Consider the following 72,089-nt stretch of genomic DNA (forward strand, 5'->3'; position numbering starts at 1 on the left):
GGCACCCGAAATTAACTAAACAACGCACACCACTGTTCTCAGGGCATGCCGCCCAAAGGGGTGATTTGGCAGCAAGAGTCTTTTTTTAAATTTCTTTCTCGTTTAGGTTAGCCGCTAGGGGGCCACGGTGTGTGGACGCGCGTCGCATCGGCTCCGCAGATTTTCTATGGTTTTCGGCGATTTCTTTCCAGCCATTCAGTTCAGAGTTTTCCCAAGTGACTGCGAAAGTCCTGCGGTCTCTCCCGATACCATTTGTGCAGGTAAGCCCGTGTTTCGGTCACTTTTCGAAGATTGCCCGTACCGCCACGCTGGCACCACAGTCAAACCAGTAGACAAGGCACGTCGTCGACTTGTCAAGCCTGAAAAGTTGTCGGAGCAAGCGGGTGACCCATCCGCTGTGCGGGCGCCCGAAATGGAATTCATGCAAGTCAAAGGGGAGGAGATATCGCCGACGGAGTTCGGAAAAGAGCAGGGATGGTGCGAGATCAAACGAAACACCAAGAAGGCGGGTGGAGACACCGACCTGGCGAAGAACCAGCAAGCAACGCCAGCGTCTACCGAGAAGGCGGCGTTTATACAGAAAGCGACGCAGTACGCGCAGAAGATCACCATGACGAGCCGAATGCCCAACCGTCCGACGGATGACTACAAAATCATCGTGCGACCCCGGGATGGCTTCAACGTATCCCACTACCAGAAGGACCGCGTCCACTGCTGCATACACAACGCTGCAGGGGTGGGGCGAGAGGTAGCCGAGGAGGACAGCGTCTGTCTCAATGAGCGACAAAACGTTATTGTGGTAAGCACGCCGTCAGAAGATCGCGCTAGACGATATGGAGGCATTTGCAAGCTGCGAATTGGCGACCGCGAGTTCGAAGCGAGTGTCTACAGAGCGGCTCCGGAGAACACGTCCAAAGGCCTCATCAGGGGCATATCGCTAGACGAAAAGCCGGCGGACGTCGTGAGAAGTCTGGTTAACCACCGCAACCCGAACGTCCTGCATGCCAAGCGCATGGGAAACACGACCAACGTGATAATCCTTTTCGACGGCTACTACGTGCCTCGTTACGTGAACAACGGCGGGATGGTGATAAGGTGCACTCTTTACAAGAAACATATCGATATGTGCTACGAGTGTGGTCGTCTGGGACACAGGGCCGACGTGTGCCCCAACCCGAACGACAAGAAGTGCCGTGGGTGCGGATGTGGTAACCCGCCCGACGATCATCGGTGCGAGCCGGTGTGCCAACTGTGCGGAAAGGGTCACCTCACCGGAGACTGCAAGTGCAAAGCTAAGTACAAGACACCCTACCTAGTCAAGCGCCGACAGTGGGAACGCAGAATGCGCGTGGAGGCTGAGGCCGCCTACAGCAGTAGCAGCACCGTCAACGACGGGGAGGAGGGCTACGGACGACGCCACGCACCGAGACGATATCGCGGCAACAGTCGATCAGCCTCGAGGGAGACCCACGCGCGGAGCCGCACTCGCTCCCGTACTCGTTCTCGAGCCCGCTCTCGCAGCGTCTCCCGACCCCGTTCAGCGAAGCCTCGCAGCACGTCGACAGCCCGAGCCAACCACACAGCTGCAGCCAAAGGCGGAGGAGAGGTTGACCCCCATAAATTGAAGTGGGTGGACGTCGCCTCCGGACGCGCGCCCGGCGCACCGCTAACGCGAACCGAGACTGCCATTGATAGAAACCCAGATGTAGACAGATGCGGCAGCTCTGCTAACAAACGCAACAGCGACCCAGAAAGTGTAGTGCGGAAACGATTGGATCAATTCGAATCAATAATCCAAGAACTAAAGCAGGAAAATGCAAGGTTAAGAAACGAAATTGCCACGTTGAAGGGCGAGGCCCCGACAGTTCCCTTTCCTCCTCCTCCTCCAATTAAACCCGTCGCAGCCGACGCGGCTGCTAGTACAGCCGAGAGTGTGGAGGAAGTCATGGAGGCTCAAGACGCGCCCCCCGCACCTACCAAACGTAAGGCACTTGACCCGGAACAATTCAACGTCAAATCGCAGAAACGCGAGGAGAAACTCCGCGAACGAGTTGATAGACTCGACGACAAGGTAGACGCGATGATGACCCAACGCGCGCAGCAAACCACGCAACTTAACAACGCAATTGCTCAGCAAACCGCACAAACCGAACAGTTGAGCATTGCAATATCTCAGCTCACAAAAATGGTCGCGACGCTGCAAACGCGCATAGACAATATCGAAATGTGACTTCCGGGCGCAGTGGGTCGCCCAGTACGAACGACTGGGAGGGAAACCGTACTTTAGGCCGTTACCCGACGAAGAGGCGCAGGATCAGCCGGACGGCAAACCATAACACGTACAGTCACCATGGCTCGACACAAAACCACACAAACACAACGCCCACAACAGCATAACACACGGAACACGTTCACTATCTGGCAGTGGAACTGCAGGGGGTACAGGAGGAAACGGGCGCTTCTCCAAAAATTCTTACGTAGCCGGCAACGACCGGACGTAATACTATTGCACAAAACCATTGACCCGGTCAAGCTGGCGGGGTACAAATCTATAGACGAAGCTGTGACCGCGGGAGCCCCACCGGCCGCTGCAACGCTGGTGCGACGCAACCTCACCGTGACGCAACGCGAACTCATGAACGTTAGCATACCGCATGTACTCATAGAACTAATCCAGACAAAAGGGCGCGGCTCCGGCCTCTTGTGCTGAACGTGTATAGCAGACCCAAAGCCAGACACCGCTTTAGCACGTTACTGCGAGAGGCGCGCAAGGCAGCTGCCGACGGGCTCTTGCTCATCGCGGGTGAGTTCAACGCGCCCCACGCGGCGTGGGGGTACGGCTACGAAACGCCAAAAGGTAAGCGCCTTTGGGACGATGCGCAGAATGAGGGCCTCGAGCTCATCACAGACCCTTCCGCGCCTACGCGCAGGGGCAACAGCGTATGTGCAGACACCTTACCCGACCTCACATTTACCAAGAACGTTGCTAGCACGCGATGGCACAATACACAGGAGAACCTGGGTAGCGATCACTCAGTGATCGAGATCCAGGTCGACGCTGAACCTCACCACCGCGTTCATCGGGAAGGTGCCAAGGGCAAGAACCACCGGCTGGTCGATTGGGACGCGCTTCGCAAAGTCCGGAAAGAGCAGAATCGTGGCAGTGCGGCTATTGAGGATATAGAGAGCTGTACTGCGACGCTCAAGGGGGATTTAGAAACGGTGACGCGGGAGGTTCCGCCAGAAGCACAGCTCGAAGTGGTAGACAGCAAACTCCTACACATGTGGGAAGCCAAGCGCAGCCTGCAAGACAGGTGGAAGCGTCAACGCCACAATCGAACGCTGCGCAGACGCATAGCACGGCTAAGCAGGGACATGGAAGAGCACGCGTTACAGGTATGCAAAACGCAATGGGAAGAAATCTGCAATGGGATGGAGAACCAGCTGGGACGGGCCAAGACGTGGCATCTCCTCCGGCACCTCTTGGATTTGGAGGAGACGAAAACATCGCACGCACATAAGCTTAACAAGTTGCTGAACGACTGCAAAGGCACCCACGTGGACTTTCTAGATGACGTGCGAAGCCATCACTTTCAGTCACGTAGCCCCCTAGCGCACTCGGCATAAGCCTGGGAGGGTGAGGGTAACGCGGAGCTAGACGAGGACTTCAGCGTTGCAGAGGTGAGGGCGGTGCTGCACAGGCTCAACACAAAGTCCGCGCCAGGCCCGGACGGGATAACCAACAAAGCGCTACGTAACTTGGACGATGAGTCGATAGAACAACTGACGGCTTACATGAACGAGTGCTGGAATGCGGGCGCTATACCGAACTCGTGGAAAACGGCGCGCATAATTGTGATCCCCAAACCGGGCAAACGAGTACAGATTGACAACCTTCGACCGATATCCCTGACGTCCTGCATTGGTAAGGTCATGGAACATGTGGTTCTCGCTCGCCTTACCAACTACCTCGAGGACCGAAACTTGCTCCCACACACGATGCTGGGGTTCCGTCGTAACCTTTCCACGCAGGAAGTTATGCTTCAACTCAAGCACGATATTGTAGACAATCCCACACGATCCACCAAAGCGATACTCGGGCTCGACCTCAAAAAGGCGTTCGACAACGTTAGCCATGCTGCGATACTTGAAAGTATGCGAGCGTTGGGACTGGGCGAGAGAAGGTACCACTACGTACGGGATTTTCTTACGGGCCGCCGGGCCCGATTAGCGATCGGCGGACTAGAATCGCAGGACATATACATGGGTTGTACGGGCACGCCGCAGGGCTCCGTAATCTCACCCATGCTCTTTAACCTCGTGCTTGTCGGATTACCACGTAAACTCGCTGAGATAGAAGGCCTCCACCATAGCTTGTACGCCGATGATATCACCCTCTGGGTTGCCGAGGGAAATGACGGCCACGTAGAGCAAACGCTGCAGGAAGCCGTCGACGTGGTGCAGGACTACCTTCGCGACACTGGCCTCGAATGTTCCGCCGCTAAATTGGAGCTCCTGCTCTATAGACCCTCGCGCAGGGGCCGTAAACCCAAGAACGCCGATTCCGCATTCGAATGCGCATATAGAAAAATTAATGTACGCACATCAAACGGCGCTGTCATCCCACAAGTTAACACCATTAGGGTACTGGGCTTGCGCCTGTCCGCCAACGGCCACAATGGCGAAACCGTTCGCAGACTAGAGGGCTCGGTCAATGAAACAATCCGGTTGCTGAAATGAATAACAAATCGGCATAGCGGAATGAAGGAAAGCAATACCATTAACCTGGTACATGCTTTTGTTATGAACCGTACAACGTACGTCGCCTCCTACCTCAAGTGGCAGGCGACTGAACGCACCAAACTAGATTGTCTCATCTGCAAGGCATACAAACGCGCAATCGGATTACCGGCCAATACCAGCACGGAAAAATTTCTCGAGCTGGGGTTGCACAATACTCTAGATGAGATAATCAAAGCACGCAACATCGCCCAGTACAAACTTCCGGCGAAGAACATAACTGGTCGACACATCCTCGAGACACTGGGTATCAAGTACCATACGCAGCGCGGCGAAAAGGTCGGGATACCCAGACGTATTCGCGAGCGCATCGTCGTTCTGCCGTTGCCTAAGAACATGCACCCGACACATCACATCGGTCGGCGCAACAGGCGTGCCCAAGACCTTGAAAAGAAATTCGGCAATAGCAAAGACACAGTTTACGTGGACGCGCCCGTTACGACTGCCACCACGGCTTCGCGGTCGCGATCACGGATCATGTAGGAATTTGCATAACGAGTGCGACGATAGGCACGGAAGAGACGGAGGCGGCCGAAGAAGCTGCCATAGCCCTCGCGATAGCCACCACGGACGCCGAGGTGATAATAGGCGACTCGCAGGCGGCGATACACAACTTTTCCAGCGGCTGGATCTCCCGCGAAGCGGCCCGCATTCTCCGAATTCACGAATGCAACATCTGCCGCAAAAACGACAGTTTCCTCGTATGGACCCCCGCCCACACGGACCCTCCGCTTGCGGGCAACGCGACTGCCCACGCCGCGGCTCGAGGACTTACACGCCGAGCTGCGACGCCTGCCGACAGTCCCGATCTCTCGCACACTTCGACAGCGATGCGGGAATGGACGTGGGGGGATCGCATGACCACTTTCAGAGACATCACGCAACACTACAGACTGAACAGATGCAATTATCCACCACCCCACGCCAACCTAAACAAGAAACAGCAGGGTACCTGGAGACAACTACAGACACACATGTACCCGAATCCGGTGATCCTTCGCCTCTGCTACCCAGGCATTTATACGTCCGACGCGTGTAAGGCGTGCGGAGCCAGAGTGACGCTGCAGCACATGCTGTGAAAGTGTACCGGTAACGTGCAGCAGTCCCCTACGAACCCGGTAGACATGGCAGCCTCGAACCGCGAGGCGCGATGGGAGGCGGCTCTGCTAAACCACGACCTTGCCGATCAACTGTGGGCCGTCCGGCAAGCCCAGGATGCCGCCCAGGTCCAAGGACTCGAGGCCGTCACCTAGGCCGGGGTGCTTGTAGCCCCACCCCGCTCAATGACGCCGGACATGTTCAATAAAGTTTTTACTCACTCACTCTTTCTCGTTATACGCAATTTTTCAACCAATTCAACTCACGTACATGTTTGAAAAAGCTGTCAAGCGGCAGTCTGCAACTTTTAGCCCTGAAAACCATTCTAAATCTATTTGGAAAGATACAGAACTAGAAAAAAGGGAAAGAGTGCTCCTCATTTCTGTAAGGGCCCTTGCCTAATTGCCGCCTCGTTGTCCTACGAGACCAAAGGCCAAAGGTATGTGGTACTGCTTGCTTGCAAAACAGCTGCAACTTTGTTCATTTCCTTCTATAGTCGTTGCCAGTGTTTTATGCACTGTGCCTCGTTATCCAATTATTCCGCATTATAACTGACTTTCAGCTTGTATCATTCATTAGTACCTATACACCTACATTATGCGGCGAAGCATCCATATCATTATTTATTTTAAGGATCTCCCTATATCACTGACTTCTTTAATACTCCCCCTCCCACTCTGGGGTTTCACATTCTTTAACACCTTGTGCCGTGTGGGCGAGTAGGAGATGCAAAGTCAGGGTCACAGCGCACCTACCGCCGAAGGGTGGTGAAACATACTCAGAAACTCTCCCATTGCTTTCGAGACAGGTGAGAAGGCCGTAAGGGAAGAATCATGCGCAGGTGAAGTCTATAGCCCGGCCGTGCACAGGCATGTCTTCTCCCGGCGCACAGGGGTGGGTAGCTTATGTCGTCGTGGAAGAAACAGAAAACACCCAACCGTAGACAACAAGGCACTTGCACTATCAAGGCTACCAAGCACGAGTAAGAGGAGGAGCCTGCAAATTGACCCGAATGACGCTTCTTTAGTTATTTCTAGGCACTTTATTATAGAGATGAGCGCAGTGCCACTGGTGGTCTCCACTCGAACTAGAGTACGAGCCGGAGCGGGACGAATGGATGGATAGATCTATCCGGCTGTGCCCTACAGATCGGGTGGTGGCTCACGCCACCTATATCCATAAAGTTAAGTATTATCACTATGTGGTTAGGATTGAATTTCACTCGCGCCTAGATTCCAATCAGTTAGCCTCCTCCTGGTTATATCTACCCGTTTAATGTCTATTTTGCCTTCACTATCCGTAAACCCCAATGCTTCGAAAAATTGGCTGCCTTTATCTTCGACTATAGGGCGGAGCCTTTTACAGAACATTATGAAATGTTCAGCCGTTTCTTCCTCCTCTCCACTCGCACTACATACCGTGTCTGTGCTTTAGTATTTTGCTCGGTGCGTCTTGGTCCAAAATAGTCCCGTTCTAGCCTCGAAGAGCAGAGAACTACCCCGAGAATTATCGTAGATCTTATTCCTTGCAATTTCCTGCTTAAAAGTTAGTTATGTCTCCAGTGATTATTTCGCAAGCATTCCCAGCAATAACATGTCCCTCTTTGTTTCCATCACCTTTTTCTCAACCGATGTTTCCTTTTGGCTTGGTATTCTGCTGTTGTCTAAATACTTGCTTGACAGTTTTCGAGTTCGCTTGCTGTATTTAGTATCAACACGCTTCATGTACAAGTAGCTGAAAACTTTCCTAGCCTAACGGCTGCTCTATCGCTGAGCCACCTAGTCAGTGCTGCAAATACCAGCATGTCAGGGCGCACGATGGGGGGACAAGCCCCGACCATAAACTGGTTCGTCTCTAAAAAAACTGTTCATTTAAGGGATTCAAAACCAAGACCAAGCAGTTGCCGGAGCATCTGAACTAACCAAGAATGTCGCAAATCAAACACAAGGCACAAATGTATCAAGAACGGCAAGCACTGGAGTACACTAAAAACAGTAGTGTTTAGTTTGATAAAAAGTAAAAACAAAACGCTTTACTGAAAGAGTTGAGTGGCAGCATAAGTTGCTTATACGACAGTGTGAGTGTCAAAGCAAAATTGCGCGACATTGACGATGCTGTGCGAAAGTTTAATACAGAAGGTCAAGTCGCTAACGCTCTTAATGCTGTATTTCGGGAGGCCGAATTTATAGGAGGACTGTTGCACTTGGAGTACTAAAACGTTGCACCGGCACATAACCCCTAAATGCCAGTATGGTCTACACACGGGGAGTTATCTAGCACATTACTACCAGAGTTGCCAATCGTAGGGTAGTTACCTTATCTGTATACGGTAGCTTTGCGGCTAGCGTGATGTAGCAGGGCTGTGATACAATTATAATATAAGACATACAGTATTTTCCAAATTTCTATTGTCATTCATAAGTGAAAATTGTAGAATATCGGCGTAACAAAACCAACCCTATCGGAAAAAAACGAATGGTGGGCATGGTGGAAACCACCACCCACCATTATAGTGGATTAATGTAGTGGGTGAATGGTGGGAAACACCCACCATGGCGCATGGTGGGTATGGTGGGTGCTGCAGTAACGGCAACACTTGAGCGCGAAATGACGTCAGAATCACCGTGACGACCTGCCACAAAAAATAAAAAAGAATTCTATAAAAGCGGTATAAAAAACACCCGTCCCGTAAAAAAAAAAAAAAACATGGCACCACGGAGGATCGAACGTGCAACCTGCGCATTCCCATTTGAAGACGCTAACCACTGCGCCACACTAACATGGCGGTCTTTGCGTGTTAAATACTTAGTTGGGATACAAACTTAAGGTTCAACTTAAGTTTTGTTTGTCGTGTACACAACATAGACGAGACCTACACCTGCTACTAAAAATTGCACATTTATTAAACACGAGCAACTGCGGCCTGTAACGATTGCCACTATGTTAATGTCACTAGTGCTATTTTTTTTTTACAGTTCACAACTTCAAGGAAAAAAAACCAAGTGGACTGGGGAGCAGCAACAGTTTACCGGCGGGGTCTGCCAAGTTTAATATCCGTTTCGCGCTCGTTCTAAAGGGTGACATCTGCTCACGCTTTATGACGCTTCTAGGCTCATTTCATAGATACGCCGCCTAAATTATTTGATTGAGTATTGGGATGCTTTTCGCATAATGTAGAGGGTGGTCGCTCCAGCGCAATGCTGTAGCTCTTTCGCTAAAGCAACGACTACATAACGGCTTGGCCAAAACGAATGCAGTGTGCCGGAAACATTGCGCTATCATAATGGTTCACCAAGCACACGAATTGCCACGTCTGAGTTCTCGCGTACAAAAGCTAGAGAAGTGCCGGCGAGTGCGACCGGCGGCTGTCGGTGAGAGGACACTTAATTACGTTCTCTGGGAGTGCTTTAATTGCGTCGCATCGATGTTTGTTGCTTCTTGAGCGGACACCATACACAATGAAAAATGCTTCATTTAGGTTAACTGATGCCATATGGCTGCACTGTATTGTCATACTTAATCGTCGTAATCGTGTATTCTGAAACCCGGAAGCACGGATAACACAATTGTACGGGCTCGGTCAGTAGGCCTAACCTTTGGTGGAAATCATGGTGGTAGAACATGTAGTGTACAGATCCCAGCTTGGTACACTATATAAATTGCCCGCCATTATAAGCCCACCCATCATCTGCTTACTGCTTCCCAGCATTATCGCGATGGTGGTCAGAGCTTCTCAGCTTGGTACACCATGTGGCCCACCATAACAAGCAGCACCCATTATCTGCTTGGTGCTTCCCAGCATTATCGCAATGGTGGGAAGAGTTTCTCAGCTTGGTACACCATGTAGCCCACCATGATAAGCACCACCCACCATATGCTTAGGGCTTCCCAGCATTATCGCAATGGTGGGCAGAGTGTTCCATTATTGCCCACTATCTAGCCTCTGCTTTCCACCATCATTTCCACTTTACCCATCATCTGTACACCATACAACCCAGTATGTCCCGGCATAACCACCATATTTTCCACTACGTCCCACCATAGCCATCATAATTTCCACCATGCCCACTAATATTTCCACCATGCCCACTATTATTTCCACTACGCCCACCATGTTTTCCAGTATCCACCATGGCAATTTTTCCAATAGGGAAGGGTTACACTACCGAAGAAATGCGATAACTAAAATTTTCTCTGAAGAATATTGTCATTGTCTTAATTAGAATGTCACCACCACATGTCAGAGACAAAAGATAATGCGTCACAGATCTTTGTGCTACAATTCTGCCTTCTCGTGGATGGCTTTTTCGTCTCTGTCGTCTCCCATTGCGTGGAGCGGTTTTTTGTTCTAACGCAATAAAGAGGTCATTTCGCAGAAACTGCGACGTCGGCGTCGTTGGTCATGAGCGAGAAATCATCTTTGCATGACTGCAAACATTTGGGTAAGAAGTAAATAAAATAAATAATGCAAATTTTAGCTCCCAATAGGAATCGCACCCGATCGCCGGCCTGGCGCACCAGTGTTCGACTACCCCACAGCCACGGCCCTTCCTTTTCTCACGCCCTTGTTTGTGAATGCAGTGAAAAAACCTTCCTCCGCTTGGAAATGCAATGAAAGTAATTTTCATTATTTACAAACGCACGCGTCCTGTAACATGCTCCTCAATACAACATAAAATATTGCCGCAATAATACGTGGTACATGCATACATAGCCATCGGGCGTAAGAACAAAAGATTATCATAATGACTTGTCGGCCCGATGGGCCGTTATCTGCAGCACGCATGGTAAAAGCAGGCGGTGAAGAGCACATGCGCATTGTGTACATGCGCGGGACGAGCGTCAGCATCGGGAAAGCGCCAGGGGGCGGAAAAGTGGTGGGCAGATAAAGAGAAAGGTAAGGGTGAGACGAGCCAGGGTTTTCTTTTTTTTTCGGTGGCAGGACGGCGATGCGATGAATTGCCGGTCGTGCTAGGCGTGATGGGTTTTTTTCCTCCGTGCGTGCTACAGAGCGGATGCCACGCCGGTTTGGGGCGTCGGCAAAGGCAAGTCCATAGCTCGTGCTCAACAGTGAGTTGCGTGTGAGTTTGATTTTCCGCTGTCATGTTTCGCGTCGGCTTTTCTGCCGTTGTATTTCGCTGCATTAACCGCAAGTCTGCGAGGATGGTTTCTTCCAGTTTTCAGTCTTCTTCTGTGCGCTAGTGTCATGTTCAGCCGGTCAGTAAAGTTCTTTGTGAGTATTTTGAGTCGTGCATTAAGGCTGTCCTTGTTGCAAGCGTTTCTGTCTCGTGTTATGTGAATTTTGGCTCCCTGAACCCCCTGAGCGGAGGCGGTGCCTTCAGAGATCATAATTTGAAGCCAGTCACCCACTTGAAGTTGTCAAAGATTGTCTGCTTAGGACAGGTAATGACCGCGCAGCCGAACCACGAGATTGAAGTAACTAGAAGAATAAGAATGGAGTGGAGCACATTTGGCAAGCACTCTCAAATTATGACATGTAGATTGCCGCTATTCTTCAAGAGGAAGGTATATGACAGCTGCGTCTTGCCGATACTTAGCTACGGAGCAGAAACCTGGAGGCTTACAAAGAGCATTCATCTTAAATTGAGGACGACGCAGCGAGCAATGGAAAGGAAAGTGGTAGGTGTAACCTCAAGAGACATGAGAGCAGAGTGGATTAGAAAACCAACCAGAGTAAAGGATATCGTAGTTGAAATCAAGGAGAGGTAATGGGCATGGGCCGGGCATGTAGCGCGTAGATAGGATAACTGCTGGTCATTAAGGTTAACTAACTGGATTCCTAGAGAAGGCAAGAAGGTTAGGGGGAGGCAGGTTAGTTGGGCAGATGCGAATAAGAACTTTGTGGGTATAAATTGGCAGCAGAAAGCACAGGGCCGAGTTGACAGGCGGGACATTGGAGAAGCCTTTGTCCTGCAGGGCACGTAGTCACTGATGATCATGATCCACTACAAAATACGCACACGCTATTGCACCCTTAAGGCCACGTAGTGGGCGCACAGAATGTTCGAAAAGTTAGATTTCATACACTAAGTGTTTGTAGTACGCACTAGGTACAGAATATTGCTGTCACGTTCAACTCTTAATGGCGAAACGTAGGGGTGCCCCAATTTTTCGCGACTGTAGTCGGCTTCATTTTTAAGTCAAAAGCATTAAATGCCTCATCAAACATGATCAGTGGTTGTAGCCGTCGAAACGTGTGTTACAAAAAATGATATCACGATACTACCTTATGACGTTATATTGACATCACGTATCACTAAACTTATTGATATCTTGAAGTCACTCTGACGTCAGAATGTGGGGTCAAATGATCTTATGTCGCATGCGCTTAGGTGGGCTTATCCCGGACGCACGGGTCGTGCTTACAAGCATGCTTAAAAGCGGGACGTGCTTATAAGTTTGCGATGCCTGCGATTGCGGAGGAAAACCGTGATAGGTGCAGAAATATTTCGAGTCTTCACTGGAGTCAACTCGGAAGAAACAGAAAACAAAGTGGCTTTCGCATTCTAGCCAAGTGAGGTGAATGCATGAGGGCTATGCAATTTTTTTAGGTGACAGTTGATGGGTTGATGAAATAGTGTCCTTTTCTCTAAGGCTGTGGGCCTTTATTCTGCCAAGGTTAATGTGTTGTTTTGTTCATATTATTGTTCTGATGATCACAATGATGAGTGATTGGTATGTCTTACACCCAATCTGTGGGACTGACCTTCTTTTTGTCCTAATAATAATAGTAATATTAATATTATGATTTCTGTGACATCAAATGGCTAAATCTGGCAGTGAGGCTACTGAGCGAGTCCGGGAAAAATTCACAAGTATTCACAACCATTATTTGGCTAGAAATAGCTCTCGATCTTGTTCTAACACTGCCAGATTAATATCATTGGCATCACTTCATTATCGGCAAAATCGCGCTGACCTTTCATTTCTTAAAAAAACTAGTTCACGGTATGATATTTTGCACTTTGCTTCGGAGATGTGTAAATTTTTGTATACCGCGTAACTTAACCAGAGAGACTTGACCATGTCATGTACCTGGCAACTTCTTTCAATCCTCTGCTGTTCATGCAATACAGTCTTTAAAATGTTGACTTCCATGATCTTGATGTTTTTCACAGTCCTCCGCCATTGTTTTTATGTCGACTTTGCACTGTCTTAATGTAGTTTTCACAATGTACATACTTCCGGTTTTCAAGAAATCTTCCACATGTATCTTTAGCTTTATTATCGATCCTTTTTTATTTATTTACCTTTATTTTTCCATCTTTTATTTTTCCCATTTTGAGCTGATTTCGTTTTGTATCACACTTTTTCTCTCTAGATCGCATTGTATTGTCTATTCATATTGTTTTAATTTTGCGTGCACCTGCACTAAGACCTCGTGGTTGTTCCAGGGCACGTTGAAATAAATGATTGAATGATGAAGCGATTGAATATTATTGTTAAAGATAATATTATATTATTGCATTACGCTACTGCGTGATCTTTTCCAGCTGAATTTCGGTGCTCTTCTCACCCAAAGGGACAAAAATTAAATTTATGCGCCATTGTTTGCGTTTAATCTTCGATTATCCTCATGTATCCCGCTTCTTTCCTTTCTTTTAACACGAAAGCTTTCTATGCGGGGGTTTATCACAGCTCTGCTGACGTACGTCTGTCACGGAAGTTACGGTGAAAAATTTATACAAAAAATGCCAAGAAAAAAAAAACTATGGACCGTCTCCCCGAAAGGAATCCTGATGGGATGCGAACACGGTGTAAGATATCTTACACCATGGATGCAAAGCAGCAGTGCCGCGCATGGCGTTGACGGGGTTGAAACGGGCATCGACACCGGTGCTGGTGCTAGAATAACGTCTTGAAATGAAACTCGGTGTAGCGTTTACTCGAGTGAGCGTTTGTTTGAAGCGCCGACACAGGAGTCGGGACGCGTGGAAGACGCTTGCACTCGACTTAGTTGGCTCGTGCTTAAACGGTGTTGACGTCGCCATTCGCGAACGCGATCAGCTTCGCTAACCCTCGCAACACCGGTGACAGCCGGAGAAGGTAGACGCACACTAGCTGTAAGCATGCCACGACGGCGTCCCGCCCGTCGGTGCGATCGCGCGGCAGGAAGCGGCGCGCTGTACACATTCTAGGCGCCGCGAGATTCTCGAGGCGCGTGCACAGCGCGCACCCACCGGCTCGCGTCTCTTCTCGCCGACAGATGAAAGAAGTGGCGCCAGTGAGATGATGCCCACGTGAGGAGTGGGCACGTGCGTTGGGAGCAGTGGAGAGGGTGAAGAGTGAAAGAGCAGATACGCGGCAAGCGCTCAGCAGGCGAAGGAGAAACGTTACTGCGCGCTGGTAGGAGGGCGTGAGCTACTTGGCACCACTCCAATATCTGCGGCGAGTGAAGCGGTGCGTGCGGAGGGACAGCGCCACACACGCTAGTCATGGAGCTGCTTTGCATCTAAAAAAAAAACACACAAAAAAAAACTAGAAGGCTGCCATTTGTCACGCAGAATTGAAGCAGAAACCTCTCCATGCTGTGCGCGCGGTGATAACCACTATGCCACAAAACGTATGTCCCGAGTGTTTACGGTAAGCCATTCATCAGACATCGTTTGGCAGTCCTCGGAGTTTCGGAGTACTAGTGCATTTTTGTTATCGCTTGTGAAAGGGCGCGACGGGCCCGCTCTAAAGGTCGTCGCCTCCACGAAGCGCCTCCTCCACGGAGCGTGGTCTCTCCGGTGCGCGCGCTTATCAGACTCGTAATTCGGTGGAGGACGAAGGTCACTTCGCAGGCGGCCACGGCTATGTTACGAAAGGAGCACGCTGCTGACACACGACACAGGAAGAATTGCGAGTTGTTTGCGCTTGTCCTGTGTACTTGTGTGCTTGTTTCGTGCGTCTTACCGTTTCAACAGCGCGATTTAGGTGTCGATTTGTGGGAGTTCGTAAGTGCTCGTCCTGTGAATGGTAATATCGTGCGTACTTTCTGCTTAAGGCGTGCGCTGCAAGTTTCGAGCCACTTCCCGTTCCTAACGTGACTTGGCAATTTGTTGCTGTTTCTAAAACCATGATCAATAAACGCTCAACTGCCTCCATAAAGACATATTTCATTTTTGTGTTATACCGATATCTAAATAAATTAATCGGCCACGCTTTTTTCTTTTTCTTGCTCTCTGCCTACTACTCGGACACGAATTTGGCAGTCGTCCATTGCTTTTTTTTATCGCAGACTTCTTTACTTTTCCAATGTTGTCCCTGAAATTCAAGGCTTCATGTAGATTAACCACCAAAGTGTATATTTCTATCTTCAACTGAAATATGCATAGCTGTTTTTTGTTTGTTAGACTTTACACGCATGTACAGCAAAGGGAAAGTCATTTCTTGTTCACCTAATCTAAATGTAAAATTATGCCTTCTAAGTAGACCCAACCTCCCTTTAAGAAGCAAAGCGGTTTCCCTTCAATGATCATAAAATATAATTTTGCTTTTTTGTCTATACCCTTACTGTAGTTACTCAGAAACAATTGTTTTCTGCCCCGCCATGGTAGTCTAGTGGCTAAGGTACTCGGCTGCTGACCCGCAGGTCGCAGGATCGAATCCCGGCTGTGGTGGCAGCATTTCCGATGGAGGTGGAAATGTTGTAGGCCCTTGTGCTCAGATTTGGGTGCTCGTTAAAAAACCCAGGTGGTCGAAATTTCCGGAGCCCTCTACGGCATCTCTCATAATCACATGGTGGTTTTGGGACGTTAAACCCCACAAATCAACAACTGTTTTCTACAGCTGCCATCCAGTTTAATTTCTGCTCCTATGACGATTCGCTTAATGGGCCCCTAAAGCACCTCCACTCAATTCTAACATTTTATGCAAACGTGTGCATCGTGTTCAGAATTCCGCCACGATCAACAATGTCAAACTGCAGCGCGACGAGCCGTGGGTTCCAGAAGTTTCAATTAATAGTCCCTCCTCCTTTCGGCACTTTTAATTCTCTCAGATGTTGGCAGTGACATCAGCATGTCATCGGACAGTAATCAGTTTGTCCGCTCACAGGCACTATCAGCGTCAAATGAAACCAGAACCGCGGCAAGCGTTCGCAATGGTATGGAGCGCACTGTCCACTTATCGCCATGCACAGGTACGCATATATGCACAGAGCTGCCGAACAAGATGCGTGCGCTTTTCGATGGTGATAACTGGTTGGTGAGCACAAAACCATCGCGAAAACTTGCCGCTGTTCGGGTTTCATTTGACGCTTATTGCACGTGCGCCTGCCGCTCTTCCTCCTCGCACGGAACACTCGGTCAGGAGGAGAGACGAGCCGACGAACGAAAAGGGCGAAACGAGCTAGAGTGTACTAGGTATGACCAAAAGCCGTGGTGCTACGTTTTCATTGTAGACTCATGCTAAATCTCTGGGTTGTTTAGGGGTCCTTTAACAAACCTTGTTACCATGTCGCTTACACTGCCAGACACATACTTGCTGATGAGTCACCCATCTTTTTTTGCTCAAATTTCACTCAACGTTCTTGCCATACAAATACGGGAACGCCTCTTCCTCCCACCTGCACCCATATATGTTCTGTAATCTTTCATCGAAACTAATTTCAAAGCAGTGAAGTCACTACCGACTCCACCAATATTATGCGTCTGCACGTCACGCAGTGAAGCCTGGACGATATCGCTGTTACATGGTGCAATTCGGAGGTGTTAGTGGATAAACGTAGGGTAATAAAAAGATGTGTATAAAGGCTAGTGTAATGTTTACTTTGGCGTACGGTATTTTTTCAAAAAGTCGATTCGCAAACGTGACTGATTGCCACCCGCTGCAGTGAGGTTATAATATTGTTTACCAAGTGCTCTTTCTTGAGCAGTTTATTAAGGCATGTTACCTGATTCCAGATTTCTTGTATCAGTGGCGCATCACGAGGTGGTTTGTCTTCGTATGCCTGCAATGTGCTGGTGATTCACTACCTCCAAATTACTGACCCACCAGTAATACCAGTCCTCCAGCAGGTAAGCTCAGTGCCTTTTCAGTTTCTGCAGCTGCACAATGGGTATTTAATGTTGCTGTGAACGCAGGAAATCGTTGAGAAAGTAGCAGAAACTGAGATGTATAAATATTTTGATGTCGTGAAGCCAGACGAAGCACAGGCAGAACCAGCTATAGTTTTAACCAAAACGAAAATATGAACAAGAAAGCAGAGAGTTGAATGGTTAAAAACTACTTTCACGTGAGAAAATAGCAATTGATGACCTTTCGCCCACATTCGTTAAATTTTTTATTGTTATTTATACATTTGAACTTGATGAGCACATAGTATTTTCTTTAGTCTGCTAATTGTTTGCCTGTATTACGTTTGTATTTTTCTCTGAATGTTGCTTTTGCATCGAATAGTTAGCTTTTTTTACGCATATGTTCATGTGAAGCACTGTTGGCTTAGTGCTGTGGGCAAATTCTACAGGATAGTGTATTTCTAGGTGTTATATGCTTGTGACAGTCATTGAGCACCATTTCATGTCTGCCGGACATGACAAGATGGATTCTCGATGTGGATTGGGGTTGTTTTGCACAATAAGCCGACAGTCAAGTGCAGCAGAGAAATTCGATCCTAATCACGGCTTGATGATTCAGAAGACCTGTAAAAAAGTCATCATGATCCTGGAGGTATTTTTTTGGTAATACATTTTTGTGTCTCGTTTTCAAATACAACCTTTGAATTTTTGTAACAAGTTTATTGAATTGTTGATGACAACTGTTAATACTTTTTGAAATAAATTGATCAAAACATCCAGGTCACATGCTTAGATTCTCTGATGCCCATGGCGGTGTGCTATGCGCCACATAGTGCAATTGTGGTCACCATTAAGCCGAATCAACGTGACATTTTTCAACAGTGATTAGCTTCCTACCGGAACTTGTGCAAAGGTGCCAATCACGTTCAAGAAATTCCATTCGAATAAAGCCCGATCAAGGTCTGAAGTGACCGCATGACATCAATATTACAGATGTGCAAGCTTTAAATAATATTGTTTCTACTATGACGCAGATATTTGGTGGTCGGGTTGTTGATGCTACGAATTGCCTATCTTGCCCCCACCGCTTGCTCTGTCTTGTTCTTTTTTGTGCGTTTTCCAACCAAGATATTCAGTGCTGAGTTGTGTGATGTTCTAGGGCGACAATCTTCTGCATTGCAGTTGGGTCAACAGGAGCCAAAACTCGTCTATGGGTGCAAGGTCTATTTCTTTAACAACATTGATGAATTGGTAAGTGTTCTGACATCCCGCAGTTGACCAAACCAGTCGTGGATCTTCACATGAAGCAGTTGCTTCCTCCGTTAATCTGCAGTCTGTGTGGTGCTGTAAAGACGGCTACTTTCGGAGCATGTTCTTAAAGGAGTACTAACGTGATTTTGAGGCTCAGCGGAAGGGACACTTTTGTTCTTATGGTGTGCACTATCAGCGTTCTCCACATATCAGAGCCAGACAACACAAAATATTGCACTCCGATTTTAACGTTCGTCGTGCAGCATCATGAAGCCAGCCCTACCGCAATGGACAATATCTCAAGTCAACAGAGTTCATTGGGTTTCTCCTGCCTATCTAGAGTACAACCGTGGTTATGGTTAGCTTCAATCACTTTACCTGTAGCGCATAGAGAGAATAAACCGTGAAGACTTCGCATCTGGCTGATGTTAACACCCTAATATGTATCTTCCAGTGTGATTTGTGGCCCTCCAACCTGATCGCGTCTAGAGTACATATACGTATGAGCCACTTTTTGAAGACCCTTTCTGAATCGAGGCCAAGAATGACCATCGTGTCTCCGCAGACAGAACAGGGAAAAAAATAAAACCTAAGGATGTTTTGAAGCCCTTCGATTGGTTATTCACCTGAACATTCTGGTTCAATATTATTGCTTTCTTTGCAATAGGAACTTGGCAATCTAGCGTCAAAAACGAGCTAGATCGCCTACTCTATTTTTAGATGTCGCAAGCAACCACACTGCGAATGGTCGTACCAGGTGCCTGATTTCTTGATATTGAGAACACTTTGTGAAAGAGCATCTCGCTAATATTTAACTGAATAGTGTGCATATCTGTGACATGAAAAACTGAAGGTTTTTGTCATGGTTCAGCCAGTCCTAATCTACGATCGTATTTTGGTTTCATTTCCTCCCACGAAAAAGTGAGGTGGTGCCAAGTGTACCACGTGCATGTTAATTTAAAGGCTTGTTGTCGTGCCGTGGGCCGTGTGGCATTACTCTCCCATGCATAATAATGCAGTACTCAAGTGCCTAATATATGGGGTTCATTCTGAGCACAGGTCAGCAACTCAGAGATAACTAAAAGGTGAAAGATGAATAGGGTGCGATGTTCAACTTCCCATGCCCACCCAACCAAGTTTGAGTGCTTGCTTGATGGCAACTTTTGCAATCTGGTTTACTTAATCAGCCAACTTGGGCGGTACGGTATAGCTGAGTAAAGAAATATTCTGAGAGGGACAACCATGGGTTTTTTGTTTTTCTGTTATATTCCGTAAAATCATTGAGCTAACAGCCGAGAAGTCAATCCACCAGTGCAATTGGTATTAAAGAAAGGCAGAGCTGTTCTAGGTCGAGGTTGGAACGCAGAATCCCAATACAGCATCACGCAATCAGTGTGCAGCTAATGAGACTACTTGTTTATTGACACTGCAGATAAACGAAGCAAAAAAGCTCTTCAGTATCAATTACCAACTAGCCCAGTAACCTGACTTTTAAGTAGACCGGCAGGCCGCGGGATCAAATCCCGGCTGTGGCAGCTGCATTTCCGATAGAGGCAGAAATACTACACGCTCGTGTGCTCAGATATTAGTGCACTTTAAAGAACCCAGGGGGTCAAAATTTCCTGAGTCCTTCACTACAGTGTTTCTCGTAATCACATGGTGGTTTTGGGACGTTAAACCCTACATATCAATCAAATCAATCTGAATTAAAGTATGCGCCACCGCATTTGGAAAAATCTCTGTACTCCATTCCGATGCACAAAACATGAAGCTTCATATAACTGGAATGTTGGGTGAAGCAAGGTTGATATAGCCATATAGTTTCTGATTACCATCCAGGGGGAACTCTAGGTATACGTTCATTGGTGAGTAGATAGAACAATATAGAAAAACTGTACGTTGCACGTGTTGCGAAAATTGTTTCTTGACTTAGGAAATTAAGACCGAACAATTGTGTAGGCAGGCTGTGGCATAACTGCTATACAATAAACTCAATAAATTAAATAACAATATGATGCCACCAGCTCCACTGTTTAGCCAGTGCTCGTGACGTCAAGCAAGTGCAGCTGTTTAAGTTCATTTTCCTGTTGCAGGAATCAGTCTGGAGTGGCAAAGGACAAAACCATCAGTCAGTCGGGGAGCTGTGGGTTGGCCTCCTACGTTATTATGCAGAGTTCAACATAAAAAAGTATGTTGTGAGCATTAGAGCGAAGACACCTGTGACGAGACTGCAGAAGAGATGGCAATCGGAGTTCATGGCTATCGAAGGTAGGCTCTCACTCAGTGAGACAGCAAGGAAGTGTTGAGTCAGCAAGTCGTTCTTAGTTTCAAATCGGGACTCAGTGATTATTGCCACATAAAGCCACACAGGTGCTGACAGCTATATCTTGGAGCTACCTACAGCGTGCGAGATAACGGAGGACGTGTCATCGCCGCTTCCACGTCATTTTTAATATAGAGGGTGTCCCACGTAATTTTAGCCAGAGTTTAAAAGTATGCCGGAACACGAAATTACGACGCGACCAAATGCATGTTGCTCACTGTTGCCTGGAGTTGGACAATTTTTTTGTGTTTTCAAATATTGCATAATTATATGTTTTAGCAAATAACTTCTGAAAAAACGAAGATCGATAAAGAATTTCAATGAGAAAGTTGTACATTGGTTTATAAAACACCCCAATATATGGTTCTGAACTTCATATGTGTTAGGTATTAGTGTTTTTCTGCAAATTGCGAATACCCGCAAATTACAAAAAATACCACATGACAAACCCACTCATGCACCAGTGCACACAATGATTCTAGTGCTCTCTAACGTTCCGTGTGCGAACGACCATAGCATTCGCCCCACTGTGCTGTCTTGGCAGGGCCGCAGCGATGGTGGTGGCTTTGCGATGAGCACGTTTTGCTAAGGGCCACAAAAACAATAACCGTTGTGACTGCTTATCGCTGTCATGAACCGGTTCAAGCGAAATGTGTCGTGACGCATAGGCCTGCGAACGGAGGGGAGTTGGACCGACCAGGCGAAGCTGCCTCAACCCCCCTCCCCCCTCTTTCCTTTTCAAATAGTGTGAACGGCGGCGCCAACTCTGTCCGACTCCGTCACTCGACTAGATCTTCGGTGGCATATTTAAGGCGCAAAGCTATGGCTATGCACTGTTTTTCAGAGTGACGGCCTCCGGGAAGCTGAATTTAGAAAAGTGGGCGCCTCCCATATTCACACCTGGAAATACCGTTACGGGAAACACTCAATTGCTTTATTTTTGCATTTATGACAGAGCTTCTTTTCTCTGTGAACTCGACTAGCAGTAAAGGCACGGGTGTGTCGTGCAGGGAAGTTTCAGAGAACAATGCACTAACAAACAACAAACTGCGCTCCGTCAGAATTTTGTGAAGCCGATGACACTGTACCTGCCCCTTGCGTTTTGATGGTAGGCTTTTGAGGATGCCAAAACAGCTGTTGCTGTTTCGTATCCCATAATGATGTTCAAAGCAGTCCTGGACTAGTCAACGGTTGAGGAGGTGCAAGTTAGATCAATTTGAGAGCGCGAGTGATCGCATGGCTGGTTGTTGCTGAAATATAATCTTGTCGCCTATTTTGTTTGCAGATCCTTTTGACATAGAAAGGGATCTTGGGCAACACGTGACGAAGAACAGTAAGTGTTCTAGTAATGTGAAGGTATAGTTCTTTCATAAATAGGATACCTGAAGCCGTTCGTTCTAGTGCCCACGTCGTAGCGATTACAGCCCATGGGACGTTGAATATAACAAATCGAACTCCGGTTTTGCAATGAAATCAAGCACATGCTTTCATTCTGTGGGGGAATAAAAATGGTCTATGACAGAACCAAGCCGGTGCTTGAACGTGCTTTTGAAAGAAATTCTATACAGTGACGACAGATAAGGAGTCGCAAGAAATGTTCAAGTATTAGCTAAAACTGTTGATTGAGCAAGTGCATGTATATTTGCGACACGTTTTGGTGCCGAAAGACTAAACACCTACGGAATGTACACGTGCCCATATTGCGTGGCTGAAACGTATAATTAAACCAGGAGTTGATCGTGTGAATGAGCACTAACAGGCAATGATTTCAAGGAAAATATAGGGTATGGTATTTAGTGACTGTAGTTTAAATGTGCAGAAACTTTCCAGGGTTGCAACAGTTGCACAATGGCACCGATGTCAGTCATTGTGCGCCTACGCTGAACCACCCGTGCAGCTTGAAACTTGTTTATGAGCGCCGAACAGCGCCGCTGCCACCAAGCCCCGGGCCAGAAAACGTGGCTGAAATATGTTTTTGGTTTCATCGAAACGGTAATAGTTTTGGTTCCGTCAAGAATGTGATTTTTCGAACAATGATTCTGAGGGCATGGTCGTGATCGCTGGCGTGCGTGCAATCTAGGCAGGTATTAGTGCTATTGGCTCACAAACCAATCTAGGCAGGTATTAGCGCTAATGATTCGTAAACCCGTCTACTTGCTACGCTCTCAACGTGAGGAGACAGTGCGAAAAGAACATTTCACAACAGCGCATCGAAGAGCTAAGCAATATTGTACCCAAAAGAGCTAACTGCCAGCCTTTGTATATACAATTTTGTCGCTGTCGCATTTATTGCTTCTCCCTTGTTGTGAAACTGAATTTTTTGTAACTTGGTGGCAATGTTTTGCTTTAGTTCATATAACTTAACAGTTGGCATCACTTAGTATGGTTTGAGTCAGATAGAAATGGATTATCTTCGCTGTGCATTGAGCTTAGTTCAAGCTACACTTGTTTTTTGTTTGTTTGTTATAGTTTAGAATTTTGTGAAATCAGATCCTTTTATTTGATCGCTAAGATAGCCTTTCAAATCCTTCAAAATCTATTTTTTCAATAATTTATTTATTTTACTATAAATAAAATAGAAGTGAAATAAAAAAAGAAAATGGGTAACATTACTTCAACATAAAGAGTGATTTACTTGATAAGCTGAACAACAAGCAAAACAGAATAAATGCCTTGAGTATCCTATGACAACACTGCGAGTGTCATGACAAAATGCGTTGATGTGGATAAGTGGTCAGAACGTTTATATATATTATTTCAAGTGCGACATCACGTTCAGTTTACCGTGATGTGGCACTCTCCTTTAAGAGCCAATTCCGTTTTCTTTACAAAAAGACTTTGTCTATAAATACAGGGCACTATGTCCGTTACTGGTTAATTATAGAAAAAGTTTGGTTTTCTGATCTAGAATCAAGTGCTGACTCCAGCTGCATGTCAACGCAGATGCTTTAAGAGCTGTGCGTGATGCCTTTCTGTTTATGGTTGGCATTCATTTCCATCAATAATAAACTATTTATCATGCACCTTGTTTGCAGAGGGCGAGTTCATCAACTCCCTGAATAAAGGAATGATGCGTTGCGAGAAACCCATTACACAACCGGCTGGCCAGTATGTGACGCTAGGCCCCGCCGCAGTGGTCTAGTGGCTAAGGTACTCGGCTGCTGATTCACTGGGCGCGGGTTCGAATCCCGGCTGCGGCGGCTGCATTTCCGATGGAGGCGGAAATGTTGTAGGCCCGTGTGCTCAGATTTGGGTGCACGTTAAAGAACCCCAGGTGGTCTAAATTTCCAGAGCCCTCCACTACGGCGTCTCTCATAATCATATGGTGGTGTTGGGACGGTAAACCCCACATATCAATCAGTATGTGACGCTAGTTGTGAGTATTGCAGACTTTGATACTGCTCGAAAGCTTTACCATGGTCTTTTTGACGAAAAAGTGCGGCTCCAGGCACGAGTGTTTTTACGATATCAGTGATTACAGTAAGACGCTGCTCTAATGAGCTATGATGAAATCCTTCTCAATTTTTCAGGATCGATCTTTTCATTTCTCGGTAGTAAATCTTTTGAAAACCGTACTTTATTTCTTAGGTAATTGAAGCAACTTAGTGCAGTAGTTTTAAATTATTATTGTGGCATCGCATACCTGCAGTTCTGTATAGGCTTTTATAAAACCACGTTGTTCGGCCTTTCCTGATTTGGGCACACCATCTGGTCTTGTCCTACATTCTCGTAAGCATCTGGTATAGAAATATTGTATAAGGGGCTCAATACACTAAACAGATGGTGTGCTTAGATTCTTGTCTAAATTAAGAGAGTGTGAAAGAGTGCAGGATATTAAAGCACTCTATATATAATTTATCATATAATTATATAATCATATAATTTATATGTTTCAATTGCATGAATGCAGGTCTGAAAAACCCTGTATGTCACATAGCCTTGCAGGATTTCCTTGAAGCTATATTACAGAGTCGTCAATTTTGCTATTCGTAGTCTGATGTTTTCGTGGACACCGTCATTAGGACTCAGATTTTTGTTTTAATACACGATTTACACAGATGTTTTATTCTGGGGCTTACCAAAAACTTTATAACGGATATACGTCTGCAAAATAATTACAATCGGATAAGAAGGAAGAAAAAAAAACAGGACCCGAACGCGCCATCAAAAAGCCCATGACGATAGCTGGCAGAATTACAACGAACAGCGCTACCATCAAAAGCGTGAAGGAGACTGCAAGAACGCGTATTTTTTTCTCCAACACTATCAGACTGCCCTGCCGTGGTGGTCTAGCGGCTAAGGTACTCGGCTGCTTACCCGCAGGTCACGGGATCAAATCCCGGCTGCAGTGGCTGCATTTCAATGGAGGTGGAAATGTTGTTTGTAGGCCCGTGTGCTCAGATTTGGGTGCACGTTGAAAAACCCCAGGTGGTTGAAATTTCCGGAGCTCTCCACTACGGCGTCTATCATGATCATAAGGTGGTTTTGGGATGTTAAACCCCATAAATCAATAAATCATCAATCTATCCTGCTGCTCTTGGGTCGTGGGGTGGTGTCTCCGGCTGGAAGCGGTAGAGTAAGTGAAATTCGGCTTCCGTGATTAGCTCAGGCAACGCGCCATTGCTGTGACCATCCCGTTTGACGTGTTTCTAATAGAATAGTTATTTTTGTCACCTCTATAACAAATTTGAAGTAGTGGTGGTGTGGAGCATTTATTCGGACAAGAAAAAGAAATAGCAGCGAGATAGAGGGAAAGGTTAGCGTCACACTGGGTCTGCTCATGCTGAGTGGTGTCTCTACATCGAGACTCCATTGATCGAATGCCAGTCTGACTCTCCTGGTCGAGTCTTTTTGGGCCTGTATGGTCTGAGCACCTTGTCAGAGCTGCCTCCCTCTCCTCTTGAAGTAGGGTTAGGAAGAGCGCTTAGGGCTTAATTGCACTGACGGGCACAGATCATCTGACAGGCATCGGCTACTTACTCCCTGTACTGGCACGCGACATTGACTGTCAGGTCGAAACGTTTCACGATAGCAGGGCAGAGCATCGTATTAGTTAAACGTCTCAAAAGGGTGCGTTTGCTCACCCTTACATAACGTTTAGCGGAAGTTATGAAATCTACAACCTCTGGCGTAAGAAAGACGCTACCGGCCTCTTCGTCTGGAAGGTTGCGGAAGGTATGGCGGAAATGGGTGCATCAGCAGACGCATTAGGAACGTCGTTCCCGCTGAAGATTTGTGTGGACAAACACGCATCATGTACGAAATAATAAAAGATAATGTAACCTAGAACGCAGTTGGTAATAATTCGAAAATGCACGTCTTGGCATTACAAGCGAGACGCGCCTTTGGTTTTCATGTAAACAACCAACCGCCACATAAAGGGAGCTTTTTCATTTTCCTATAAACGTCGAAAACACTATATATATATATATATATATATATATACATATATATATATATATATATATATATATAGGAAAAGAAGTGTATACTTACGGGCTTGTTTTTCCTTGTTTTGACACAATATTCATGAAATCTAACAGATATTTTCAAGGAAAGTATAGGGGAAGTTATTAGACAGTAAGGTAAATGTGAAGAAAGAAAAGTGGGGAAAAAATAACTTGCCATGGGCAGGAACCGAACTTGCGACCTTCGAATAACGTTATCGACGCTCTAGCACTGAGTTACCTCGGCGGCTATCCTACCAGCCAGTTTATTGGGTATATTTGTGAATGTTTAATGCGGAAGTGTCAGTCAGGGCCATCTGTAGCCTTGGCGGTAAATGTAGCACACTATTCATGAGGCTGTGTGGCATCTTGAAGCACAATATTATGAAATCTATCAGACAATGCCAAGGAATGTATAGGGAAATTTATTAGACCGAATCGTAAGGTAAATGTGAAGAAAAGTGGGTGAAAAGTGGATGAGAAGTGGGTCAAAATATGAAAAAAACGAGCCCTTAAGTATAGACTCCTTTCTCTTACACATTAAAAAGGGTCTCGTACTGGCAGACACGGTGCCAGAGGTTGTATACGAGGGACTATTGGTCAGCTGCCAGCTCGTGATAAGTTCACGTGCTACGTGACGCCACACAGGCTCATGAAGAGTGCGCCACACTCGCCGCCATGGCTACATATGCCGCTGACTGACACTCGCACGTTAAAAATTCACATATATACCCAATAAAGTGGCTGGGAGGATAGCCGCCCTGGTAGCTCAGCGGTAGAGTATCGAATGCTTTATTTGAAGGTCGCAGGTTCCGCTCCTGCCCACAGCGAGTTATCTTTTTTCACATTTACCACACAATATATATATATATATATATATATATATATATATATATATATATATATATATATATATATATATATTGTAAAGAAGCTTCCGAACACTGAAATTGGTGGAACTCTCAGGTGCCTTCTAGTGGGTCTACCCAAAAGGGATGCCGCTCGCGCTGAGAGCCCGTGCTTGGCTGTTACTGTCGCCATTGTGCTTGCTCGTTGTGGGCCGGCTAATAAACGCCTTAACATTTTGGTGGAGAGTGCTGTGCCCTTCAAACAACTTTGGTTCACATTCGATGCCCTTGGAGCTTAGATCCCGTACCGTGCCTTCAACCATGCAACAAGACGCCGCCCAGCAAACGCTTCCTCCTGCGCCGACGCCATGTTCCGGTGTCCCCCGCATCCGCGACCCACCTGTCTTCACCGGCGCGGATGGCACCGACGTCGAGGACTGGCTCGCCATGTACGAACGCGTCAGCGTCCCCAATCATTGGGACGAGGCAGGTAAACTCGGCAACCTGGTTTTCTACCTCGCGGGTGTGGCCGGCATGTGGTATAACAACCACGCGTCTGATTTCGCAACCTGGTCCGATTTTAAGACCGCTATCATCAACGTTTTTGGCTGCCCTACCGTTCGTAAGCTGCAAGCCGAGCAGCGCTTACGCGAACGCGCTCAGCAGGCCGGTGAATCATTCACCAGTTACATTGAAGACGTCCTGGACCTATGCAAGAAATCCAACGACAGCATTTCCGAATCAGACAAGATCCGGCACGTCATGAAGGGCATTGCCGATGATGCCTTCACTATGCTGCTTGCCAAAAACTCAGGCACAGTAGCTGAGGTCATCACGCTGTGCCAGAGCTACGAGGAGCTCCGCCGGCAGCGTTCGATGACCCGTCGCTCCACACCACGAGATGCAGGGCTTGCAGGCTTGGAGGCGAGCTGTGACCAGGTGGCACTGCTGGCAGACCTCAAGTCCTTCATACGTGAGGAAATCGCACGGCAGTTCTCTCTCCTGCCCTTTGCCCACCCACCGGCTGCTCAACAATCGGCCACTACCATTCCCCCCCCCCCCCCCCCATCTGGCGAGCGATTGAGCAGGAAATAGCGGAGGTCATGCCTGCGTACCACCCACAACAGCTTCCGGCTCCTGTACCCCCAAGTTACGCCCAAGTGGTCGCCAGGCCGCCTCCAGTCGTTAAAGCGCCCGCCCCACTGACTTACGCCGAAGCTGCCGCACGACCTCCATCCTTTGCAGCGGGTATGCTGGCTACGTATGTTGACGTGACCTCTCAGACTCAGCTCCAGCACCCCCTGCAGCCTTTCCAGCCACCGTTCCGTCCGTCGGCTCTTGCGTCATGGACAAGACCTACCTCGGCGAACCGATGGCGCACATCCGACAACCGGCCCATTTGCTTTGCCTGTGGTTACGCTGGCCACGCAGTACGTTAATGCACTCGCGTACAGACGCCCCATATCTCGTCGCCTGTTGCTGGCCAGATCAGGCGTACCTATCACGAGGAAACGCCATCTATGCCACCGCCAACTCGCCTAGCTTCATCTTCTCGTAGGTCACCGTCTCCACGACGTCGTTCCCCGTCCCCCATGCGGCCAAGTTCAGCTGCTCACGAGCGGGAAAACTAGTCGTCACAGTCCCCGAGGCAAGGACTGCGATGCTATCGCATTGTGAAAGCCCTCAGAGCCGCCCATCTAATGTCATTGACGTGCATGTGGACGGTGTTCACGCATCTGCTCTTATTAACACAGGAGCTGCAGTATCCGTTATGGACGAAAAATTTGCCGCTTGCTTCGTAAAGTGACGACGCCAATTTCTGGATCGTCCCTTCGTACCGCAGGTTTGCATTGTATCCATCCTACAGCAGGGTGCACAGCTCGCGTTGTCGTTCAGGACGTTCTGTATGTCGCCCAATTCATCATCATTCCCGCATGCTCTCATGACGTCATCCTGGGGTGGAATTTTCTCTCCCGCAACTACGCCGTCATCCATTGCGCCGCCGTCGAAATTGAACTCTCCCCCTTCTCGCATTTGACGCCGGAAGACAGTTCTTCGAAAGTGAGCAAGATTCTCGTGAAAGACGATACCATAGTGCCTCCAAGCTCCACGATGGGTGTATCTGTCTACTGCGCTGGACTCTCCGACACAATTGCACTCGTTTCGCCATCCGACCGTGCTTGCCGAAGGAAAGGGTTGCCAGTACCTTTCGCGACCGTGCAAATCACCCAGGGCAACGCCTCTATTTTCGTGACCAACCCATCCCCGTACACTGTTACCTTGGTTCGAGGGGAATGTCTCGGCAGAGTGGAACCAGTGGATAACGCACAAGTCCTGGACGTACCTGATGACTCGCGTTGTACCAATTTGCGTACCATCAGTGCTGTTTCCACTTCTGATTCATCATCTCCTGATGTATTTGGCCCTTACATTGATGACAACCTCACGTTGGTACAGAGTTCCCAGCTTCTGAACCTGTTGCGAAAATATCGTTCTTCTTTCGATGTCGGGCGAAGTTTTCTCGGTCGTGCTTCCGCTGTTACGCATCGTATCGACACTGGTGCCCATCCACCATTACGGCAACGTCCCTACCGCGTGTCGCCTGCTGAACGTCGGGAAATTAACGAGCAGGTTGATGACATGCTCAGACGCGACGTTATTCGGCCCTCGGACAGTCCATGGGCGTCTCCTGTTGTTCTTGTTGCGAAGAAAGATGGTTCTGCGCGGTTCTGTGTGGACTACAGACGGCTCAATAAGATCACTCACAAGGATGTTTACCCACTGCCGCGCATCGATGACGCAATTGACTGCCTTCACGGAGCCGAATTTTTTTCTTCTCTCGATCTGCGCTCAGGGGACTGGCAAGTACCCATGGCTGATGACGCTCGACCGAAGACTGCGTTCATCACACCCGACGGTTTGTACGAATTCAACGTCATGCCGTTTGGTCTATGTAATGCACCGGCGACCTTTGAGCGCATGATAGACACCGTTCTGCGCAACTTGAAATGGCACACGTGCTTGTGTTACCTTAATGACGTTGTTGTGTTCGCTCCAGATTTCTCTACGCACCTCCAACGTCTGAAAAAAGTTTTTGCACGTGTCAGCAATGCCGGCTTGCAACTAAATCTGAAGAAGTGCCGCTTTGCAGCACGGCAACTCACCATCCTTGGGTACGTCGTGTCCAAGGATGGCATTCTTCTTGACCCAGCCAAGCTTCGGGCCGTGGCCGAATTCCCCAAACCTGCGTCCGTCAAAGAACTGCGTAGTTTCGTGGGCCTGTGCTCATACTTCCGACGCTTCATACGAAACTTTGCCACGATCATATCACCGCTGACGAAGCTCCTTGGAAGTAACGGGTCCCTCAATTCGTGGTCGTCTGAGTGCGACGACGCGTTCGCGAAGCTCCGCCATGTGTTGACGTCTCCTCCCATTCTACGCCACTACGACCCTACGGCCCCGACGGAGGTGCACACAGACGCCAGCAGTGTAGGCTTCGGCGCTGTCTTGGCGCAGCGCAAACCCGGATTCCCTGAATATGTCGTAGCATATGCAAGCCGTATGCTCATGAGAGCTGAGACAAACTACACCGTCACGGAGAAAGAGTGCCTGGCGATCGTCTGGGCTCTTACAAAGTTTCGACCGTATTTGTATGGTCGCCCATTCAATGTCGTCACCGACCATCATGCACTATGCTGGCTTTCATCATTGAAAGATCCCTCAGGCCGTCTCGCCCGTTGGGCTCTTCGTTTACAAGACTACGACATCCGCGTGCTGTACCGCAACGGACGCCACCATGCTGACGCCGACGCCCTCTCGCGCTCCCCTCTGCCTGAAGGTGATGTGCTCTGCTCAGTATCCTCGGCTGCTGTTTCTGCCATTGACGTTGACATAATCGCTACCGAACAGCCAAAGGATAATTGGATCGGCCCGCTGATCGAATTGCTCTCTGATCCATCCGCAACGCCATCCACAAGTGCCTTGCGTCGTCGAGCTCGCCATTTCACCATCCGTGACGGCCTTCTACACCGATGCAATTACGACACCGATGGCCGGCAGTGGTTACTCGTGATACCCCGCAGTCTGCGGTCAGAGATATGTGAATCCTTTCATTCTGATCCGCAATGCGCGCACTCTGGGGTATTCAAAAACCTACCATCGCATTCGGCAACGCTACTTCTGGCGCAAGATGTACCGCTACGTGCAGCGGTTCATTCGCTCCTGCCTCGCTTGCCAACGCCTCAAACCGTCAGCACACACGTCGCCAGCCAGTCTGCAACTGTTACCTTGCCCTGAGCGTCCGTTTGGGCGCATAGGTATCGATTTGTATGGACCACTTCCTCTGACGTCGGCTGGTAACCGCTGGGCCATCGTCGCCGTAGATCATTTAACGCGATACGCCGAAACCGCCGCTATCCCTGCGGCTACTGCGCGTGATGTTGCGTCCTTCCTACTGCATCGATTTATACTGCGCCACTGTCCACCTCAGGAGCTTCTCAGCGATCGAGGCCGTGTCTTGTCAGAAGTCGTCGAAGCCATTCTCACAGAGTGCCATTCTGTCCACCGCAACACTACTGCTTACCACCCGCAGACGAATGGTCTTACCGAACGCTTTAACCGCACCCTCGGCGACATGCTTTCGATGTACGTCGCCGCCAACCACACGAATTGGGATACTATACTGCCCTTCGTCACATACGCCTACAACACCGCCCCTCAGAGCACAACCGGGTTTTCACCTTTCTTCTTGCTGTACGGAAGGCACCCCTCACACACTATCGACACAATACTCCCGTACACGCCGGATCCATCTGAATGTGCACCTATTTCTGAGACAGCCAGGCTTGCTGAAGAGTGTCGAGAGCTTTCCAAGACATTTACGACGCATGAGCAAGAGCAGCAGAAGAGTATTCGTGATGGCTCCGCCACTTCTGAGCCCACGTTCCTTCCTGGTTCTCTTGTATGGCTCTCAATCCCGATCTCTGTAGCTGGCCTTTCTTCCAAACTACTCTCGAAATACGAAGGCCCCTACCGTGTCATCGAGCGCACATCTCCGGTCAACTATCTGATCGAACCAATTGAACAAACTTCGGACAAGCGCCGTCGCGGGCGCGACATAGTCAACGTGGAGCGCCTGAAGGCTTACTATGACCCGCTCATAGTGACAAGCTGTTAGGTCGCCAGGCGGCTCCCTCTTCGACCCCGGGGTAATTGTAAAGAAGCTTCTGAACACTGAAATCGGTGGAACTCTCAGGTGCCTTCTAGTGGGTCTACCCAAAAGGGATGCCGCTCGCGCTGAGAGCCCGTGCTTGGCCGTTACTGTCGCCATTGTGCTTGCTCGCTGTGGGCCGGCTAATAAACGCCTTAACAGTATATATATATATATATATATATATATATATATATATATATATATATATATATTGAAAAGGGGTTTATTGGCGTGTGCTGCGACAATAGCCCTACGACGAAAACATGATCAGGACAAAGCAACGGTCAAGCAGGTGCCGGCGACGATCCGCACGAGGCGAGCGAGAGAAGCCCAATACCTAAGTGGTGGCGATGTTGCTTGCCAAGGATGCGTTTTCTTCATAATTTTCCTCCACCGAAAAAGAGCCATCCTAGCGACCTAAGAGTCTGGAGGCAGAGGGCTATGATATGGCTTAAGGCGGGCGACGTGGATGATGTCACATTCACGGCGGCGCATGTCGTCAGATGGGGAAAGTGGCTCAATGAGAAAGTTCACCGGTGAGATTCGGTCCAAAACGTGGTAGGGCCTTCGTACTTCGGGACGAGTTTTGACGAGAGGCCGGGGGTTCGGTAAAGAACAGCCAGCCATACAAGTGATCCCGGAGAATAGCTGTGGCTTCGTGAAGAGTCGGCGTTTTCTTTTTGGCGCTGCTGTTCTCGTGACGTAAATGTGCGTGCGAATTCACGACACTCTTCCGCTTTTCAGGCAGCTTCGGACACAGATGGGCATTCGGATGCGTCAGGACGGTATGGAAGGAGAGCTTTGATGGTGTGGGATGGTTCGCGTTCATAAAGAAGAAACACAGGTGGAAGTCCAGTGGTAGACTGTGCCGTGGTGTTGTATGGGAACGTGATGAATAAAAGAATGTCATCCCAGTTAGTATGATCAGATGTCGCACACATCGCGAGCATATCACTGAGGGTGTGGCTAAATCTCTCCATGAGCCCGTTAGTCTGCGGTTGGCATGCCGTGGTCTTGCAATGAACAACATGGCATTCAGAAAGAGTCGTGACGACTTCTAATAGGAATGCTCGACATCGGTCACTTAGTAGTTCTCGAGGTGCACCATGTTGTAGTATGAAGCGATGGAGGACAAAGTATGCTACGTCCCGTGCAGTGGCACTCGGAAGGGCGGCAGCCTCAGTGTAGCGTGTTAAATGGTCCACAGCGACTATGATCCATCGATTTTCATCTGATGTGGTTGGTAGAGGGCCATAGAGATCTATTCCGATTCGATCGAAAGGTGTGGCAGGGCACGAAAGTGGTTGAAGCGCACCGGACGAGTGAAAAGGTGGTGATTTGCAGCGTTGACAGTCAGGGCAGCCCATAACGAATTTTCAAACAAAGTTATACATTCCGCGCCAGTAGAAGCGATGGCGAATGCGTTCGTAAGTTTTAAAAACTCCGGCATGGCTACATTAGGGATCGTCGTGAAAGGAGGCGCATTTTTGAGATCGTAAGCTGTGGGGGACAGCCAAGAGCCACTTACGACCTTCAGGGACGTAGTTCTGTTGGTGTAGCAGCCGATCACGAATGGCAAAATTAGCAGCTTGACGTCCGAGAGATCGTGATACCGCAGTGGTTGACGATCCAGAGAGACAGTCAAAAAGGGAAGCGATACACGGGTCCTTGTGTTGTTCACTGGCGAAGGAGTCGAGGTCGAGAAATGCGACGGAATCGGTACCAGTGGTTCCGCAGGCCGAGTCGGGAGGTAAAGGCGAACGGGACAGGGCGTTGGCGTCACAATGCTTGCGTCTGCTGCGATAGATTACGCGAATGTCGTACTCCTCGATTTGCAGTGCCCACCGAGCTAGGCGGCCAGAAGAATACTTCAATGTGGGGAGCTAACAAAGTGCATGGTGGTCCGTTACCAGGTCGAATGGGCGACTGTACAAATAAGGGCTGAACTTGCGAAGTGCCCACACTAGCGCTAAGCACTCCTTTTCAGTGACGCTGTAATTGGCCTCAGCTTTAGTGAGCGTGCTACTCCCATAAGCGACGACGTACTCGGAGTATCCTGGTTTGCGTTGGGCGAAGACTGCACCAAGAACAACCCCGCTAACGTCTGTGTGAACTTCCGTTGCAGCTGTTAGGTCGAAATGCCGAAGAATGGGAGGAGATGTTAGCAGACTACGGAGCGTGGCAAATGCGACGTCGCTGTTAGGTGACCAGGATTAAAGGTCTGCGTCACCGCGTAAGAGGTTGGTCAGTGGTGACATGATTGACGCAAAATTTTGAGCGAAGCGCCGGAAGTATGAGCAAAGTCCGATGAAACTGCGTAATTCTTTCAGTGTAAGTAGGTTTTGGGAACTGAGAGACTGCTCGCAGTTTTGCAGGGTCTGGTAGAACACCATGCTTGGACACGATTTGCCCTAAGATGGACAGCTCTCGCGCGGCAAAGCGGCACTTTTTAAGGTTCAGTTGTAGCCCAGCGTTGGTTAAGCACGTCAGAACCAGTTGGAGCTGAAGCAGAAGCGTAGAAAAATCGGGAGAGAAAACGAAAATGTCCTACAGGTAGCATAGACACACAGACCACTTCAGTCTACGTAGCATGTTGTCCCAGAGTCGTTCAAACGTGGCAAGAGCATTACAAAGCCCAAAAGGCATTACGTTAAATTCGTACAGGCCATCTGGTGTAATGAACGCAGTTTTCTGGCGATCAGCTTCTGCCATAAGAACCTGCCAGTATCTAGATCGTAAGTCTGATGAGGGGAAGAATTCGGCTCCTTGTAGGCTGTCAAGGGCGTCGTCGATGCACAGTAATGGATAGAGGTCTTTCCGCGTCACCTTGCTTAATCGCTGGTAGTCGACGCAAAACCGAATTGATGCATCCTTTTTTCAAACTAGAACGACAGGAGATGTTCAAGGACTGTGTGATGGTTGAATAACACGACGGCGTAGCATTTCTTCAACCTGGTCGTTGATGACGTGTCGTTCTGCTGCAGAGACACGGTACGGTCTTTGACGCAATAGCTGCTGCGATCCGGTGTCAATGTAGTGGTGCACTGCGGAAGTGCGACCCAATTGCGGCTGAGAAACGTCGTATGAATTCGCGAAGTGTTGGAGGAGATTAAGAAGCTCGGCGCGTTCCTGAGCCCTTAAGGTGTCAGTGATGGAAATCGAGAAGATGTCAGTCGACGAGCATTCCAGTGAGGAAAGGGCATAAAGTTCAGTCGAGGCGCAACTGCATGACTCGTCGGGCATGTTAAGGAACAAAGAAAAATCAAGGTACTCCACTCGACCGAGACATTGGCCAGCAAGTAGCGTAAGCGCTGCAGAAAGTGGGTTGTGGACAAAAATAATGCTTTGACCAGCAGTGACGTCAAGTGTAGCGAAAGGCAAGGAAACGGCTCTGTGGCTCATGAAAATGTTGGAAGGTGTAAACATTACCGTGTCCTCATGCACAACGAGTTTTGGCGATCACTCAAGAGTTTCATGCAAAGGTTCATCACACAGGTGCCAAAATTGAACTTCAGCGCATGCGCAGTCGATGACGGCATGATGACGGGACCCGAGGATAACGTCATGTGAGCACACTGAAAGGACGATGAACTCGACAACGTACATAGAGCCTTGGATGAATATGCAGGACATACAGGTGCCGAGAGGTCGAACTGGTTGTGCGCTAGCCATATGAAGCGATAGTCCAGAGAGCGGCATGGTCCCTTTGTGTAGGGAGCGGTAGAGCTGGGCGGCTATAACAGAAACGGCAGCACCTGTGTCGACGAGCGCAAAGGTAGAAATGCCATCGACAGTTATGGCGATGACGTTAGCAGGTGAAGTGCGAGGACTTGAGCATTTCGACGACGTTGCAGTTCTTGCCTCTGGAACTGTGGCGTTCAGTTTTCCCGGTTGGTCGAAGCAGGTCGGGGGCGCATTGGGGACAGTGATTGCCTGCGAGGAGACGGGAATTGGGAAGAGTGAGTCTGAGACGGGGGCTGGCGTGACTGAGACTCGGGAAGGTTACTGTAGCCATACAGTTGTGAGGGATAGGGAGCAGGTAGGTGCAAGAGCTGTGGGTCATAAGATAACGGCCGAGTAGCGTCGTGGAGGGATTGGAAGCGACGGTGACAATATCATGCTATGTGTCCTAGAGTATCGCAGGCGTAGCAGATAGGTCGATTGTCACGAGTGCGCCAAGAATTGCTTACTCGCGGTGCGGCCCAAGGTGTTGAAAAAAGGGCTGAGTGGGGAGCAACAGACTACATGGGTGGCAAATGCTTCTGGCGGGGTCTGCTGCGTACCACCTGGGCATAAGTAAGAGGCGCGTCCACGGGCTGCATAGCCGGCGCATGCGGAACAGGCATGGGCACAGGCTGCTGGTGGGCAGCGACGGGAACAGCCTGAGCTACCTCTTGGGCAATAATGTGGCGGAGTGGTGAGGGCAGACGAGAGGACAGCAGCTGCTACAAGAAGGAAATCAACGACAGTTGCTGAGCTACTTCTTCACGCACAAGGTCTTTATTCTCTTGCAGAGTTGGTGAGTGATCAGGAATAGAAGACTGGAGAGCGAGTGGGCGTGTGACGAGAATGGCCGAGTGAGAGCGCACTGCTTCCTCAACTCGTGGGAACTTTGACATAAGGTCACAAGTTCTGCAACGGTGGCAGGATTACGGGCCAGGAGCATCTGAAATGCGGCGTCATTCATACTTTTGAGGATGTGCTAAATCTTTTCGGACTCGGGCTTGGCGGTGTTCACACGGTTGCAAAGACAAATAATGTCTTCCATGTAACTGGTGAACAATTCTGTTGTTTTCTGCGCGCGAGTCCGCAAGCGTTGTTCATCTCTAGACTTGCAGACAGCGGGTTGGCAAAAAATGTTAGCAAATGACGTTTTTAAGATGAACCACATCGTAATGTAGTTTTTGTGGTTGTTATTCCACATTTCGGCCTCGTCAGCGAGGTAAAAGACGACGTTAGTCAGCTTGTCTGCGTCATCCCACTTGTTGTTTGCGCTCACCAGCTTGTAGTTAGTGAACCAGTCTTCCGTGTCGATCTCATCAGCTCCGCTAAAGACCTTGGGCTCTCGCAAGCGAAGAACGCCGGGGTTGCTGGAGAATGGAGTGAAAGAGCCAGGTTGCGCGTTGTTGGGGGCCATTATGGGAGGTTGCGTTCTATTGCCCAGCTCCAGGTTCAGGCGACGACGAATGGCAGTACCCTCCACCAATTGAAAATGGGTTTATTGGCATGTGCTGAGATGGTGGCCCTACGATGAAAACACGATCAAGACAAAGCAACGGTCAAGCAGATGCCGGTGACGATCCCCACGAGGCGAGCGAGAGAAGCCCAGAAAACTATGTTGCTTGCCAACGATGCGTTTCCTTCTTCACAATATATATATATATATATATATATATATATATATATATATATATATATATATATACATATATATATATATATATATTTAATGAGACCACATCCGGTACGGCAGTAACCAGGTTTTATTTTCAATCAATATGCACGCGCCAAACAGCCCAAGCCCGCGTGACATATGGTGATCACTAAAATGGTCCGGTCTTACAGATGAAGATGAAGTACATAGTCAGCGCTCACAGTTTTCCCTCCTTCGCGAAAGAGGGCAGCAAGTTAGAAAGGGTTGGAACGCCGAATATATCGTCTCAATTAGGGGACGTGGGCGATTTCGGTGTGGCGGCGACGATGAACAGGAGCCGCGTTGAAAGGAGCAGCGCGGTAGTTGACTTCGGATGTTTGTTCCAGGACGGTGTATGAACCGAAATAATGGTGAAGGAATTTTTCGCAGAGCCCAGGTGCACGAAAAGGACTTTGTCGCCTGAGCAGAACAGAACAACTCGACGCTTTGCATCAATGTCGATTTTTCTCTTGTCCTGAAGCAGTGTTGGCGGAGGCCATTTCACGGCAGCGGGCGTCGCGAGCGGCGAACACTTCAGGAGAGATGAAGATGAAACGGAAGATACAGACAAAAACGTGGTAACCAGAACAGAAGTCTGTACACGGCCATACACGAGAAAAAAAAGGGCTGTAGTTCGTCGTACGCTGTATGGCAGCATTATAGGCGAACAATACGAAAGGAAGTATAGTGTCGCAGTTTTTGTGATCCGGTTGAACGTGCATAAAGATCATGTCGGACAAAGTTCGGTGAAAACGCTCAGTCAGACCATTAGTTTCTGGGTGATATGCTGATGTGGTCTTGTGGATGGTGTTAGAGGCCTGGAGGACTTCAGCAAGGACATGTGAAAGAAATATCTTGCCACGGTCACTAACAAGCACACTCGGTGGGCTATGTGGTAAATAATGGGGTGAAGAAAAAAATTGGCAACTTCACAGCACCAGACGGAAGAGCTGCCATCTCTGCGTAGCGAGTAGGTGGTCCACAGCAGTAACAATCTAACGGTGACCAGCTGGCGTAAGCGGAAGAGGTCTGTATAAGTCGATGCCCACAAATTCAAAGGGAGTGAACGGGCGCGGCAGTGGTTGCAATGGTCCCACGGGGTACGTTTTCCGTGCTGGCATGATGCGCAGGAAACGACGTATTTGGTGACAGAAGTAGAGTGGCCAGGCCAAAATAAGCGAGTCTTGAGGCGGTCGTAAGACTTGTGGAACCCTAAGTGGCCAGCCGTCGCGTCGTCATGAAACGCTTGTAAAACATCCTGAAGAAGTGAGCGAAGAAGGACGGGAACCCATTGGTTATCGTGAGGATGGTAAATTTGCTGACATAATGTTCCATCTTGAAGCTTTACACGGGCAAGTTGTCGTCTTAGGCAGCTGTTTGGAGCACTCGATAAGCCGGTGAGCCGATCGATGATTGTGCGGCAGTAGGTATCGGCATGTTGAGGCTAGGCGAGATCTGTGGATGAAAGAAGGTCCGCGGAGGCAACGAACTCTTTCGAACCAGCAGGTGTCTGCTTGGTCACTTTGGTGGGCGGTGACAAACAGATGGAAGGTGACATTTTGGCGCTTTGCGAGAGCGGGCAACTTGACAAAACGTCGGCAATTGGTGCGGTCGACTTGATCTATATGCGACGCTGTAGTCAAACTCCTGCAATCGTGGTACCCAATGACCAAGGCGTCCCGACGAATTTTTGAAAGACGATAACCAACATAGAGCATGATGGTCAGTCACTACTATCAAATGGTGGCTGTATAAACAAGGGCAAAACATTTGTACGAACCACATGATGGCAAGATATTCTTGCTCAGTGATGCTGTATTTTCGCTCAGCAGGTGAAAGAGTACGGCTCGCGTAGGCCATGACTTGTTCTTCGAGAGCGTGGTTCCGCTGAAGAAGGACAGCATCGATGCCAAATCCACTTGCGTCAATGTGTAGCAAAGTAGGTGCTGCAGAGTCGAAATGGCTAAGCACTGCCCGTGGTGTAAGGCATCGCTTGAGGGTATGAAAAGTGGCTTCGCAGTCATCTCACCAGACAAAGGGTGCGCTCGTAGTCAGAAGTTTGTGCAAAAGAGCCGCAATAGTAGCGAAATCACGTACAAAGCGGTGGAAATATGACCCCAAGCCAAAGAATCTGCGGAGGTCTTTGGGTGTGGTTGGTGTGGGAAAGTGCAGTACCGCAGCAACCTTGTCAGGATCGGGCTCAACGCCATGTTTACTGACGACGTGACGTAATACCTTAATGCTGTGACTGGCAAACCGGCACTTCTTAGTGCGGAGCTGGAGAACGACCTTAGCTAAACACGTGAGGACTCTGTCTAGCCGTTCCAGGTGCTGTGAGAAGCTGAACAAAAAGATGACGATGTCGTCCAGGTAGCAAAGGCAGCTCTTTCTTTTTAATTTCTGCAGCACCATGTCTATCATTCGTTTGAATGTGGCTGGGGCGTTGCATAGGCAAAAAGGCATCACATTGAATGCAAAGAGCCCACTGGCGTAGCAAAGGCAGTCTTTTCTATCAGACTCGTGCATCGAAATCTGCCAATAACCAGATCTCAAGTCGAGATTTTAAAAGTACTCGGCACCTTGTAAAGTATCAAGAGCGTCGTCAATGCGAGACATTAGGTAAACTTCCTTACAAGCAATTTTGTTCAGTGATCTGTAATCAATGCAAAACTGCACCAAGCCAACCTTTTTTTTTACTATTACAACAGGAAAAGACCATGTGCTTTTCGAAGGCCTCATGACCTTGTGCGCAAGCATGTCGTTGACTTGTTCTTCTATGAGCTTGCGTTCAGAAGCCGACTCACGGTAAGGGCAGCGGCAAATGACACGGGATCCGTCGGTGTTGGTACAATGAGCAGCCACTGTTGTTTTGTTTGACTCAGACCTTCGAAACAAGCGTCAAAGCAAGGTTGGTGCTTCATTATAATGCCAGCACGACATCGGTTTGCGTTGTGTTGAGATGCTTACACAAAGTGGCCTTGAGAGCAGGAGATGAATGTTCTGCTCGCACACACTTTGAGAATGACGAAGCAGATGAACCAGTTACAACACAAACCACTGCTTTTTGGGTAATTCTGGCAACAGTGGTCCCCTCTGGCAGTAGTAGTGGTTCTGGCCTCGTGTTGCAGGCAGTGATGCTTGCATAATCACGTGAGAACCGCACTGAACAAGATGCGATGGTGATCCCTCGAAAAATGCAGCCCTGGCAAGGAACAACCACCTTAGGACACGTTCTTGTCCGAGAGGCAGGAAGAAATTCGCAGCTGTGACAAGCTCGGGCGATGAAAGGTCAGCAGCAGAAGAAAGCTTAGTGTCCTTAATACGAATGAGGGGCCGATCACACGAAGTTACAGAGGGCACAGCTGACAAGCAGTCCCAGTCTAAGATTATCTGATGAGCGCACGAAGACAGTACAGCCAACTGTATGTGATGACGGATTCCATTGATGAGAACACGATCAGTGTACAATCCGGTCGGGCAAATCGGACTGTCATTAGCGCCGAATACCATGGGGCCGGCATAAGGAGTTTGCATTTTATGCAGGCGAAAACACAATTGACGATCAATTACCGAAATGGCGGCTCCAGTGTCTATAAGGGCGTCAACAACAACACCTTACACACACAAACAGGCAGTATTTAGCTAGACGAGACGGAGGAGTTGTAACATTTCGACAACAAGCAGTTTCCCCTAGAAAAACTGCACCGTCTAGTTTTCTTAGTTCAGAGAGATCGGCACGGGACGCAGGGGTGATGACGTACGCCGAAAAGGTGATAGAGAACAGCGGCGAGGTGAGCGAGAAGTATGAGGCCCAGCTTGAGACCGTGGAGGGGAGGGCGACCGACGGGAGGTAAAAGAATACGGTGCGGGATTGTATTTATCGGGTCTCGGGGCAAAGTACCTTTTGTAAGCCGGATAACCACGTCGTTCATCCTGCTGACAGCGGCGTAGAAACGGGATATATGACCCCTTATGTCACTGTAGCAGCAGGCGGGGCGTGAAGGATGCCATGTAGAATAGTGGGGTGGCCTTGGCACTTGCGTTGCCATCGCATTCGAATGGTTGCATCCGACATCCGCAGGCACAGTTGGAGCTGGTGCAGGTGCCCGTGATGCAACTTCTGCATACGAAGGTGCCGGAAAGCGCACAGGAGACGGGGCATGTCATTGATGTCATTGATGCCAGTTCGTCCTTCATTATCTCACGCAGGTTAGGAGGAGGTGTGGATAGACACAATGGTTTGGTTGTCTGGAATGAGGCCGTGGAGTTCCCCTCTGACAATTGTGCGGATAAGGGCTCGCAACTGATGCTCTCTGGTAAAGCGAGCATCGCAGGAGGTGTGTGGAAGGCGCATAGAATGAAGCGCGTCCAGGTGTTGGCATGTGGTGATGACGTCCCGGACGGTAGTTGGATTCTGGATAAGGAGAGCATTGAAGGCCACAGAGTTGATACCATTCAGTAGGTGTCGGATGCGATTGGCCTCTGCCATGTCATTTTGTGCTTGGTGACAGAAAGCCAGAACATCTTCAATGTAGGACGTACATGATTCGTCGTCCCCTGGATGCGGGTTGCGAGCTTCTGTTTCGCTACCGCAGAACACCCTGCAGACGTGCCAAATATCTGATGGACATGCCCCGGGAAGGCCAACCAATCGGAGAAGTTGCTCTCGTGGTTGTAATACCAGGTTTTAGCGACGCCATTGAGGTAAAAAGGAACGTAGCACAGTTTGTGCACCTCGTTTCAATAACTACAAATACTGGTTCGATAATAAGTGTCCAGCCATTCTTTGACGTCTTTGCCGCGAAGGCCGGAAAATACCGGAGGGTCTCGGTGAGAGGTACTCACGGTGTAAGGAAGCCTAAGTGACTGAGAAGGAGCAGTTGCAGCAGCGGACGCGGTGGGTTCAGCCATCGCTGTTGCTTGAGGGCACAACCATCGACCAGGCCAGAGCTCCAGGGGTGACGGGTAGAGCAGTAGGACGTGGGAACCAAAGCACCCTCCACCACTTATGAGACCACATGCGGTACGGCAGTAACCAGGTTATATTTTCTATCCAGATGCACGAGCCAAAGAGCCCCAGCCCGCGTGACATACGATGAGGGTCACTAAAGTGATTTGGACATACAGATGAAATATATAGTCAGCGCTCGCAATATATATATATATATATATATATATATATATATTTGTGTGTTTGTTTGTATATGTATATATATGTATATGTGTGTATATATATATATGTATGTGGGTAAATTGGTATCGTGAAAAATAAGAGATGACGCAAGCGTAAAAGTTTAAAAGGATATACCCAGAATTTAGGAAATTAGTTCAGGAAAAGACTGATGCTTCGGCCGTGGGACCAGCCTTCATCGGATTGGTGCACACAGGCGACAGTAGTGCAATATAAGACAACCAATGATGTAGTGTCCGCTATTTTATGGAGGGGTTTCAGTAGCGGCATGCTGTGCTGCTCACTTTTATAGTTTTTTTTGCATGTTTAACAACTACACGGACAGTGTTACGGAAGACGCATAGACATGAAAATGGTTAAGTTGATGCAGGGAATGTTTCATGACCTTATAATGATTCACATGGCAATATACAGAAACAATAAAACATCAACTTAAATACTGAAGATGGCGGCGCTCAGACGGCTAAGGTGTAATACTATGTTACTGGCTCACAAAGCATCGTCAGAATGTCAGAAGTGCGTGGTGAAACACTAGTACGTGCAATAGGACAAAAAGAGTAGAATTTACGTATGCACACTTATCCAAGAAAACAGTGTAAACAATTGAAGCCACAATAGATGTGTCATTGGCATAAACAGTCACAAGTTATAGGTTCAATTGTGATCAATTATTGATGAACAATAGTGCGTGCGCAGTACCCTGTGATGACCTGATAAGAAAAAAGAAATATTTATTATTTACTCAGTTAATTTCTCATTTTTAATCATTTACTAATTTTTCATTTACTGCTGGTGACAGTCATCTTGAGGGGAATTATTGCGTTTTCAAGATTACTAGCAAGAGGGCGCATTGAGCGTGCGTCGCCACATGGTAACAATGCGGTGGCGCGCGCTGTCGTCACTCAAGCGTACTTTGCCTCGCAGAAAGGGGGCAGGCTGAACGCCTGCACTTGTATCGCGGTGGGGACAATGCACATCTTGAATGGCCATGGGCTTCCACCGTAACGATTCTGTTGTAGTTAGCGGGCGGAGAAAGGTCACTGCAATTGTTGCACAGTCTTCGTTTGCGAAAAGGGCGCGCTTTTCAGACACAGCGAAGTAACAACTAAGATGCTTATTCGCGTTCATATGTACCTGTGTGTGCACTTTGTGCGCCATTTTGTTACATGACACGAATGTCATAATTACTATGTTGGGACATGTCCTTTAACTATGTTATTCGTTCGCGTCACGTATTGCCGAAATTGGTGCATGTGAAGCTACAAGAACGGCCGCGAGTGCATCATGAGCGTAGCATGTAGTCATGTTGTTACATGACACGCACCTGTTGATTATCATGTTTGCACCAGTCGCATACCTTTGTCATTATTTGATGTCCCGTATACGAAACTTGGTATAACTGAGGCTTGCGAAATGGCTGCGAGCGCATCATGAGTGTGGCATGTAGTCATGTTGTTACATTACACGCATGTTAAGATTTTCGTGTTCAGGTCTGTTGCTTGTGTTCGCCATGCAGTCATGTCGAAGCATACCTATTTAGCAACATGTCATGTGAATGAAACCACCGTAAGAGCAACAAGACCATGAAATGTAAGTCATGACATACATGCTATTATTTTCATGTTATAGCTAGTCACTTATGTTCGTGATAGTCATGTTATGCTAAACCAGATGCCGTGTCGATACCATTATCGAAACGGCCAGGAGAGCAAAAAGTCGTATGCGGATGGATGGACAGATGGATGGATAGATGGATGGATAGATGGATAGATAGATGGGTGAATGGGTGCGTAAGTGGGTGGGTGGGCGGGTTGGTTAAGTTATTGAAGTTTGCTAAGAAATGCTTCGCATTTAAAACGTTAATAGCTGCTCCAAAACATCAATTTTCCTGCTCCAGATTCTGCTCCAAAAAGCGAATTGTTGCTTTCATCACTGCAATGGTAAATCGGGTTTATGCGGGTGCTTGAAACTCTTGAAAACAAAAATTTTTACTTTCAAGTCCTGAAAGTGCTGTAGTTTTTGCAACTTACCAAATTTTCTTTCTTCTATTTGAATAAATGGTGTGCATTTCATGGCACATTATTTGTAGTGCCATAAATGTTGCAGGTAGCACAAGCAGGAAACAAAGGAAACCAACACCGTGAATTTCTGTAAAGTTGAAGAAAGCAGGAACAGAAGGATAAGAAATGAAAAAAAATTTGAATTGAGCAGGAAATCGGAATGTTAACAAAAAAAACTAGACGCCAATCTGAAGTAATCAACAGCTACATCAGACTCGTAACCAGAAAAGGCAGAGGGAACTAGCCACTTGACATGCATCAAGTCAAATATCCTTGGGAAGACAAGCCAACACCAAGCAGCAGTTCACTGTTATGCGAAAGTTCAGCAAGAGCGATTACTGGAATACTGAAAGTTATTTTTCATGCCGCTCCTAAGAACTATCATTGAAATTATTTTCATTCATTTTTCTTTCTTCACAATTACATTACAATTACCTTGCATAACATCTCTTATAATTCACTTAGCGTGACTGTCTGATTTAATAAACATTGTGCCTAACAAAGAAACTGAGCCCTTAATTGAAGTATTCCTTCCTTCATTCATAGAAAGTCTCGTTCTGGCAGACTTGAAGCCTTAAGATGCTGTGGGAGGGATTATTGGTCAGCTGTCATCTAATGATACCGCGTGACGCTATACAGACAAGAAGGCTCCACAGTTGCCGCCATGGTGACATGTGGCACTGACAGACGATCCCACGTTGATTTCACATATATATCTACCCAATAAAGTGGATGGGAAAATAGCCATCGTGGTGGCTGAGTTGAAGAGCATATGTCGCGTTATTCGAAGGTCGAAGAAACGATCCTTACCCAGGGCAGGTTATCATTCCATCCACTTTTCTTTCTTCACATTTACAGCACGATTGCTTCTAATACAATCCTCAACACTTTCCTTGGCATTATTGTCAGTCAGATCTCATTAATATTGTGTCTAACAAAGAATACGAGTCATTCATGATACGCTTTTTTTCCTAACGAGAAAATGTATTGCAGCCATATTTTCCAAGTCTGTTCTAGTGTTCTACCTGTTTTTATTGAATAGTAAGTATTTCGAATAGTAAGTATTTCAGTAGAAATATCAGCCGTCATGCAGACACTGCAGAATCAGGGCGTATATGAAGTATATTTAAACATTCTGGAAGAAATCTACGGGGGATCAACTGCTACCATAGTGCTTCATAAAGAAAGCAACAGAATACCAATCAAGAAGGCTGTAAGGCAGGGGGACACAATCTCCCGAATGCTAATTACCGCGCGCTTACAGGAGGTTTTCAGAAGCCTAGAACGGGAACAGCTAGGGATAAGAGGTAATGGAGAATACCTTAGTAACCTGCGCTTCGACGATGACACTGCATTGCTGAGTAACTCGGGGGACGAATTGCAACTCATGATTACGGAGTTAGACAAGGAGAGCAGAAAGGTGGGTCTTAAAATTAATCTGCAGAAAACGAAAGTAACGTACAACAACCTCGGAAAGGAGCAGCGCTTCGAGATAGGTAATAGTGAAATTGAAGTTGTAAAAGACTATGTCTTCTTAGGGCAGGTAATAACCGCAGAGCCGAACCACGAGATTGAAGTAACTGGAAGAATAAGAATGGGGTGGAGCACATTCGGCAGGCACTCTCAAATTATGACAGGTAGATTGCCACTATCCCTCAAGAGGAAGGTATATAACAGCTGCATCTTGCCGGTACTTAGCTACGGAGCAGAAACCTGGAGACTTACAAAGAGGGTTCCGCTTAAATTGAGGACGACGCAGCGAGCAATGGAAAAAAAATGGTAGGTGTAACCTTAAGAGACAAGAAGAGAGCAGAGTGGATTAGGGGACAAACGGGGGTAAGGATATCATAGTTGAAATAAAGAAGAGGAAATGGACATGGGCCAGGCATGTAGCGCGTAGACAGGATAACCGCTGGTCATTAAGGGTAACTAATTGGACTCCCAGAGAAGGGAAGCGGGTTAGGGGGAGACAGAAGGTTAGGTGGGCAGATGAGATTAAGAAGTTTGCGGATATAAATTGGCAGCAGCAAGCTCAGGACCGGGTTAACTGGCGGAACATGGGAGAGGCCTTTGTCCTGCAGTGGACGTAGTCAGGCTGATGATGATGAATATGAAGTATTTCGAGCCTTCATCCTCCCCGAAAATATGTTAAATGGGTTTTTGACCGACAATAGGGTCCTCAGAATATATTAGGCCTAGCCTTGAAAGTCCTTGAAAAATCCAAATTTTTGTCACGTAAACGAGCATGAACCCTGTTAAGTCTGATGCCGCGAAATGACTGTAGACAGCAGTGTAAAGCTATGAATGCAGCTGTTTACGTGGCAAGCCACCCGATCTACACGGTGATGGTGCTATGGAGTCTCATTGAAAGCCCTTATTTACAACGAAAGCACAGAAGGGCATTGCTGTCTTGTAAAAAAAAAGTGAGCATAAGTTCCGCTTCATTAGATTCCCAATAACAGGGCAGAAAAAGAATTCTCTTGGGATTAAAAAAAAAGCGCGTTGTTTTGCTGAGAAGCTGACAATCCGTCATCGTGGTGCAGTGGCTGCTACGTTTTGGACTGCCGACTTGTTGGTTTGAAACTGGTTGAAGGTTCGACTCCCAACTATTGTAAATGCTTTTCGATGAAAATAAAAATGCACAAGCCAATACAGGTATCATTTATGTTTCTTGCAGTGTGATTTCACTCTGTTCAATATTAAGGTCTGCTTAAGCAGATGCAGCCGCTGTACCAATGCTTGTACTACATTTATTGATCCGCTATTGCTGCAAGCGTACTTCTTCGATGCCAAGAACTTCGAAGAAGGGTCACCGCCACAAGGTCGCCGCCACTTCGGATCATGCCTCGTGTGTGGAATGATGGGGCATTACATCAGGAGTTGCCCGCACAAAGACATCTTCGTTGTCAAGAAGAAAAGTTTGGCAGACCCCAAGTACTGTGCAAATCCATGTTATGCGAATAATATGGAAGGAAGGTGATGACAATGCCCTATTTTGAACGCGAATGCATTGCTTAGTCGGGCAATGTCGGGCGTCCGTCGAGATCTGTTCACCGCCCTCGCCCATAGCAACAGCTTTGGATGCACGCGCTTATCCTCGCCCCTAGCAACTGAAGCCCCTACCTCCTTGACTTAAACGTGACTTGCCACCGCCACAATGCAAAGCGTTGGAAACGCGTTTGTTGCGTTTGTGCTGCTAGCGTTTGTGTAGCATATGTGTTCCTATGCAGGCTATAGCTACTACAGCTGTAAACGCATACCACGTTTCTCACGTTTCTCACGCCACATATACGAAAGTTAGTATTAGAGTACGTGAATGTATGACGAAGGTATGTGGCTGGTGCAAACATGATAATCATGAGATGTGTGCCATGTAACAACATTAAGACATGCCACACTCATGATGCACCGGCCGTCCTTTCGCTAGCCTCACTTATACTTAATTTGGTATTACGGAGCGTGAATGGATGATGAAGGTTTGATACTGGTGCAAACATAAATATGACATGCGTGTCTTGTGGCATTGTGACTACATGCTACGCTCATGATGCGCTCGTGGTCGTTTCGCTAGCTTCACATGTACCAAACTTGGCATTACGTGACGACAGCGGATGACATAGGTAAATGGCACATCCAAACATAATAATCGCGACATACTTGTCATGTAACAACATTAATACATGCCAAACTGATGATGCGCTCGCGGCCATTTCGCAAGCTTCTTATATGCTAAATTTGGTATTACGGGACGCCAATGAATGGCAAAGGTATGGGACTGGTGCAAACATCATAACCATGAAATGCGTGTCTTGTAAGAACATGAATACATGCCACAGTTAAGGCGCCATACATTTTGACGTGACGTGGTGCGCGTGCTCGCTGGCGTTTATTTTGTCGCGTAAAGCTGGCACTGCCACGCCAGGCACCAGTCCTGCCGTATACTCCCAGGCGCGCTCTGCGCTGCATTGCTTTGACGCATGTGCGTTTCAGCGCGTCCGGCGTCACTCCACCACGAAAAGAGGGAGACCCAGTGTTGTCTGGGCAACGCATCGGCCCAAAATCCAGCATGTCGCATTTTGCACCGGTTGCCATCAGGTCACGCCGACGAACGCTTGTCGCGCCTGGCTCCACACTATATAATGCTCGCGTTTCGCTAACGTAGCGTCGCTGTTCTCAGCGTGCGCGCGCGTGATCCTTGCATTGGTATGTATTGGGTCCTTCATAATGCGCTCGCTGCCGTTTTGCAAACTTCACATAAACCAAACTTGGTGTTACGTGACATCAATAGATGAAAAAACATATGAATGGTGCAAACATAATAATCCTAACATGCGTGCCATGTAAGAACATGGCAACATGCCACGGTCATTGCGTGCTCGATGCCGTTTCGTTAGCTCCCCTTATACTAAATTTGGTATCACATGACGTGAATAGATGACGAAGGTAAACAACACATCCAAACATGATAATGATGACACGGAAGTCATGTGCTGCATAATTAACTTCACCTCGTGAAGTCGTGCTGATTTTATAGTGTGATATCAGCATTTCTCATCCGTGCTTCGCCTATCATCGAATACAACCTACTCATACGGTCACTATGAAAGTGTTTGTTATGCTCACTCCATTCCTGACTGCCCAGAATAGGGCGATGACGAGCTGTTTTTGTTAATAAAGGCAGTGCGTCTGTCTGGCGAACTTATCAGTCTCGAACAAAGTGGCTGCATAGAAACGACGTCGACAACAGTAGTATGCAGAGGCAAAGGGCCATCGATTGGCCGAGCAGACTGAAAAGTTATCAGCTAAGAAAGAAACCTGATATCGCGGCTTTATCTAGAGTCGTTGGAAATAAAAAAGACATGTCACACACTCAATCGGAGCGAGGGAGCTCTTTCACTGTTTTATGCACTATTAAAATGCAATTTCCCCTACTTCCCCATTGAATAACATATATTACTCTAAGACAGAAACTGTAACATGATAAAAAAAATTACGCCGTAGTCTTTAACAGATATTTTATATCGGTACCTACAAAAGACGATTGCTCAGCTGAAATGTCTTATTCGTTTTCAGCTTTAATTTTGTCAGTGCCCTCCATTTTAATGCTTCATCTGCCATACCAAACAGACGGGCTTACATTTAATATTCGGCTTGATCACCCTATGCTGGGCTTATCAATCTGTAATCATCAAAATCCACACATTATATTTCCCTCACAAACTGCATTGCTGCATTTCGTGGACATATGGAGATCAGCTGAGCCTGCACAGCACAGGGTCTTTTTGTCTTTTTAACAGGTTTTTGCTTTCCGAATTTGGCTGTAGTGTAATCACGAAAGCAGAGAGGCTGTTGCTAAAGATGAGAGTACTGGAATGCCATCAATCTATCAGGAAGCTTGAAAAAAGGGCATTTTTTCTCACAACATCACATGGAGGACTGCTGCCCAGACTAATTGGCGGGCATCTAGTTAAATGCCAACTTTCATGCCAATCTTCATGCCCCTCATTATGAGTTGGTTCATAGTGTCAAGCTTGACAGACTTTTTAAGTAGCTAGGCTTCAGCGGTAGAGCAGCAAAACTCCAGTGTACAGTAAAATCTCTATACAACGAATCTCAAGAGAACGTTAGAAATCGCACCTTATTTTGAAAAGTTGTGGTCGAAGTATTTCAAATTTTTGAGAAAGTTGTAAACGCAACCATGGTGAGTTGCCTACATGGGCTGCGTGTACATTTGCGACCACGTTAGGCTCTAATAAGTGCGAAAAAAAAAAACAAACAAGCTGAAAATATTACAGAACCAATGCACTTTTATTTGAGGAAGAGCGTGATCTATCTTGGTGTAGGTAGCTTGATTGCTAAAGGACAAATTCTTTAAAGAGGCCCTGGAACACTTTTTCAAATAACCATGGAATGAATAGGCAATATGCGAAATTAACAGTGCCATCTAGTAACACAGCAGGTACCATATTCGCCATTTTGATGCTGGCGAGGCTTGACCCCTACGCGCGGGCGACCCACATGCGGTTGTACGCGTTTCAACGCTTCAACGGTCGCAGTCAAAATTTTTTTCTGGCGAAATGCCAGTGCACTGCTGTGTGCCGCTGTGCAAGCAGCGCGGAGTCACAGACAGCGATAGGAGCAGGGTATGTGGCATGAATTACGATTTTGCAGCAATAATTTAAACGCAAAACAGGGTATGGCGTACACAAGCTTTATGGGCATAGTCTAGGATGCATGTATCTCCGCGGTGCGCGGGCTGCACAAGAGCAATGCAGGACTAACCATTTTTCTGTGTTACGCGGGCAGGCCATGTTTTTATAGGTTTGTCAGCTTCTGCGGCGAGGTGTTTTCACTACGTCAGGCCTCTACACGACAGTGGTGCTCTTCGATTTACCATCTCGAACTCGCTGAGAAGATGTGCGGCATTCAAATTTTCTTATGACTTCGGGGAAGCCTTGGACTACCCGCAGTCTATCCGCGGTGAGTCTGAGATGGTAAATCGAAGAGCCCCGGAAATTCCCTGCAGTCGAATAGAGAGTCCGCAACTGCTGGTGAAGTAACTAGGGTGACAGAACCGAACTGTTTGGACGGACTTTTTTGTGACGAGATTACACCATGTAGGTAGACGACGTAGAAATGTTATTTTTGAAGGTGATTGCGCACAGAGACGTGCAGAGCTTCCGCTACTCCGATTAACATGCCGTACACGCATTCTAGAAAGGCAGCTCGGTTACTTGTCCACCTTCAAGCTCCATTGTGTCTACAAGTACGGTCACCCCGCAGCAATAAAACAGTCATTCGGAAGATAAGGGCTATGCCCACTTTGGAACAGAAAAATATCTGCTCAGGCACTTAACTTCCATTCGCCCAACGTGCGCGGACGCAACTTTTCCATTGGGGCCTCTCACTAATTTTTCTTTACCAGCGAAATAAAATCGAAAAGATAGCAGGGTGCACTGCCGTAGGTTTCGAAAACTGACACCATGAGTATCACCAGGGCTTGACTGAATGACGTTCTGCATGAGTTCAGAGCACGGCAGTCCTATTTATTCATAAGACGGGATTCATTCTCTGCATTTTAGTCTCTTTGGCTCAGTTGCGTTGCAGCTGTTTTTTTGTGTTGCAACTCACCTCACTTGAAAAATGTTTCATTTGCATTATAAAACATACGGCTGTGGAGACAGCCATAACTTAGTTGTGTGGGATTCAGCATTTTGGCTGCCTTACACTTGCAGCTCCTAGAAACCTTTGAAGCTACTTAGATATAAAAAATAACTGATTTAAATTCCCTAGAGTGTCCACAAGTGACTAATGCCTCTTAAGGCTTGCTGTGAAGGGCCATATCTAGGAAAGGCTGCTAGGAAACGGGAGTGTGCGCAGAAAAAACTAAGGGAGAGGGGGTCACATTACAAGTGCATCATTAGTCCTGCAATGCACATAAAACTGGACCTCTATTCCCTGTGAGATGAATTCGTGATAGTGCCTGTGTTTGTAAACAACAATCGTTTAAACAGCTTAGAGAAACCTAGCTCATGACGTCGCACTTAATGTTTGTTTCCTTATATCTTGTAGGTATCCTTCCACCGCTTTCCGAAATATGCATCAAAATACAAGTGGCAAAATGTGGCAAGATTCCTAAACAGTTTGTCCACATCACATGTTCGGGCACTGGGAAACGTCTTGGTGTGGCCATCGCAGTAGCTCAGCGCAGTGAAGCAAGTGTTCAGGAGTCATACGGTCGTACTAGCGAACGCGTTGCCGTCGACCGCTCGCCCACATTAAAATGGCAGCGGGGTCAAAATGCGCAGTGTTGCTAGAGCACAAAGCAATTTCGCATATGGTCCATTCACCGGGAGAGCTTATTGCCTCACGAATTCAACGCAACAAAAGTTTTAAGAATCTGTTCAGTGCGAGTGGAGTTACAAAAATTTGTCGCATGCTGCAATTGCATTCTCTTTTCTCTCGTCCTGACGAAAGCGCTAGAAACTAAACAGGGAGGGATGTCAAGGCCCCAGAAAAACGTCGCGCGCGCTCTTTTAAAAATTTTTTTCACTTCAAGTGCGCAACTTTTTTAATGTGATCGCGTGCGCACGCGTGGGCAAGTAGCGGCCTCCCGCGGTGATCTCTGTTATGAGCGAGCACGCCATGTTCAAATTAGCCAATGGCTGATAGATGGGCCCTTGACATTTGATTTTCGGGCATATAACGTGATTTGTCGAGAGAAGAGCAAGCAATTTTCAGCTGACGTTGATAATTTATTTTGAGTTCCAGGCCACGTGCTGTGCTATATTATTTGGCTCGCGTGTTGTTTGGTGCCTCTACTAAAGATCGGCAGTGTTTTATGTTCACGCTCAAAAAGTGTTGCAGGGCCCCTTTAAGTCTTCGCGTGCGCTGTCATTGCTCTTGTCGCTGTCTTATCACGACAAATGGTAGGGATCTTATCAGTCATCAGCTAAGCTCACGTTCATGCTCGTCGTCGTAATGTGCATAGGGTTTGAGCATTAGGGAAGCACGCACGGGCAATCATTGGTGATTTCATCTACCAGTCACTTGCGCCGTATTTTTCACTGTTGTAGCATTTGTTTTTAGCTGCTTCCCGAGCCCGCCTTGAAAGTTCAATCACCAACCTAAAGGCTAGAAAGCAGCCATCGAACTAAGATGCAGGTAAAGCTGACTGACGAAAATAAAGACTTTGGGTTGAAACCTGATGCGAAAAGCGAGTACTAGGTGATCATGATGGTGATACAGCTATCGCACATAGGCATGGTGATACAGCTATCGCACATAGGCAGGCACATCACAGATTTTCCTATGAATACACTATAACAAACTCTGGTGCTAGTGTCTATGGGAACTGCAACACGTGGCGCTTCAGTGAGCATGGAAATGATAAGCAGTACATGGCTTTGTTTATACTTCGTTCTTATGGCTCTGTTTGGCTTTGCATGACTTGTAGCTGCTTCATCACCAGACGACAATCAGGAAACGTTCAGTATTTCCACTTCTGCACCTTGACTTTTTAGGCTCACTAATCACGAAGTTCACAACCATCTGTTTTTCTATTCAAAACAAAACCACAACACAGCAATAAGCAAAGCCAAAAACGCGTTGAAAACCTGCAAGCATGAAGACTTGGGCTAATTCGTATACTGCCCATCATTTTCATTGTGGCTGAATGATCGCAGCATCATAGTCACCTCTACAGTAGAAGCTCTTCAATACGTGCCTGCTCAATGTGTCTCTGCCGTTTATACGTACCATATTTACTTGTATAATCCTCGCTCTCACACAATTCTCGCACCCTCCACATCGCCCAACAAAACTACGATTTCTTTTTTTTTCTCGAGTAATTATCCCACTTCCGAAAACTGTCGAAATCATGTCGTCTGCTCGTTCCAGCCGCTGATGATGATAGCACGCGCCATTCGGCGCCATCTCTTAAGTATCAAGCGTACTATTATTGCACAGAGATTCAATCCAAGCCAAGCAAAAGTGGCAAATGCACATTGTGGCCTGTTTTGTATCTTGTGTCGGCAATCATTTCTTGTTATAGGGTGATACTGATGCTACACGGCTGCTTTCAAGTGGATTGTGATAGATCATGCACTAAACAACAGCAACAGGGCCACCGGTAGTGCTACGCCATGCAAGCGGGTCGCCAATCATGTCATGACGTCATCGCCATCGCCGAGCACATAAAAGCGAGACACGCAAAATAAACCGCCCTTGTTCTTGTTTGGTTACTGAGCCGTTCACTCGCGACGTAACAGTGGCGACGAGGCACGAATCGACGCGGTGGGAGGAGGCGCTTTGAAGCGTGGCTGCTGAAACAGGCAGCGATGGCGCCGGGACAGGCGCCTGCATTCACGGAAGAAGGAGGCTGGTGCGCCTACAAGGTACGCTTGGAAGCATACTTTCAAGCACAGGAAATCACAGACGAGGCAAAACAACGAGCCCTGCTGGTGGCAGTTCTGTCCAATGGCGCCGTCAAAGTACTTCAGGGACGATGCCACCCCAAAAGCGTGAACGACCTCACCTACAGCGATGTCACCAAGCACCTGCAGAGCCACTACGAGCCGCAGGTCAACGAAACAGCAGCCAGCACAGCAGCCAGCTGCCGATTCTTCACGCGCACACAGGCAGAAGGTGAGCGAGTGCGGGATTTTGTAGCCGCCCTTCGCCGCATGGCCGAAGACTGCAATTTCGGCGACATGTTGCACCGCATGCTGCGGGACCGCATTGTATGTGGTGTTCGAGACGACGACGTAAGACGTCTGTTGTTGACCCGCGGTTCCCTGACTTTGAAGGAAGCAGAAGACTTCGTAATGGCTGCTGAGGCCGCCGCGGAAAACGCGCAGCACATGCAGCCACTGCCCTCCCCGGTAGCCGACACAACGAATTTTGTGCGGCCGGGCCTCTCACGTTCGAAGTCGAAGAAAGCAAGTGGGCTATCTCGCAATGAGCATCGGCCTTGCACCCGCTGTGGTGCATCCTCGCACCAAGCGGACGATTGTCGTCATCTACGAACACTGTGCCATCGATGCCGGAAACGCGGCCACTTGGCACGAGTGTGTAGAGTGTCGGACGAAGACACTGATCGGAGGCAACAAGCGAACGCCCTTTCGCAAGACCCACAAAAGAGTTCGGATGACTGCGAAGCTTTATACACGCTGACTGCGTATCAAGTGACGGACAGCGCGCACGTAAAGCCTATTTTGCGCCAGATAAGTTGGAACGGAGTGCCGCGCACAATGTTGGTAGAGACGGGTTCACCTGTGAGTGTTATTCCGCGGTCAGTGTTCGAGCAACACCGAGGCAAATGGCCACGTTTGCAAGCCACAACAATGAAGCTGTCGTGTTTCAAGGGCCCACTTCCTATCAACGAAAACTTGCAACTCAATGCGACCATAAAAGGCGCGACCATTCAGGCCAAACTTTTCGTTATCAACTGTCCGGGACCGATGCTTTGCGGCCGTGACACTATCCGCAGCTTCAATACGGCAGGCGTGCCGGTACTCACTGGAAACGAGGTGACGTGTGCAGGCGGAAAATGCGGACAGAATGGTGGAAACCATGCTATCAAAGTACAGTGATGTCTTTGCTCCAGGGTTGGGTTTGCTCCGAGGGCCACCGGTACACCTGACCGTCAAAGAAGGCGCAAGACCCCGGTTTCGTAAGGCGCGGACGGTGCCGTATGCGCTCAAACAAATGTTATCAGCAGAGTTAGATCAGCTGGTAAACGAAGAGGTGCTATCACCGGTAACATCGGCCGAATGGGCCACACCAGTGGTGCCCGTAGTCAAAAAAGATGGATATGTGTGATTATGCGGCGACTTCTGGCTTACGGTGAACGCCGCTACCATAATGGAGCAATATCCGCTGCCGCGGGTTGACGATATCTTTGCGAACCTCAACGGCGGAGAAGTTTTTAGCCCATTGGACTTGAACGCCTATAATCAGCTGCCCCTTGACGAGGACTCGAAGAGGCTAGTCCTTTATAACACGCATAAGGGTCTCTACTGTTTCAACAAGCTGCCGTTCGGAGTGTCGTCAGCGCAAGCAATCTTTCAGCGGCGCATGGAGGCCGTGCTCAGCGGGATCCCTGGCGTGCAGGTATATCTGGACGACATAATTGTATCGGAAAAGGCAAACGACTGCAGGATCCTGGAGCAAGTGCTACAGCGCCTGAGGTAACACGGCCTGCGCCTACGACGGGAGAAATGCAAGTTCAGGCAAGAGCAAGTCACCTTTCTCGGACACTGCATCAACAGACACGGCCTACGCCCCAAAAGCGACAACATCACGGCACTGCTCGACGCCCCCCAGCCCACTTCGGTAAGAGAACTGAAAGCTTCTTTAGGTTTGTTAAATTACTACGGCAAGTTTTTGTCCAATGTGTCGACCTTACTAGCGCACTTGTACGCATTGTTGGCAAAGGGCGTAAAATGGGTCTGGGGCAGACAACAGCAGAATGCTTTCGAGGCAGCCAAACAAGCAGTGAAGAATGCAAAACTTTTGGTGCATTTTGACCCAAGCAAGCCCATTCGCCTAGAGTGCGACGCGTCAGCAGTAGACCTGGAAGCAGTGTTGTCGCATCGAGTCGGAGGAATTGACTACCCTATCGTATTCAGGTCACGAACATTAACAAAAGCCGAGAAAAATTATTCCCAGTTGGAAAAGGAGGCCCTCGCCCTCGTATTTGGCGTGACCAGGCTCAGAGACTATCTGTATTGAACCCACTTCAAACTAGTAACCGACCACGAACCATTAACCGGACTGTTCAGTCCAGACAAGGGAATTCCGCCGATGGCCGCTGCCCACATTCAGCGTTGATGATGTTTGATGTTTTATGGCGCAAGGGCCGATTCACGGCCAAAGAGCGCCAGTTCACATTCAGCGTTGGGCCCTGCTGTTGGGTGGATATCGGTACAGCCTAACCTATCGTAAAGGACCTGAAAACGTAAACGCAGATGCCTTCAGCCGACTCCCTATTCCTCGGGGGCAGCCCGATAACGTAAAATACGACGCTCCCGAGTATGTATTATAAGCTGAAGCTGTGAACGCGGCACCCATCAGTGCCAAGGAGTTGGCGGTTCTAACCATCCATGATGCTATGTTACAGCAGGTGCGAAAGTGGATCCTGCAGGGCTGGCCGCAGTACCTGACAGATTCCGAGGAGCGATTCCGGCCGTTCTTCCAGAAAAAGGATAAGCTGACGGTGAATCAGGACCTCATTTAATGGGGACATAGAATAGTAGTGCCATCAGCGGCTGCTGGGAGTCTTTTTAGGCTCCTACATGAAACACATCCAGGGATGGCGGCAATGAAAAACCTAGCTCGAACCATTTCTTGGTATCCAGGGCTGGATGCCGACACCGAAAGGATGGTACGCGAATGTGAGAGGTGTGCTCAAAGCAGTGCAATGCCTCCTGCGCAGGTTCCGGCGCCATGGCCAGAAACGGGCCGGAAATGGTGTCGAGTGCACATCGACTACGCAGGCCCCGTCGAAGGACACATGCTACTGGTGGTTGTAGATGCTGAAGCAAAGTGGCTGGAGGCTATATCGAGGTGGAGTACGACATCAGAAGCCACCGTGGAAGCGTTGAGGCCCATATTTGCCAGGTTAGGACTGCCACATACACTTGTTTCAGATAATGGCCACAGTTCGTCTCAGCCGAGTTTCAGAAGTTCGTAAGAATGAACGGGATCAACCACGTGACGACGGCGCCTTACCACCCGCAGTCAAATGGCCTGGCGGAATGCGCGGTTCGCACGATCAAGGAAGGCCTTCGAAAACGCCAAGGGGGTGGCACATTCATTAAACGTCTCAGTCAGTTATTATGCCATTACCGACGGACACCGGTAAAGGCTGGGAAGTCTCCGTCCGAACTACTGCTGGGTTATCGGCTTCGGACCAGGCTAGACTGTTGCCTCCCGAGTGCAGGCGGGGAACCGCGTCTTGAAGAGCGCTCCTCCACCATGCCGTTCTGTGCAGGACAGCCGGTGTGGCTGAGAAGTTTCCACAGCCGCCCAAAATGGTTGACGGGAGTGGTCACCAGTACCCAAGGGGCTCGGATGGCGACTGTGTCTACGCCGGACGGCGAGCAATGTCGTCACGCGAACCAACTGCAGCTGCGCACTCCGAAGGACTGAAACACAACGCAGCCAGGGGGCGCTACAACATCCACCACCACCGCTAACAAAACCTCGCCGATGCCAGCCGGCATGGCTGACCCCACGCTGGCGGGGTCGCCGCCCTCTAGCCAATCTGAGGCACCGCCGCCGCTTCGCCGGTCCAACAGGCTACGGCGACCACCTCAAAGGTTCAACTGATAAAAGGGGGAGATGTGCTACGTCATGCAAGCGTGTCGCCAATCATGTCATGACGTCATCGCCATCGCCGAGCACATAAAAGCGAAACACGCAAAATAAATCGCCCTTGTTCTTGATTGGTTACTGAGCCGTTCACTCGCGACGTAACAGGTAGGCCCTTCGGAGTCTACGAGTTTGTGTTTGCTACTGGTGATGGCAGCTGAAAGCCACGAAGACGCGTGGGCCTGCTCTGTGCCTAAAACTGGGATTGATGGTAAACTTTATTTTCTCAGACACAGTGGATGATTCTGTTAAATAACCATCAGCTCAATACTGACGTCCTACGCTTACCTTTTGAGGGCTCCTGTTGAGCGACGAATGCTACCACTACGCCCGCAACGTGCACAAGCTATGCAAATTCTATTTCTCGACTATTTACTTGCACTTTTTGTGTCTCAAGTAAATCTTGCCTTGTGTTGAATCTGTGCTTTTATTGTTGAGGTAAGTGTTAATTAGTACTTCTCAAAGCTTGCTGTTAGTCGCTGGTGTGAGAATCCTGATTTGCAGCGACTTCGTTTTCTTTTTCGCTCTGTACATTTGCATGGGAAGTTTTCCCTGCATATTTCTCGCACCCCCCAACTTTGCATCGATTTTCCGCAAAAAAAAGTGCGAGGATTATGCAAGTAAATAGGGTAATCATGAGGAATCCCCCACCCAGTCTTCATTGAACCCCCATGTATTGGCTAATGACTTAAGCCGAAGTCGCTTGTAGCCTTAATGCACAATTTGTATGTACTAATTTTATTCTCGTTATTCATGCACAGGCTGAAAATCGTCAAAATTGTGTGCACGCAGAGGTTCGATACAATGGCTGTAACGATTGGACTACAACAGCCAGCGATAATGACATGAAAGCATGGTCCCATTGACGTATTTTCTGCGCATACAGCTGATGCGAATCGCATCGTGCAAGAGCATGGCCTTCAAAATCAGTTTTTGGTAACCCAGGATCTCTCAATCGCTGCTCCCAGTGGAGGTTGTGAATTCGCTGTCGCTTTCCGATCCAAGCCAAGTACATAATCTAAATGGCTCAGCAGCGCTGAGCCAGGCTGCGCACGTTTCTTCATTCGGTCTTTATTCCTCACCTTTCCACAGTGTTGATCGAGGCGGTGATGTGCTGATGTGTTACCAACGTTCTTCTTGTGCGGCGTGTCGTGTTTTTTTTAAATTCTTGTGTTGTGCACGAAGTGTGTGAATAAATTTGTACGCAAATGCTTCATATTGTGTTGAAGTACCACGTCTCGAGCGTGAAAAAAAAAACAAAAAAACTAGAGATCATTGGCACCATTGAAAATGGAGCCAAGAAATCTACGACAGCTCGCGAGAAGAAACTGCCTGTGACAACTATGTGCGGTATTTGGGACGCTCGTGAAAACTTGATGGGCGGCACGGGCAGCAATTTGAAGAGGTGCCGCATTAGAGACTCTATCTCGAAGTAGAAAAGGCCCTGCATTTTGGCTAAAAAAGCGTGGAGCTTAATCCTACCACTCGGTGGACCCCTTTCAACCGAAAAAGCACAAAATTTTGCAGATGAGCTGAACTGCCCCAGTTTTACATGCAGCAATGACTGCTTCTTTCGACCGAAAAAGCGCAAAATTTTTCAGATAAGCTGAACTACCCCAGTTTTGCCTGCAGCAATGACTGGTTGTCATAGTTTAAAGCCCACTGCGGCATTGTAGGGAAGGCTGTTTGTGGTGAGGCTATTGGAGCAGACAAAGGAGGTGCTGTTGAAAGAAAGGACACGGATTTGCAGGAAGCCTCAACAGTCTACGATGCCGCCGACATTTTCAATTTGGATGAGTCGACACTTTTCTATTGCCTGCTTCCAAACAGGACTTTGGCATTTAAGAACGAGAAGTGCACCAGCGGAAAACATGCCAAAAATCGGATATCGGTCGCTTTTGGCATGAATATGACTGGTAGTGAGAAGCTGCCACTGATGATGATTGGCATGTATGGAAACCCTTGTTGCCTGAAAGACGCTCGGTTGCCATTCGGCGTTGTTTACAAGCACAACAAAATGCCTGGATGACAGAGCCCGGCTGTTCGAGGAGTATGTGCGCCAGCTGGAACGCCGCTTTACTGCCAAGAAAAGGAGTGTACTGATAGTACTGGACAATGCCTCGGCGCATGCTGATATGGGTAACCTGCCGGCTATTAAGCTGTTGTTTTTGCCACCCAACACTACAGCGCTCGCTCAGTCTCTCAATCAGGGTATCAGCTGCTCTGGACAGCAGATTTGCCGCAAAAATCTGTTGCGGAAGATGTTGCTCGCCATAGAGAGCGGCAAAACGTACACGATAAACCTCCTGGGTGTTAAATATCTGCTTGCGCACTCATGGATGCAGGTAGAGCCTGCATTGATACGGATTTGTTTCATGCGAGCACAATTCAGAATGCTAGAAGAAAGCAGCGACGACGACGAAAAGGGTTAGGACACTTAAGACTGCGAGGGCATTCTTGTTGCGGTGCTCGAGCAGCAAGGAGATGGAGTCGGAAAGGTAAACTTCGGCACTTTCTGAGATGTGGACGCAGACGCCGTTACATGTCCGGACTTTACCCGGCAGCAACATTGTTCTCACCTTCGCACCTCGTCCTGATTCAAGTGAAAATGAGGAGGAGAGTGATGCCGAAGTGGAGGACGATGGCCCCTTTTTATTTGAAGCTGCGCTTATGCTGTAAGTATGATGCGAGCCTTCGCCGAGAAGCACGGCCAAATGGACCGGCTGGCTCGCGGCCTCACCCACTTCGAAGATACCATCTTCGCAGCAGGGCCACCACGGTGGCAAGTGAAGATCACGTATTTTTTCGCTGCTTTTTCCTAAATAAAGCTTGCATGCCTGCGTGTGTGCGTGCACATGTTCGGGAGGATCGTGGCGTTCTTTTCTGACCGGTAAGTAGCCGCTAAAGTGGCACCGGCGGTCAATTCATACATCACTTAGTACGTACCAAAACGTCTTTCACGGCCAACTACATATTAACGAGGTCTCATTGTAGTTAAGTTTTGCTAACTCTATGGGGCCCACAGAGAATTACGCAGGCACTTTGTTGATGATGATAGTGGCAAGTAGAGAGTTGGGCATTATTTCCACAGCTGCGAGTACTTTTCTAAATTTATAAAATAGCTATTCATTATTTGTTAAATGAAAGTGTTGTGGAGATATAAAGGGGATAAAATACGATATGCTATTCTGTTTGTATTCTGAAATTCATACTTGTGAAATATTTTTACATTATACCAATGGATACTTGGAGAAGGATTTTCGAAAAAGTTGTTAATCTGAAAGAATGGTTAATCTCAGGTTCGCTATAAAGAGATTTGACTGTACAACCTTCCCTCACGCCAAGTCGACCCTGCCAAGGCCTCCGTTCTGTAGCTGGGTCTTAATTTCATTGTTGCACCTGCCAGGGATGTCAAAAAAGTTGTGCGTGTGATGGAATGTGCAGTTAACCTGATTGGTCGATTCCGCCGTGAAGGGACTAGCACACATTGGTGTCCTTTCTAGTATGCACTAGTAGAAGTTCGTGTCAACAGGCACAAACTTTGGTTCTTTGTATGTAGCATTGCCTATTGCAGCGTTGTGGGCTTATGTACATCTCGCTTGGTTCCGGATCAACTTTTAGTTAAAGGGACACTAAAGGCAAATAACAATTTGTGTTAGAGTGGAAGCTCAATGTATGTCGTCTAAAACGGTGACATTGTCAACAGCAGTGCCCTCATTACGGAGAAATGAAGCTAAATGTACGACACAACGGGCCCCACCAGTAAGATAGTTTGGAAACGATCCCGATGACGTCGGGGCGTCCGATTACAAATAATGACTAGTAATCAAACTAGCTGCAATAAAGAAAGAACCTCCGGTGTATCAAGAGATGTAATAAAATGCTGTTTGTTTGTTTCTGTTTGAATCATAAAAGAGAAAAAAAAAACGCCTGGTGTTACTACCGGGAATGGCGCGAGTGGTTCAAACATTTCATTTTCGCCTAGTTAGGCAGAATAGGTGGTGCCATCTAGCGGAGCCGAGTTTAACCAATCAAGCAAAACTATGGGCTCCCAGATTGAAGAAAATTGTTCAATGGTCATTGTTGCTGCTGTGGCTCTCGCTACTTTTGCTCTGCTGCTGCTATTGTTGGTGGCAGTGCAGTAAAACCGTGCAACAATGTGCACGGAAGCAGGGACGTGAGATGGACAGCTTTTGGGGTGGGGATTTGCAGTGCACTAACGCGGTGCAGACCACTAGAACGTTATATTTCAAAATGAGCACATCCTAGGCACAAAAGTAGCACCACGAGTTTTCTGGACCGCTATTGGTACGACACACAGCGATGCCAGCTCCGGATGGTTTTGAATCGACTTAACCCCGGACCATTTTGTGTGCAGAAGATACTAGGACCTTGGGCATCTGCCTCAGTTGCGCAGAAAGCAACTAAAGCACTGCTACTTTACCTTAAGTCAACAAACCTGAGCGACCGCCTGTAGACTGTGTGTGCTCCCCGAGTGTGCTCGTGATTGTGTGTAACTTCTCATCTTTCTGCAACCTCTTTCCTCCCCTTTATCCCTTCCCCGGTGCAGGGTAGCAAACCGGATGTGCGTCTGGTTAACCTCCCTGCCTTTCCTTGCATCTTTATCTCTCTCGCTATTGGAGGAATCAACATTGACATAATATTCGCCTTTAGTGTCCCTTTTAAACTATGAAATAAATATTGGCTCACTCAGAGTGATAAAATGATTACTGGTGCGTAAAAATATGTTATTCAAAATGCCAAAGAGAACCCTTTCCATGCAAGTTTGGTGTCATGACTGCTTGCTACAGAATACAGTGCCTCAGTGAATTGGACAAGTTATGAGCTTTGCCAGGCACCATCTTGGACGAGAGTATTGCAGGAGACGTCGTCAGTTCAGATGACAATGTAACCGATTGACTGCACCGATGCTGACGTCATCTATGATATTGCCAGTAGGGTGGAAGTGGACCCAAGCAGTGATGAAGATGCCAAAGGCAGTGCTAACAACCTTTAACCGTGCTTTATAGTTTGCATCAGTATTCAGTCTTGTTAACTGCGGTTGTACCGGAATAAAAGCTGTCCGGTGTCGGCATTGGCATCGTTGACTGTGGGTGAAAAATTATTATATTATCCGTGACCAAAAAATCCAGAATAATGCAAATGAAATAAATGATAAAAAAATACTAGGTCAGAGTCAGAATTAAACCCAGGTTGGGGTGGGGGGCGTGGAAAGGGGATGTTCTACCACACGGCCATGCATCTGCTTGTGAATATAGTGAAAATAACTTCCTCTGCTTAGAAATGCAGTGCATTGAACTTTAGTTTTTGTAAACACACGTGTCCTGTACACATATTTCACAATACAGCACGTATTATTTCAGCAATAATGCGGGCTAGAAGCGCCCTTTGCCAGTGGGCGTCGGAACATGTGATTTTCATAAGGACTTCGTGGTTTAAAGCTGGTCACCAACTAGAAAATGCACACATGCTACTGCCCCCATCCCCTTAAGGCTATGTATTGGGTGCATAGTGAGTTCGAAAAGGTTTCATGTACTAAATGTTTGAAGTCGGCACAATGAACAGAACAGCTGTCGCGTTCAACTCTTAATGGTGAAGCTTTAAGGTCCTCCAATTTTTTCGCAATACTTCAATGATAATTAGGATTTCTTGATGAGCTCGACAGTTCATGACTAGAAAGTCATGTGCACATTATACTTCCCTTCAAAGTAAAGTGCGTTTAGGCAAACTGAGAAAGAACAAATTATTTTTTTTGTATATTGTCGGTATTGTCAGTAAGCTGGCTAGCCAGCACTTGTTAGAACTTCATGAGACCATTCAAATGTGTGCATTAAATAAATAAGCCTGAAATATGCACATTTTTATGTGAAATCATTGATTTTTCATATTATTTCACAATATTCCTTGAATTTGATATTATGGTGTTGACCATACTTTCATGTTGTTCCATTTTCTCTAATCATTGTATTGCCAATGGTGATCACTGTATTGAAATCATCAGCATTAAACTGTATTAAGTAAAGCAATAAATGGGGTGTTAAACTGAACTCTTTTGAACCGGTGCTTTTGCAGATAACTAAATAAACAGTGCCGCTGAAATTTTCATACTCTGTTGGCCAAGACCTTTGGACTGAAGCTATGAGTACAAATATTGTGGATTTAGCATTACTTACAAGCTTAGTAGGAGCGCCCACATTTCTAACTTCACCTCTTCAACTTTTAGAATTTGTTTTCTTCACCATAAGCCTAAACATGCACCCCATGACGGGAACATTACAGTTTATACCACTCTCATCAGAGCCAAATTAGAATACGCCTGCATTATTCGGGGTCCTTTCACAAAAACCAGTATTTATGCTCTCGAAGAAATACTTAGAAAAGCTTTGAGATTCATTTGTTCTAAATACAGCTGCAATGATTCTGTTTCTGAACTTTTACATTCCGATAGATTTCAAACACTTTATATGAGGCATAGGATGTCCTGACTGAAGTTCCGTCATTCTTTCTTCAATGGTATTTTTTTATATATCCCAGACCTTACATAACTGTTTTTGAGAGTAGGAAAGCTTGCCATTTTAACTCTTTCACATTCTCTCTCCTTGTCTTGCCGTAACTGAACTCAGAACTGTCTGTGTTCTTTCTTTCCCCGAGCTATTGAAAAATAGAAGTTGATGCGTCTTCATCATTTCGACTTACCTGAATCTATACAGAATTATACCTTCACTGTTTCCTGATCTTTTTCGACTTAAAGTTGTTTGTTAGCCTAATTTCAGTTGGGTTTTTCAATTGTGCATTGTACGTTTATTTGTTTTGTACCTTTCCACTCCTGCATGGGCCACATTGCCTGCAGTATGTCATCAAGAAAAAAATTAATGATAACGAACCTTTTTACTTTTATTCACCTTGGTCAGTGAACATGCCTTAAGTGCCCCGGCACTCTTGTTTTCACGCAGTATCGTCCGAGATAGTGGAAGATTCCTGGTGAAGCACGCTACACGGCCACCACGTCGGTCCATATCTGAGGAAGCTGGCCGGTGATCAACGACTTGGGGCGAAAATGTTGTGCCCCTAAAGTTGCAGAGACGTGACACCGAAACGATGAGCCAGTTCTTGCTCTTGGGATCATCAGCTTCACAGGCTTCGAGAACTGACTGATCTGTTCAGCTCTCCCCCTTCCCCTTTTCTATTCACTTCCCTCTTGTTGTGCTTTGACTCCTCTGCGCAGTGGGTGAACATGTAGCAGTGCATTTTACTTTGGGCAGTCAGTAAAGGAAGACACTAGCAATGGCCGTCTTCTTTATCGGTCACTCATTTTGGGGATTTCTGCAGTTTCACCGGGCAGCATGAGCAGACAAACAAATAATAGCTCCGGGCCTACATCCATTCCCATCAACGCTTTCAAGCACACCGACGAGGCGGACTGCTGAAGTGTAACACCAGCAAGTGTAACACCAGCCTTCCTAGCTTCTCCCAAGTTTTTTTTCTTTCTTCCTCTGTATTTTCTGTATTTCTTGTCAGTTTTCTTTTTCTATGTGTTTTTCTTTTCTTTATTTGTCTCTCTCATTTCTTTCTTTCTCTGTTGTTCTTTCATTTCTTTGTCTCTATTTCTTTGATTCTCTTGCTTCATTTCTTTCTATTTTTATCATTTTTATATGCTGCACTTTACCTTTTTTTTCGGCACAACTTTCCTTTTCTACCTGTAACCCCCGTGGTCATACCGTGGCGCCACCATGCGGAGGCATCCCTCTGACGTGCAAGGTTCGTTTTCAGCGCCAGCACTCTTGCGCAGCCCACAGCCGCTCTCGCACCTCCTTTTAGCAGAGAAGCACCTTAAAGAGTATTCATACGGGGCACCAATCCTAAAGGAATAAAGGCAGAGCGAAGTGACGTCAGCTCACGCGGAGAATTCTACACAAGTTCACCTTACGGAGGAGGTGAACGAAAGGGGCAAGCAGTTTTACCACATAACTCTTGTGGCTTGTGCCGCCCGTTTCGTCTTTCGCTGAAGACGAAACCACCAGCGCGTCGCCTCTCTCTGCCAGAGCAAGATCGACTATGTGGCCAAACACGTGTTTGAAGGCCCAGCACAGGAGTTGCGGACGGTGCAATCGCTGTGACGTTCAAGGATAGATCACGTGATCTCGCCTCGCTCTGGCAAAGAATTGATTGATTGATATGTGGGATTTACCGTCCCAAAACCACTATATGATTATGAGAGACGCCGTAGTGGAGGGCTCCGGAAATTTAGACCACCTGGGGTTCTTTAACGTGCACCCAAATCTGAGCACACGGGCCTACAACATTTCCGCCTCCATCGGAAATGCAGCCGCCACAGCCGGGATTTGAACCCGCGCCCTGCGGGTCAGCAGCCGAGTATTTTAGCCACTAGACCACCGTGGCGGGGCGCTCTGGCAAAGAAAAGCTGGCGGTTGGATGCGGTGTTATTACCGTAAATTCGCGGTGTTTTCAGTTTTGAACAGCGTTGTTTCGCTCCGACTTCATGTGTGCGGACTTCTGCAGACTACAGAACAGAATCCTGAAAGTTGCAGTAAAAGTTACCGGTGGTGTGCCACAGTGCGCTATGTACGTGATGCCACTGTCACTTCTCTTTTTCTTTGTTGTTTCGAGCCCACGAGGTTCAAATGAGTCCCGACCATGAATGTTCGCATAAAAGCAGAACGTTTCAGTTTCTTCCGATGGAGGCGGAAATGTCGAGGCCCGTGTGCTCAGATTTGGGTGCACGTTAAAGAACCCCAGGTGGTCAAAATTTCCGGAGCCCTCCACTACGGCGTCTCTCATAATCATATGGTGGTTTTGGGACGTTAAACCCCACAAATCAATCAATCGTTTCAGTTTCTGCACGGGAGCCTCGTTCATAACGAAAAAAGGAATGTGCAAACAGTCCGATTATGTATATTTCAAGATAGGACGTGGCTGCGTACTTGTGGGGGAAGTTGCCATCATTACTTTCCAGAACGTGCGTCGTTGTCTGAATTGTCACACAGACAATTCATTAGTCTTACCCTATTCCGGTCTATTTCGTGGCCGGTTACTTCTGCTTGCTCGGCCAGAGCGTTCGACGAAACCTTCTGTCTGTAATCATACATGTGCCACTACAGTCTTTGCTAAATATTACTTTTCTGGTCAAGGTAAACTTTACCGCAGTCTGCACCACCCCCATCTTCCTCCTCTGGTGTCTGTCCCGTCCTCATGTGTGTAGCCGACTACACGGGCAGGGCCGCTAGATGAAACAGCGCATGGTGCGCTCTTCCATCCAGTGGCCATGACACGTGTTTGCATCCGCCAGTTTTGTATCGTGGAAGTGGCACACCAAGTCTGTGCCTCCGTCCCCCCAATTTTTACCATGGTATATAGCGCACAAAATCGCGGTCTTCCACATCTGCCTGCCTGTGCCCAATTCTAATTAATGTGGTGTCCCTCTCCAAAAAAAAAGAAATTCTCCACCGCCCCTACCGTTCACAGGGTTCCTTGCGTATAGATTACGCCTGTAGAATGGGCCCATAGCCACTATCACTTCCTCTGAATGTTATTTTGGGCTACAGGCGGAAACGTGGTCAGCTTCGAAAACTGACTTATCTGCCCCTACGATGCGCCTACATTTTTAAGCCCCCCCCCCTTTTTTTGTTCTACCCACACATGTCCATGGCTAGTAAAAGAAAAGCCAGTAGCACGAATTAAAAAAAAAGATCCTACACGTATGATTAAACTTACTGCTCGATGCCATACGAATGTGGCTGCTCCCCCCAATTCGATGATACAATAAAGAATTAGCTGCGACTACCACAAGCTGACAGCGTATGTGCGCTCTTGTACTCACTTGTACCCGCTGGAGCACCTGTGGAGAATACAAAGCAACGCAAGCACGTGTATACGTGGATGGCTGGGGGTCTCCGGCACTGAAACTCTCCAATGATACCGTTGCATGACAGACTGAATGGTTGAGAAAATTGCTGACACTTTCTATATCAAAAGGAAAGAAGATTCGTGCGTCAGCAGGGTGTCGATTATCTTAAGCAATATAGAATTTGATTATCTCGCCAGTACTTGTACAAATCGAAAGCTTAGATTTGCAAGCTTCTCCGGTCTCGTTTTGTCTTCCTAGTTTTTAGTTTTTTTTGTTTCGGACAACGTACTGTGATAGCTTTGATGATTTTTATACCGATGATCAAGTCGATGACTGTTCGATGCTGTATTGAAGTGCTTAAATTGATGATTGTCAGCAGTTTGTTTATTAGGTTGAGTGTTATAGAATTGGATTATATTGCAAGTGCTTGTACGAAACGCAAGCTGACATTTGCAAGCTTCTTGTTTTGTTTTTCAAGTTTTATTATTTCTTCCGGGAGGACGTACTTCTGATAGCTTTAAAAATTCTTATACCGCTGGTCACATTGATGACTCGTAAATGCTATATTAAAGTGTTTATATTGTTACGGGGGTGAGAGAATGAATCAAATAAATATATTTACAAAATATACAGGGAGAGTCAGAGGCAGCTGCAGCTAAGATGAAAGAACAGCAGCAACAACAACACGAGCACTGTCGCTTTCATCATCTTCGTCGTCTATGATGCTCTTTCGTTGCCGATGTCGTGTAACATATAGCCCCCCGCTGCTGGCAGCGCCGTCTCGGCGCCTAAAGGAGAGTAGGGTCATAGGCGGATATGTACGGTTTGAGGCGGGTCACGTGGACGACGTCAGTAGCGGGTGCAGACGACGATGACTGACTGTCCAACGGAGCAATCTCGTATGTGACATTGGTGGGCCGGCGTAAAACTTTGTAAGGCCCCGAGTATCGAGACAGGAGCTTCGAAGAGAGGCCAACGTGGCGGAATGGTGTCCAGAGGAAGACCAATGAACCTGGAGAGTAGGAAACTACTCTGTGATGGCTATCGTAGCGGGCCTTTTGAGAGAGCTGCGAGCCAAGAAGACGTTCCCGTGCGATTTGCGGGCCACTTGAGCCTGAGCAGCGGCATCCCGGGTGTACTCTGTAACCGTTTGCGTCGTTGATGGGAGAAGAGTCTCGTAGGGTAGCGCTGAATGGCGGCCGAACAATAAATAGAAGGGGCAGAAGCCAGCGGTGTCGTGGCGTGACGAATTGTACGCGAATGTCACATAAGGCAAAGTACTATCCCAATCAAGGTGATCTTTGGAAACGTACATAGAGAGCATCATTGTCAATGTTCGATTTAGGCACTCGGTAAGACCATTTGTTTGTGGGTGATAGGCCGTAGTGAGCTTGTGACGCGTCGAACACGAGTGAAGGATGTCACTTACTACTTTTGAAAGAAATGAGCGACCACGATCAGTCAGCAGCTGTCGAGGAGCGCCATGGTAAAGAATTGCATCATGAAGCAAGAAGTCCGTGACGTCAGTGGCACAGCTTGTCGGTAGCGCACGTGTGATAGCGTATCTTGTGGCGTAATCAGTGGCTACGGCTATCCACTTGTTTCCAGTGAAAGGAGTTGGAAATGGTCCAACGAGATCAAGACCGACGCGGTAGAAGGGAACGGTGGGTATGACTATTGGTTGGAGCGGGCCAGCTGGTGGCAAGGTGGAATGTTTGGAGCGCTGGCAGGACTCACATGCAGCAACGTATCGGCGCACAGAACGGTAAAGGCGTGGCCAGTGTCACAAGGCCCCGTTAATTAGGGAGGCGATCGCCGGGCAAATTCCAAGGGCCGAAGTATCGGCCCCCCGAACCGCACTGCGAAAGCATGGACAATTTAGAAGTGGTCCTTTTTGGCGCGCCAGCGGACGCCGGCTGTGGCCCAAAGAACAAGTCAGAGCCGAGAGTTGATTAACAAACAAAATTATATTCTCAATAATGGCAGATCGGAAACAACACACAAGAATGCACACTCCACAATAGTTGCATACAATATGTCACCAATAAACAACGTACTACACAGTACAATCAGCCACACTCGAAACAATGGACACAGACAACAATACGCACTACAATGCAGTCACATGCATTGAACAACCAAGACACTTAAAGACTAAAAACATAAAAAAACCTATTCAGTCCAAAGTTCTTGGAACAAAAGTCTGGATGATACTCTTCCGAGAATCACTCACTCAAAGTCCAGCGTTGTTGTCGTTCCGCTGCCCCTGAAGTTTCTCTTCCAGGAAACCTCGCCGAAGTTTCTATTCCAGGAAACCTCGCGTCTTCAATAGGCCACTCTCCAAGCTTCAAACTTCTTCGCCGGAAACACGTCGGCTTCACTCACGCAGCTGTTGCCACGCGTCTTCGCTCGATAGCGGTAAACACACACTCTTGCCTGTAGCTCGAGTCGTCACCCCTCAGGTGGAAATCATCTTCATCTCCTACTTTGTCTCTACGGACAAAACCTTCGCCGACTACACGGCGGAATCCCTACGCGCTCTGGCGCTAACTTCCGTCTTCTCCTGATCACTCATCTCGGCTGCTCGACTAAGAAATCTTAGCGCCACAGAACGGGTGTAAAAGGGGTGGTATACGAGACGCCCTTTTCGTGCGGACACGTTTACGTGGGCCAATCTGGGCGGTGTCTCAATATCCGTCTACGCGAGCACCACAGCTCTTTGAAAGGCACACCGACATCCCACTTGGCATTACATTGCCGTCAGTGTGGCTGTACTCCAATGTTCGATCAAACAGCTGTGCTATTCCGTCACAGAGAGCAGTTAACCCGAGAATTAGTTGAGGCCTGCTTCATCCGAAAACGTGGCGAGAAGTGCGTGAGTCATCCGTCTGTACTCCTTCACGATAAAGAATTTTCATTCCTAATGAGCACGTTTTCATAGTTTCACCGAGGTAAGCATGCGCAGTTGGTGTCACATTTTTCATTTTTCGTTTGTAGGGTTTTTCGGGGGGCTGTTTTTTTTTTTTTTTTTTTTTTTTTTCTAAGTTTTCTTGGTTCCATTTACACATGCGCGTTTACCTGTTTATTTCCTGATATTACATTTTTTGTTTTTGTATGACGTTGTATAACAATATATGTGTAAAAAAGTAGGCGTGAGATTTCTGTGATTTGAGTTCGTATATATTCATGTGTGTTTCCTAATAAACTTGGTTTGAAGTTAGCGCTCGTGTTGTCTACGTTTCTTTCTTTTGTTTCCGTTCTGTGGCGCTAAGATTTCTTAGTCATGCATCGTTACCAACCTGCCCAACTCGCCGCACTCATCGGCTGCTCGATTAAATACCTTCCGTGCGAAATTCCAGAAGGGTCTCGTCATTTCGTCGGCGCGATACGCAGCGAAGGCTGGGGAGAGAGCGAGTCGGTTCGAATGCCCTCCGCGACGGATGACTCAACTCGGCATGACCACGCCTCTTTCCTTCTAGAAATTTCGAGTGCTTGCTTGGCCGCCGATGTAGGGTGAGGAGGTTCGTCGGCGAAGCCTCGCTTCCGAGGGGAGAGAGTCGCGCTTTCGGGAAGCTTGTTTTCTTTTTTTTCTTTTTCTTTTGACCTCGCGGCGTCACTCCGGCGCTTCGTTGCGAGAATTTGGCGGCGCGCCCTTTTTGAG

At 47.7% G+C, this 72,089-nt stretch overlaps 1 protein-coding gene and 1 long non-coding RNA gene across 2 annotated transcripts; both read left to right on the forward strand.

Annotated features, from left to right (window-relative positions):
- Positions 1-10,840: 10,840 nt before the first annotated feature.
- Positions 10,841-22,242, forward strand: LOC119178094 (uncharacterized). The gene is made up of 5 exons (XR_012885289.1): positions 10,841-10,979; positions 16,809-16,922; positions 18,105-18,173; positions 20,267-20,441; positions 21,782-22,242. It is a non-coding gene; the product is annotated as an uncharacterized LOC119178094 (long non-coding RNA).
- Positions 22,243-54,506: 32,264 nt separating this feature from the next.
- Positions 54,507-55,989, forward strand: LOC142765496 (uncharacterized). Its single transcript, XM_075866560.1, has 2 exons — positions 54,507-55,110; positions 55,775-55,989. The coding sequence occupies exons 1-2, from the start codon at positions 54,507-54,509 to the stop codon at positions 55,987-55,989; spliced, it is 819 nt and encodes a 272-aa protein (XP_075722675.1).
- Positions 55,990-72,089: the final 16,100 nt, after the last annotated feature.

The sequence above is a fragment of the Rhipicephalus microplus genome, chromosome 1 (genome assembly GCF_043290135.1).
Source record: "Rhipicephalus microplus isolate Deutch F79 chromosome 1, USDA_Rmic, whole genome shotgun sequence".
Taxonomy (NCBI): Eukaryota; Metazoa; Arthropoda; class Arachnida; order Ixodida; family Ixodidae; genus Rhipicephalus; species Rhipicephalus microplus.

Bases quoted from the DNA above. Each gene is read 5' to 3' on its own strand.
- LOC142765496 (XM_075866560.1), top strand. From the start codon at position 54,507: ATGGCGCCGGGACAGGCGCCTGCATTCACGGAAGAAGGAGGCTGGTGC. The intron at 55,111-55,774 runs GTGGGCTATCTC...TCTTTGCTCCAG, and splicing joins TTCGAAGTCGAAGAAAGCAA to GGTTGGGTTTGCTCCGAGGG.